This window comes from Camellia sinensis, chromosome 6 (assembly GCF_055761805.1).
Source record: "Camellia sinensis isolate YWXY chromosome 6, ASM5576180v1, whole genome shotgun sequence".
NCBI classification, from domain to species: Eukaryota; Viridiplantae; Streptophyta; class Magnoliopsida; order Ericales; family Theaceae; genus Camellia; species Camellia sinensis.
This window is the reverse complement of record NC_138966.1, coordinates 14,798,014-14,870,102: the sequence shown is the minus strand read 5'-3', so window position 1 is coordinate 14,870,102 and position 72,089 is coordinate 14,798,014. Positions and strand designations below refer to the sequence as shown.

The following is a 72,089-nucleotide window of genomic DNA, read 5'->3' as shown; positions in this document are numbered from 1 at the left end:
ATCTGAATGAATCGCCGATGTAGATGCTGCATGGTCTGAATTTTTCTTTCTCTTGCTTTTTTGTCTTTGACTGGGACTCTTTTTGTTTGTCGGGACGATGTTCATCGTGGCTCGACGGAGCCCGAGGTGTGATGGCTTTCGGTGTGAGTTCTGCGACGAAGTCGGCCAAAACTTGGCCCTTTATTGCTGTTCTTGGCCTAAATTCTAGGTCAAACTGGCCCAGTGTTACTGCCCATTTTGCTATCCTTCCGGTTAAATCTCCTTGATGTAACAAGGACTTTAGTGGGTGCTCTGTTAGGACCACGATCTTGTGTGCCTGAAAGTAGTGGCTTAATTTTTTTGAAGCCATTACCAGGGCTAGCATTAATTTTTCTAGTGGTATGTATCTTGTTTCTGCGTCAGCCAGAGTCTTACTTACATAATAAACAGCCTTCTGCTCCCCTTTTTCTTCTCGGATTAGCACTGCACTGACTGCGTGTTCGGAGACTGCTAAGTACAAAAACAGCTCCTCCCCTGGGACTGGGTTAGAAAGGACCGGGGTTGTGGTTAAGTACTTTTTTAGATCGGCTAGGGCAGTTTCACATTCTTCTGTCCATAGGAAGTCTGTGGCTTTTTTCACCAGGTTGAAGAAGGGTCTGCACTTGTCTGAGCTTCTGCTGATGAATCGGTTTAGGGCTGCGGCCCTTCCAGTGAGCACTTGAACTTGCTTTGCCGATGTCGGGCTTTGTAGTTCCAGGATGGCCTTGATTTGGTCTGGGCTGGCCTCAATGCCCTTTCTTGTTACCAGATATCCTAGAAATTTACCTGACCCAACTCCGAAGGCACACTTTGAGGCGTTGAGTCGGAGCCGATATCTTTTGAGTATGTCAAAGACCTCTCTTAGGTCGGCAAGATGACCTTTTGATTCTTTGGTCTTTACGACCATATCATCGATGTAAACTTCTACTGTTTTGCCAATCAGGTGTTTAAACATCTTTGTCACTAACCTCTGATAGGTTGCTCCTGCGTTTTTCAGTCCAAAAGGCATTACCCTGTAACAGTACAGGCCTTTCGGGGTGATGAACGCGGTCTTCTCCTCATCTGGAGGGTACATAGCAATCTGGTGGTACCCTCTGTATGCATCTAAAAAACTCATTCTTTCATGTCCCGAGGTGGCGTCTACCAGTTGGTCGATTTTGGGCAGAGGAAAGCTGTCTTTCGGGCAGGCTTTGTTGAGGCTGGTGAAATCTACACAAATCCTCCACTTGCCATTCTTCTTTTTTACTACTACTGTGTTGGACAGCCATGTTGGGTACTGGACTTCTCGGATGGCCCTGGCTTCAAGGAGTCTGTCTACCTCTTCTTCGACTGCTTCGACGTGTACTAACGTCGGCCTTCTGGCTCGTTGAATCACAGGTTTTGCCGATCTGTCGACATTCAGACTGTGGCAAGTGACCTCGGGGTCAATGCCGGGCATTTCATAAGGTGTCCAGGCGAACGCTTCTATGTTTGCCCTTAAAAAATCTTCCAGTTCTTTTTCTTCTTCTCTGTCTAAGCCTGAGCCGAGAAGAAAAAATCGTTCTTCGTCGCCCTCCTGGACGAGGATTTTCTTTAGCGCCTCTTCGCTTTTCTCGGCTGGTTCTTTCCCGACGTCTTCAAGGACTTCCATGTCCTTATCTTCAACTTCTGCTTTCTTTGGCTCCCGTACATTACAAGTGGACTTTATTGCTGCCATGGAGCAATTTTTGGCTTGTAGTTGGTCCCCTCTGACTTCTTCAATCCCATGCTCTGTTGGGAACCGGAGTAGCTGATGCAACGTCGAGGGAACTGCCCCCATTGCATGCAGCCACGGTCTTCCCAGTATGATGTTATATGGTGAGGGTGTGTCAATTACCAGGAATTCCGTCCTGATCTTCTTAGTGCCGGCTTGTACTTCTAAGCTTGTTGCACCCAGTGGCCATGTCGGCGTTCCGTTAAAGCCGACCATCGGGCCGCTGGATTGTTCTAGGTCATCGGGGTGAAGGCCTAGCTCTTTGTAACATCTGACATACATGATGTCACAGGAGCTGCCCTGATCTATTAGGATGCGTTTTACTTGGCACTCCCCAACTTGGAGGGATACTACCAAGGCATCATTATGCGGATGTTGGACCAGTTCTAGGTCTGCTTCAGTAAAAGCTATCATTGGCCCCTGGCATTCTTCTGGCCGATGTCTCTTTTCCCCGACTTGGTAGATATGCTGTAAATGTCTTACCCTCTGGGTCTCTCCTCTGACTTCGTTTTCGTTGACCCTGGAGTGGATCACATTGACCACCCTTGGTTCTCCTGCTTGTGGTGGTTGTGCTGGGGGAGGGGGTGCTGCTGGTGCTTGGGGCAACCTTGCCTGCTCTTCTCTTGTTCTGGCCTCATCGACCAGGTCCCTTAGAAGGTCCCTTAGAAGGCCTTGTCTTACCAGGTCCTCCAAGTGTGCTTTTAAGGCTCTGCAGCCTTGAGTGGGATGTCCTTCTTCATTGTGGTAGGCACAACGTCTACCGACGTTCCTTCCCATGAATTCCCCTGGTGCTCTTGCCGGGGCCCTGAAATAAGGTTGATTTCGAATCCGATCTAAGATTTTATGGATTGGGATCCGAAATACTGTAGTTACTGCCTGTTTATTTCTTAGCTCTATTTCTTGCTTGGTCGGCCCATTGTTGACTCGGCCTCGCTTCGGCGAGCCGTTTCCCTTTTCTTGTTTCACCTCCTTGTTTCCCGATGTATCTTCCTCGGCCCTGGCGTATTTCTCAATTCTTGCCATGAGTTCTTCCATGCTTTTTGGCAATGTTTTTGCCAAAGATTTCCGTAGTGGGCAGTCATCTTTCAGGCCGTTTTTGAAAGATACGACTGCTACTTCCTGGTTGCATTCAGGTATTCGGTTGAACACCTCGTAGTATCTCTTCGCATAGGCCCTAAGGCCTTCTTCCTTGGTGATTCTTAGGGCCATCAAAGCATCAACCCTCAGGGGTTGCAGTTTGTTGGTCACGAACCTGGCCACAAACATCTCGGCCAGGCCTTCCCATGTCTTTATGCTCCCTTTGGGTAACTTATGGAACCAATCAGATGCAATTTCCCCAAAAGATGAGGGGAATACTTTGCAGAGTAACGGCTCGTTCCCGCTGTATAATGCCATTGAATTTAGGTATAGCCCGACATGGAAGTTTGGATCTGACTTACCATCATAGATTTGAAACCTCGGCATGCTGAACCTCTTGGGTGGTTCGAATTTGTCTAATTCCACTGAGAAGGCTGTCTTTGGTTTTACTGGGGAGTTTACCTCGGCTTCTGCATTCTGTTGTCTCCTCTTGAGGTAGTCCCTTAAGTCTTCTTTGCTCCTTCCTGGAGCTCGGCTGTCTTTAGACTTCAGTCTTTTAGGTATACTGCTTTCGGCCTCGTGGTGGGTCCGCTTGGACCTTTCTTCATGGGTTGTGTCAAAATGAAGTACTTGCCCCTGAACATGTCGATGTTCTTTGGGGTCTGGATTCTTCATGTGGTGTGTCCTTCGGGACTCTTCTCGCCTCGACTTTTCCCGTCCGACGTCCTTGGAATGCCGATGAGAATGCCTTCCGCTCCTGGTATGCTGAGGGACCTCGGGGATTGTTTTTCTTCCACCCTTCGGGGTGTTGGTTGCTGGTATCGGCGTATCTTGCAGCGGGTATGGTGGCTGCATAACATTATTCTGCATCATGAAGTTGACGACTGACTGAAGGTCTGCCAATTTGTTTGCTAACTCCTTTACTTCCTCATCCCTCCGTAGGCACCTGTCCCTCCATACTTGGAGGTTATCTTCATTGTAGTACTTTCCTTGGTTTGTTCTTTTTGACGCGTCGCCTTCCTGGTTTGCGTCGTTCTCTCTGTGACCCTGGTCACGGGCTTCTGTGTTGGGGTTGTTTCCTTCAATGTCAATTGGTCTGCTACTCCCAGAAGGAGCGTCATCCCCGGTTTTTTCCTGTTGTCCGTTACTGGCCATCTATTCTTCCTTCGATTCCCACAGACGGCGCCAAATTGTGTGGGTGAAAATTTGACCACACTGCCCGTTTAGTGATCAGCTGGAGAGCACAAGCGGAATAGATGGCTTAAGTAACCTGAAACAGAAAGAAAAAGCTCTGGCGGTGGCTCTTCCACCCGGGGGCACTCCGACGATCAAGTCAGTATATCTCTCAAAGATAATCAAGTATTAAACTGAATACTCAAAGTATAAAATTGCATACCATAGACCCACGGGGGTGCCTCTCTTTTATAATATACTTAATCCAAGTCCAGCTAGAAGTATGACTTCTATGAACTCCAATCTTAGTGCTTACTCTGGACTCCTTAGGAGATAGAGATAAACTCCCTAGGAGTTTTATCCTTATCTTAATTAAGTCCCCTCTATGCTTCAGGACTCTTGTCCCTTATCTTCGGATTCCGACATCTTCGGAGATGACCTCGGCTTCTCCGAGATTACCTCGGCTTAACTACCAGGGCACGTGGCACCTCGGCTGACACGTCGGTGTCACCATGCCACGTGTTGGTATTCAGAAAATATGTCCCCACAAATTCAAGAGAAAAAATTGAACAGATAATAAAATTTGAACAGATATTTGAACAAATAAGAGAAAAGAATTGAACAAATAATCAAAAAATTTAAACAGATAAAATAAAATTGAACAGATAGTTAAAAAATTGAACAGATAGAAAAAACAATTGAATAGATAGATATGAATTTGAACAAATAATCAACGAAAAGTCAACAGATAAATAAAGAGGTAAAATTAAAAACAAAATGTCTTTCAAAATAAAAAATGGACTTCTCACTAAACTATTTCACAAATGATGGACCTCTCACTAATAAAAAAATATTTACTAGATCTAATGTCTTTTACCCTTTTTATATTAGACTTTTCAATAATTTTCTCGGTAATAAATGTTGCATTTGTCATCTTTTTGAAGGAGTTCGGATGTAATGTTCAATGACTTCACAGTTTATTTTTTAAGAATTCTTTTTTGGAATTTTTTTAATAGAAAGTCCTTTATATAAAATTTGTACCATACGATATCACAAAGATGGAAACATAAAATTTATAAATAAATCTTGATAGAAATGATGGCACAATGTCATTATTATAAATAAATTTATCCTTAATATGTTTTATTTTAAAGTAAAATGTCCCCAATAAACAATATCATTATGTATACAAATTATATATAAACTTCGTTTTTTATTTTACGTAGTCACTTTTTAAAATATATCATCAATTTTATTTTTTTATTCTTAGTCTATTTTATTTTAATAACTATTTTATTATCCATTTTTTTATTCACTTTGCTTGGTTCTATTTTTCTAAAAACATTTATCAAAAAATTCTACTTTCTTATTTTTTGTATTTTTTTTTGTTTTTGTTTTTACTGATTTTTTTAATATTTTAAACAATTTTTTTTTTTTTACTTTTTAAACATACCTAACATAAATATACCTAAAAAGTAAAAAAATTGTGAAAAAACCTTTTAAAAATTTACTAAATACCAAAAATACAAAAAAATACAAAAATTCAATACATTTTTTGTATTTTTATGTATTTATTAATTTTTTAAAATATTTTTTAATAAATTTTTTACTTTTTAGAAACATCTAAGTAAGATGCATCTAAAAAAGTTTTTAAAAAATGTTTAAAATTTTAAAAATATTCACTAAAAATAAAAGGCACGAAAACCAAAAAACTCAATTTTTAAAAAACTTAATTCAAAAAACTCAAACCAAACACAGTACCAAATCTATTAGTAAAAATTATTAATTTATTGAATAACTAATTAATAGTACCTTGTTGAGGTATTGTAGCAACAATAAAGTAATAATTAGACATAAAGGGTAAATTACACTTTGCTACCTGTATATTTGGTCACTTTTTTATTTTGACCCTTAAAGTTTATTTTTTCCCACTTTGGTTCCTTATATTTCAAGTTTTTCTCAATTTACTCCTAAAGTTAATTTTTGTTCACAATCACGTAGAAAATGTCACAATAACTATCACATAATATAAAAAATAAATTCAACTTGTTTGGTTTACACCGTTTTTCAGAAAATTGAATTTTTTGTTTTTCATTTTTTTTAGTGATTTTTTAAAAATATTTTATGCAAAGTTTTTATTTTTTTATATAAATACACTTAAAATGTATAATATTTGTAGGAAAAAACTTTAAAAAAATTCACCAAATACAAAAAATATTTTTTTAAAAAAAGTTCATAAAATTTTGTACCTTTTCATATTTTGTTGTATTCAATGAATTTTGTAAAGATTTTTGTACAAATTTTATACTTTTTAAATATATCAAGATTAAGTAGATCTAAAAAGTAAAAAAAAAAATGATTAAAATATTTTTGAAAAACACTAAAATTACAAATTGAAAACTCTGAAAACTATTTTTGAAAATTTCAAACCTAGCAGAGTGATTATTAGATTGGGATTTGAATTTGTGTCAAATATGTTAGTTATATATAATAAAATATTTTTATATCACATTATTGTCAATGTGTCATTTTCTATAATTTTTAACATACGTTAACTTTCAGAGTAAATTGGAAACAACTTGAAACATGAAGGGCCAAATTGAGAAAAAATAAACTTTAAGGGTCAAAGTGAAAATGTGGCTAAATATAAGGGGACAAAGTATAATTTACTCTTAAATTATGGGACAAAATTTTCATGATTTATTTGTTTTGTTAGGTAAAATAAGTTAATTTATACTATAAGAAAAATGATGATTCACACCATCACATATAACACTTGACACTCCAGTACTTAAAGAATTTGATCCCCAAAAAAAAAAAAAAAAAAAATAGTACTAAAAGAATGATTTATTGATTTTATTAGTATTTAAAAAGAAAAGTGTGTACACCTAATCTATCTCTCTATCTCTCACTCTCATTTAACATTTACTGACACTTTATTATACTTTTAAAATAAAATAATATTATATACATTAATTAATATATTAATTAGCGTATCAATTGATGATATGATATAATTTTTAAAAATTTAGTATTTATAATTCAGTGGTGCTACATGCACCAATTAGTATACTAACTAGTGTACCAACACTAGGTATGACATTATTATTGACCCCACTCATTCATCACATTACAAATTTCAAAAACCTCTTAAATTATGTCACATCATCAATTGATACACTAGTTAATATATCAATTGATACATATAGCATTATTCTTTATTATTTATATAATGAGTGAAATTAACAATAATATCATAACTAATATTGATACACTAATTAATCTATTAATTAATGCATGTAATACCACCACATTATAAGGACATCAAAATTCGCTCACTATATTCACTTGTTTATTCTCAAATTTAAGTCCCATATTTATACAAATTTTTTTTTATTATAATTTTATATTTTAATTGTAATTCTATTAATATGTATCTACACCTACTGTCTTTACACGCAAATTTTATTAATTAACCAATAATAAATTAATATTATATAAAAAATTTCATTAAATATGCTATCAAAGTCAGTGTCCACTTTACTCTTTTAACATTAATATAATATATATTTATTTAAATTATATTTTTATAGTGTGATTCGATTAAGATTATTCTCCTACTTTTCATGCATCGTAAAATATTTTTAAAATAATTTTATTTATATGTACATACAAACAAACACATAAATAATACGTCACAACATAATTTTTTTAATAATTTCTAGTGAAGTTACACTTTCATATCATGATAGGGCCAAAATTATTCTTCTACATTGCACACATCACAACATACTTTTTAAAATAATTTTATATACACAAATACACCGACATACACAAAATTAATTTAACTAAATTTATAAAAATATATTTACTTAAGTTATATTTTTATAGTAAGAAATACAAAAAAATTTCTCCTACATTAGAAATACAGCAATACACTTTTAAAAATAATTTTATATGCATATATACATTGACATGCATATAAATAATTTAATTGAAATTATCACGTATATTTATATAAGTTAGATTTTTATAATACAATATATTAAAATTATTTTTTTACATTGCATACATTGTAATATATTTTTTAAAACAATTCTATATACGTATGCACATACATATATATATAATTCAATCAAAATTTATAAAAATATTATTTTTGTCAAACATATTAACGAATGATTATTTGGTGGTTGTGGAATAATACTCCATATTATTTAATACTTGCACTTATCACGCAGTCTTTCATAAAGTAAACAAATTAGTCAATAAAAATCAAATTGAGACGTCACATGGACTTATGTCAAGATCACCAAATAATTTTTCCCGGAACAGTCTAGTTAAATTGCAAACTACGCCGCCATGAAAGCAGAATATGCATATGGCAAGAAAGAGAAAAGAGAAAAGTGATTTGTATTCAATTCATGTATATACAATACAAAGCTATAGATATATATATAGGACTATGAGGAGTGATGCACAAGGGAAAAAATAAGGAAATGAAAGAATAAGGTAGGGAGAGAATAAGGCAATTTTTGAACATACCTAATAAAGAGGAGCTTATAATCTAAATATGAAATACAAAATACACAGAATAATATATATATATATATATTTCATATATTAACATCCCCTCTCAAACTTAAGGTGGCAAGGTAGAAATCAGCTTCAATTTGGAAACCAAATCTTGGAAACATCCAGGTGGAAGTGTCTTGGTGAAGATGTCAGCAATCTAATCAGCAGTAGAAATAGAAAGAAGATTAATAGTGTCTTGAGTAACATGTTGGCGAACAAAATGACAATCAATCTCAATGTGTTTGGTTCGATCATGAAAAACATCATTATGCGCAATTTGTACAGCACTACGATTGTCACAGTATAGATGAGTGGCAATGGAAAAAGTAACACCCATATCTAAAGGTAACCAGTGAAGCCAAAGGAGCTCTTGAGCGGTATCAGCAAGAGCATGATATTCGGATTCAATACTAGAGCGAGAGACCAAGGTTTGTTTCTTGTTACGCCAACATATAAGAGAATCACCCAAGAAAAAACAGAATCCCGTGGTAGAGCAATGATCAGTTGGATCACCTGCCCAATCAGCATCAGAATAGGCACATAATAAGAGTACAGAACGGGAGGAGTAGTGAAGACCATGAAATAAAGTGCCTTTAACATAGCGAAGAACGCGAAGCACAGCAACATAATGTATAGATCGAGGTGCTGACAAAAATTGGCTAACAAGGTGAACATCATGTGCAATGTCAGGTCAAGTAACAGTGAGATAAACAAGACTGCCTACTAATTGTCGATACAAGGTGGAATTGGGAAGAGGTGTGCCGTCTAGAGGTGTTAGGTGTTCATTAGGCTCAACAGGAGTAGTAGAGACGGTTTTGCTGCCTTTGCTAGAAGATCAGAAGCATATTTGGTTTGAGAGAGATAATGGCTATCGAAACTAGAAAAGATCTCAAGGCCAAAGAAATATGTGAGAGTACCCAAATCCTTCATCTCAAAGTGTTCACTAAGATACTTTTTGAGTACAGAAATTCAGTGAAATCATCACCAGTAAGAATCATATCGTCTACATAAAGAAGAAGAAGAACAATGCCATGTTGAGATTTGCGAATAAAGAGAGCAAAAACATAAGAGCTGGAAGAAAAACCAAGGGCCTAGATGGTGGAACTAAACCTTGAAAACCATGCGCGAGGAGCTTGTTTGAGTCCATAAAGTGTCTTTTGAAGTTTACAGACCTGATTAGATGAGTGAGGATACCTAGAAGGTGGTTGCATATAGACTTCTTCTTGAAGATCACCATTCAAGAATGCATTTTTGACATCCATCTAAAATAATGTCTATTTTTGAATAGCAGCAACAACAATTAAACTTCGAACAGAGATGAGACGAGCCATAAGTGCAAAGGTTTTCTTCACAGTCAATTCCATATTCTTAGGTAAAGCCCTTAGCAACTAGACGGGCTTTATAACATTTGACAGTTCCATCAGAGTGTGTCTTAATCTTGTAGACCCATTTGCAACCAACAAAGGGCTTGTTAGGAGGAAGGTCAACCAATTCCCATGTGCCAGTTTGGTCCAAGGCTTGTAACTCTTCTGCCATTGCTTGCTGCCAAAGGGGGTTAGTACTAGCCTCATGATAAGAGTGAGGTTCATGTTGAGAGAAAATGGTAGAATAACAATGATAGTCACGAAGCAAGACAGAAGGTTCTTTTACCTGGGTGGATTGACGAAGAGATGTATTAGAAAGCATAAAGGATTCAGTAGTAAGCTCCGAAAGATCAGTGGATGCAGGGACTTCAAGAGAAGTGGGAGGACTAGGAATAGGAGATGGAGATGGAGATGTAGGACCTGCAAGAGAGCCAGACTCGGTAGAGGAGAGTGGACCTGTAGTAAGATCATTGGTAGCATCTATATCAACCTCATCATCAGAAAATAGAGGAATGGAGGGATTCATGAAGAAAGGGGTAGTGGGAGAATCAAAGGTGTCGAATGGAGACATGGAAGAGAACATTTTATGTTCCCAAAAGACAACATGTCTAGAGACACGAAGGCGTTTAGAGATGGGATCCCAACAACGATAACTTTGGTATTCAATGCCATATACCAAGAAGCAACAAAGACGAGCCCGAGATTCTAATTTGTTACGTTCATGTGGCTGTAATAAGACAAAACAAGCACAACTAAAAACATGAAGATGATAATAAGCCGAGGATTTACCATAGAGATGCTCATATAGAGTTTGATTTTTGATAATGGGAGAGGGAACACGATTAATACTGTAAGCAACAGTGAGGACTGTAAGCAACGTTCTGGACAATAGGAGATATTAAAATAGCATAAATAGTGTCAAGAAGGTGATGATGTTTGTGCTCTGCACGACCATTCTGTTGAGATGTGCCAGGACAAGAAGAGTGAGGGAGTGTACCATGGTGACGAAGAAATTTTAAAAAATTAGTTTATTTATATTTTTGGGCATTATCGGCACGAAAAATTTTGATGGTGCGAGAAAATTGTGTCTTGACCATATTAGCAAAATCATAGTAGTATTGTTGTAATTCAGAACAATTTTTCATTAGAAATAACCATGTAAAGCGCATAAAATCATCCACAAAAATTACAAAATATAGACCCCTCCATGGTAAGATGTGGTGAAGGCCCCCAAATATCAGAATGTATGAGATCAAAAGGTGCATGGGACATAGAAACACTTTTATTAAATGGTAAAGATGGTTGTTTGGCAAGTTAACAAGATAAACAATCCACTGAATTATTTGTAACATGACCTAACTAACCACTTGACACTAAACTACGTAAACAACTAAATGACACATAGCCGAGACGGAAATGCCAAAGATCAAGAGTACAACTAGTGGAGGTGGCAACAGTAGGAGGAGAGAGTTGAGATGAAATGTGAAGATGAATGAGCTTGTATAAACGCCCATTTTTACGGCCGATCCTAAGAGTCTTTCCCATCCGGGGGTCCTGCACAACACAACCAAATGAAGAGAAAAGAACAGTAAGACCAAGATCACAAAGTTTCCCAATAGAGATTAGATTGAGAGTAAGATGAGGAATTAAATAAGTGCTAGGAAGAGAAATAGTAGAAGTAGAGACATGGCCTATATGGCTAACATGCATGGGAGATCCATCAGCAGTGTAAATGGCAGGAATATTAGAAGTAGACATGGTAGAAAAGAAAATAGTAGAATCAAATGTCATATGATTACAACAAGCAGAATCAAAGAACCATGATGAGGTACCTGAGGTGACAGAAAGAGCAGTATAGGGTGTACTAGAGGTAGAGAGAACCTGTTTGACTATGGATTCAATATCATGAAGTGTAAAGGTTTGGTTGGGCTCAGGAGAAGCAACATCAGAGGAAGATGTGGCAGCAGCAGCAGTAGCAGTAGTAGCAGTATAATGAGAATAAGCAGCAGACCGATAGCGGTAATGGGATCGAGATTAACCTCCTTTGGAACGATTGTCATGAGGTTGGCAATTGGGATTTTTAAAGCAGTCACTCTGATAATGGCCAGGACCAGTCTTGTTGCATCACTTACAAATCCGGATGGGATGATCAGAGTTACGGCAATAAGTACATGATTGGGCAACGGACGATTGGCTAGGCTAATGAGAAGTCGCAAGAACATTATGAGTCTGTGGAGATTTGAGAGAACCAAGACGAGTTTCTTCAAAAAGGAGCTCTGAGATGGCATGTTCTAAAGTTGGAAGCGAATGGCGGTGGAGAAGAGAAGCTCGAACAGGTTCAAAATCTTCCCGAAGAGCCATCAAAAAGGATATCAAGCATTGTTCATCTCGATATGTAGAGAACTGACTAGCATCTGCCTTGCAGTTCCATTCAGGTTCAGACAGAGACAATTGATCCCAAACGGCATACATCTGGGACAGAAAAACATTGATAAATTGACCAGACTCTTAGCGCATGTGATAAAGTTGGCTAAGAAGTTGATATTGGTGAGCAAGAGCAGTGGTGCTATAACGAGTCTTTAGAAAATCCTAGATTTCCTTTGCTGTGTCAAAACGCCCAAATTTAACATTAATGGAAACAATGGAAGTATTACGGCACCATGTGATGACCTGCTGGTTTTTACTATCTCAATCATCAAGTCGTTCTTCATATTGAGAGGCAAGCTCATCAGTATTTTTGACAGGTTTGACAGTATCACCAGTAACAAGAAGCCACAACTTCTTCCCTTTAAGAACATTAGACATGGCTTGAGCCCAAATGGTGTAATTAGAACCATCAAGAATGATGGAAATTGGTTAGGCCATGTCAGAACGATCCATAGAAAGCAACAGAAAAATAAAATAACAATTTTTTTTTAAAGAGGAAAATAAATTAAATAGTGGCAAAAGAAATAAGACAATAAGTAGGGCAGACATTAGCGTAGTGAAGCGCAACGCATGTTAGCAGGAGTGGCACAGAATCTGGCTGATGTGAATGTTGAGTGCGCTGACATCAGCAAGCAGGAGGCTGACGCGTAGGGCTGACGTCAGCGAAAGGCCAGAGGGGCACAGAGAAGGTGCGTGCGGCGCATGGAATTACACGTAGAAGTTGAGGCGGCGCGTGGGAGCGCGTGAAAGGTTAGTTGGCCTTGAATTTTTCACCGTTGCACTCCTGGTCATGAGAGGAAGAGTTTTATGTATTCAAAAGTTGATTTTGACACCTTTGGTTACTGGGCAAGTTGAGAAAAATAAAGATATTGTCACGACCCCATTCCGCCCCTAGTAGAATGGTGCCGTGATGGCCAGTAATCCGAGATTACCAAAGGCCAACTTACGAAGATTCACACACAAATCAGAGTATACATATGGGGCTTACAAGTGCGAAAGCAATAAATTTAAAACTAAATAGTCCACAAGAGCCGTGCATAGATCAAATGAAATAACATACATCTTAATATAGCTTACAACTTGGATACAATAAAATAAAGTACAAAATACATCTTGATCAAAAGGCTTCTCAAGCCGACATATACAAAGAGATAACTACAAGCCAAGAAGCATAATCTTCAAGATGCTACAAAACATGAATCCAAAAACATCTTGCAACAATCACCTAGGCGTCACCGCCTTCCTGCCCGTCACCTACATATATATAGAGAGGGTGAGCTTGGATACTCAGTGAATGATACTAGTAATAAAGGTTTTACATGAATGATATACAAGATCTCTTTTCTAAACAATACATAGCATACTATATAAAATCAAGGGATGAACCAAGTCCATCAATCAAGTCTTTCAAATCTTCAAGGGATGCTTACTAGCATCAATATAATACAAGGGATGGCATTAAACAAAGGTGCTACAAAAGCTTAGAGTCCTCTAGCATGTAAGGACTTGTGCTACAAAGGTTTAGAGTCCCCTAGCACGTACGGATTTGTGCTACAAAGGTTTAGAGTCCCCTAGCATGTACGGACTTTCCAAGAATGTCATCCAAAACAAGACTAATACTTGATACACAAAATAGGGGTATTTATTCATGCTTAACAAATACTTTTTCCAAAACAAAGCAAAGCAAAGCAAAGCTTTATCAAAACTTTATAACATAACTTTATCAAAAATACTAGGGCTAAGCAAAGAATCCGTGAAATCCGTAATCCGATCCAGTCCAGTCCAATCCGATAGGTTTGGATTGATTTTTTGAATCCATGGTTCGGTTTTGGATTGAAAAATTAAAAATCCGTAGCCCACGGATTGGTTCCGGATTGGAACCGATCCGGACCGTATGCAAATAGTCTATATTTTTATTATACATCCTCCCTCATAGTATCTTCTCTTATTCTATATAAAACCTAAACTTAAACCTAAACCCGTATAATATCGTCTTTTATTACTTTTGTTTGTTAGTTTTTAGTTTTAATTTATAATGGTCTAAATTTTTATGGTAAATCCAGTTTTCTTATGAATGATTGTTTAAATTCTAGAATAGTATGTTGCTATTATAGAAAAATATGTTGCTATTGTGGAACTAATGTAGCGCTATGTTTATGTTTTTATGAAATTAAAGTGTTATATATATATATATATATATATATATTTTGTTGTTTAATTATGTGAATTCGTGGTCCTAAACCGATCCAATCCGTACTTAAATGGATTGGTTCGGATTGGTTCCATGATTTAAACGGATTGAATTGGTTCCAATTTTTTAGGAACCGTAGATAACGGATTGGTCTTGATTTTACCCCAATCCGGTCCAATCCGGACCATGCTCACTCCTAAAAAATACCACTCACATAGTTCTTCGGGTGTAGGAATTACAAGCAAGGATCCAAGGCCTACAAGCACATAATAAATCCCATTGGATGCGTTTCAATTAGACAAGGTGAGATGCTCAAAGATGGATATGAAATGCATCCTTAAAACTAGCTTTTCATGGCAGGGAAGGATCTCGGCATTTCTTTCAAAATCAAGTCAAAACAAAGCAAAACATGCTGGGAGTTACTACACTGCCTTTTTCATCTCGGGAAAACATGCTGGGTACCAACCAGGTCTAGGCCGAGGTCCCACACCCCTTGGCCGAGGTGTGTTCCCGACGACCACATTCAAGGAATGAAGTCTGGAAAAATCTGGGTTTTCCTCTTGAAGAACATGAAGAACAAGAGCATGAGATGCTAAAATCATAACTTCTTTATTCGAAATCTGAGTTTTCATGAGATGAGTTTGAAAACATGGACCTGGGTACCCATACTTGAAGATCTTATGAAAACAAACACAAAACATGGATCTTGATACAAACTTTCGGATCAAAACATGGTTTTATCTCAAGAACACAAGAACATCACTTTCTCTTTCTAAAACAAAATTTAAATCAATACATGGCTTATGGATCATGCTAGATCATGCAATGCAATCGGATCAACATCAAGTATAACAAGAGTAAATCAAGATTCTAACCTCAAAATACGGATTAAACGGCTCAAACTCTAAAGATCAAGCTTGGCATCTAGCTCTCTCACTCCAATTTCCTCTCCTCTTCCTAGAGCTTCTCTCTCTACCATGCAAGAGATATGACACAAAAGATATAATTCTAACTCTGTCAGCTGACCTAACCCTCTGTTGGGACATGTGGCAACGGCTGATTGGATCTCCTTAAAAAGGTGATAAATTGATAAGACAAGAGTATGACAAAGTGTGTATGACAAGTAAGGTAACAAGGGCACTCTAGCGGGAAAAGATCTCGGCTAGGACAAAGCTTCGACAAATAGGGTCTCAATGATCTCGGCTAGGAAGGACAACACTTGGCCTAACTGTGCCACACCTTGGCCTAGATGTGCCACACCTCGGTCTAGGTCGTACCAGTCCAGGGACAAGACCACTTGGGTATAATATCTCGGCCTAAATAATGTCAACCAAAGTGGTTCCAAGATGGTCCTAGGTGTAAGAAGTTCAAAGGTATAACCTAGGCTTAGGATGACCTCGGCTAAACTCACACCAAGCAAGAAACAAAACATGCAAGCAACACTTATGCGAAACAAAAAAAAATCAAGGTTTGCAATGCAACTTAACAAGACAAGATCATGTAAATACATGCAAGCATGACTAGAGTAAAGTGAGGGTTGCTACAGATATGTTGCTAAATTGTGTGTAGTGGATGGAGCAGTATTTGTGTACTGCCGAAACTGAGAAGATCAAGGATTTTGACCTAGCTTTAATACCATGAAAGCAGAATATGCATATGACAAGAAAGAGACAAGAGAAAAGTGATTTGTATTCAATTCATGTACATACAATACAAAGCTATGGATATATATGTAGGACTATGAGGAGTGCTATACAAGGGAAAGAATAAGGAAAGGAAAGAATAAGGTAGGGAGAGAATAAGGCAACTTTTGAACATACCTAATAAGGAGGAGCCTATAATTTAAATATGAAATACAAAATACACAGAATAATATATATATATATTTCATATATTACCAAACAAAGTTCTCGTTCAAAAAATACTAAACAAAGTTCAAATTAGGAGTTTTTTTTTTTTTTTTAAGAAATTTGTACTTCTACAAGAACTTATTTCTTAAATTGAAGAAATTTTTAATTTATTTTTTCAATCTAAATTAGTTTATGAAATTTTATTTTGAAAGAATATATAATAAATTAATTGAAGCCAGTGTTTTCATCTTACAATCTATATTTATTTATTAATATTTATTTATACTATATATAAAGTAAACAACTTATTTGGTGCGGTGAAATTTCTTTTTTCCCTTTGGCCAAGTGGATTTTTCTAAAACTTGAACTTAAGACCATTGATCGGGTAAATAATAACTTTACCACATGAGTAACACACTACAAGTTTTTAATTCAAAATCAAAATCAAAATTTATATTTTATAGATTTGATAGCATACCCATCGGGTGGACACACACTCACTAATAGTATTATAAAGTGAACATCTCTTATCGTGTCCTGAAATTTCTCTCTTCTTATGCCAAGTGTTCATTACCCGTTAGTTTCATTAAAATTGCATATTGAAAACATAACTTTAAATTTGAACTCATATTTTAAATCCATAACTTTTTTTTAAAAAAAAAACAAAAAAAGTGTTTGAGAAATATTATATCTACTTAATTTCAATATATTTATTTAAAAATATATTTATGAGATTCATTAAAAACGCATTAAATCAAATTTATTATTCTCTTCAAAGCATAAAAAAGCTACCATGTTAACTTGAGTTGAGGTTAAGAGTACCTCCAATGGACTCTTTAAAATAAACATGTTAGCTTTTATTGCTAATTCCATCATTTTTTATTCTTTCCAATAGGCTAGCTACTGCAATATCTATTTTAATAAAATTCTTCTAGAATAGCTACAATTTAAGAGCCTACGAGACTCTTTAAATTATTTTGTATGGATATATATTTAAATAAAGAGTAGCATTGTATCACATAAATAAAAAAATAATTAGATGAAGTAAAGAATGTATCCTTTTCATACGTTAGTTTCTGAAAAATAAATGTAGCATTGGAGTTGGCTCATTTTTAAGTGAAGGCTGGGAGTACCAATTTAGAGAGAAAGGAATCAAACTCTAGTAATCTAGCTTATTAATGCATTAACATTCTACCTTAGAGACACACACACACACACACAAAAACAAAAGTCTAGCACAATAAATAAATGGGTAAATTACATTCTTAATCACTCTATTTTGATTTAAATTTCACTTTGATTTTTACTTGTTTAATTTGAACTTTTAGTCCTTACACTTAAAGTTTGGCTTTAACTTTATGGAAAGATTATGGTATGTACTATATGCAACTTATAATTAAAAAAAAAATAATATAACTTCATATTTTTTGAATTATAACTAAAAATAAAAATAAAAAAGTTATAATCAAACATCATGTAAGGTATAACTAAAAATCTTATGAGTTATAAATAAAATAATATCATAATTAAAGAAGAAAATTGGCCATAAGTAAAGAAGAAAATAACATAATTAGAGATACATACGGTATGCCTTTCAAGGGGTGTGTATACTAGAATTTCCTTTAACTTTAGTCCTATTCAAATTGAACATTAAAATGAAGGACAAATCACATCAGTAGTCCTTACAATTAAAATTAATAATTTTGTGACAATTGTCGGTCTTTTAAGGTATACATGTAAAAATAATTAAAAGTAGTTTGGATGAAATGATCAAATTATTTAAATTAAGACAATGAAAATTATTGTAAAATTTAAATCAAACTGCAAAGGCGAAATGTGTAGATTCTATTTGGTAACCATTTCGTTTTCAGTTTTTAGTACATATTTACAAAAATATTAAAAACTGTCATAAATACTTGTTTGATAATTTTTTTAGTTTATAAATGGTTATCTCAGTTTATAAATTTGAGGAAAAAACGTAAACTCAAAAAATGAGTTTACGTTTTCAGTTTCAATTTTTTTTTCAATTAATCTTTTTTTCAATTATTTTTTTTTTCAATTAATTTTTTTTTCAAATATTTTTTTCCCAATTAAATTTTTTTTCATTTTTTTCAGTTAATTTTTTTTTCAATTATTTTTTTAATTGATTTTTTTTCAATTATAATGTGTGTGATCCCATTGTCATAAATAATAAAAATAAATATAAATATTTTAGGTCTGAACAAACATATTTTTTAGTTTATGTTTTTAAAATTTTTTAAATATTTTGTTCAAACTAAACGCGTTTGTAATTTATATTTTTCTAAAAATAAATAAAAACTAGTTTATAAAATTTTTGTAAACATAAACAAAAAACGTAAACGTTACCAAACGTTACCGTAATGTATCCTTAAAAATTTATACATTAGTAGTATTTTGAAAAGTTGATAAAAAAAATTGACTTTTTAATTTTTTGTGATTTTTTAATTTTTTTATGTGAAAAAAATATAAAAGTGATGTGACTCAAAAAAAATTAAAAAATTAATTTTATGTTGCTAAAACGCCCCTAAATCACTCGACTCTCACATGTGGTGTACTTTAAGATGTCCATAAATGTTAGAAACTGACAGGACTAGTTGAATTTATGAGAGATTAAAAATTGATACAAAATTTATTATATTATTATTAATAAGATATATTTTAAAATTTTCAAACATTTTTTTCTATTATTATTGTTATTTTATTATAATAGTTACACTCATGCAAGTATTGATGGACTTATCCATGCCATGCCAGCTGTGTTGTGGGTCTGTAACCCCATCGTTGCACATGGCCATGGGGATTATTAATGTCACAAAATAAAAAAGGGCAAATTACATATACACCCTTCCAGGTTTGACAAAATTACAGATATCCCTGAGGTTTGAGAAATTACAAATTCCCCCCTGAATGCTATATTTGCATAAGAAATTAGGGGGTAATTTGTTATGAAATATAAACCTCAGGGGGTAAATTGTTATGAAAATACAAACCTCAGGGGGCGGGATGTAATTTCCGAAACCTCAGGAGGTATCTGTAATTTAACCAAACCTGGAGGGGTGTATATGTAATTTGCCCAATAAAAAAACATGAATTTATTCACAACACACCAATTCTAATTGATTCAAACTAGTGAGTTTGGTATATAAAAAGTGTATTGATTCTACCTACAAGTGTATATCTTATTATTTTTTATCAATCAAAAAATATATATTATTCATTTACTTAAAAAATATGTAAACAAAATTAAACTTCAAATAAAATATACAAAATTTGTTGATATCATACTTTGTCGTTGATTTGTGAAAAAAGACTTATTGCATTTTTTTTCATGAGAGGGTGATATTTGGTAATCCAATTTAATATTTAAAATTGAATGAATTCAATGAAAATTAATTAAATCAATTTGATAATTCTCATTCGTATCACTTATAATTTTGAACATCTCTTAAAAATAAATCAAAATTTAAGTTACAAACTTCTTACTAAATTCTAAATATGAAAATTTTAATATATTATGATTATATCACTACTAAAATGTACCGTCATCACCTTATCAATGCCATCACAATTATTGTCATCCTCGAATTCACCACTACAACACCACCATCTAAAATGCACCGTCATCACCCTTGGGCAACCCACCTCCTGCACCCCTCTTCAGCAATATACAAAATATGTTTTTTTTTTTTTTATGTGTTGTGAAAGAATGTGTATACTAATATGTAATTTACTTTTTTATCTTTTTAGTAAAAATAAAAGAAAACTAATAACATTATCAAACACTACCTTAACTTTTCCACATAAAAGAGTGGTGGATGAATCCTCCTGAATTTTTTTAATAATATTCTGAAATTCAAACTATTGTCCAAATTGAAAAAGGACAAAGGGAAAATGTATTTGATTTGGTTTTCAGAAAGAAAAAAAAAAAAAAGTCGATTTTTTTTTTAAAAGTTAAAAATTAATTTGGTAAAAGGTTAAAAAATAAAAAATACTTATTATTTTTATATAATTTTATCTTTTGAGAGGTCATAAATAATTGTCAAAATTTAAAAATATCTTTTTGATATTTATTTTTATCAAATTAGTTTTTTATTTTTCTGAGAAATGAACCAAACAAGACCAACCGTCAAGTCTATCATAATCGAATTGTAACGTGATAATTATCTAATAAAAATTTCTGATGTCATGCCTTAAAATTTTTTAAATGACCATCTTACTATTTTTTCCTACTATTTTTTCTTCTTATGATCATGACTACACTCTACAACTCTTCATCATTAAATTTAGGGGTGTAATTCCGGCCTGATCCACCCAAGCCCAAGCTAGGATGGCCAGCCTTTGGGGCGTGAGGGCCCCTGCCACTTTGCCAACCAGGCCAAAAAGTGGAGTTTAGGCCCAAGCTCAAACTCACTCAGATTAGGGCTAGAGGGCCTAGGCTCGAGCCTAAGCCTAGGCCACGGGCCGAGCCTGGAGGCTTTTTTTTAATTTTTTTTTTTTGCAAAAAATAAATTATGGATTATTTTCGAGGGATAAAAAATAAAAAGAAAATTGTACTAAAGTATTTTACTTAAAATTAATGAGCGGTTTGGTTATATTTCATGTGGTGGTATTTAATTATATATGACTTATATTTTTTTTATTAACTTATTAAGTATGAAGTTAATAGTTATGTAATTTTCTTCTTTTGAAATGAATAATTATATATATATCAAAATGAAACGAAATATTACAATCATTAAATTAAATAGATAACATTTATTTGATGAATATTTTTTATTTCAAAATAAAATAAAATATTACAAAAATTTATACCATTAAATAAAAAAATATATAGATTATTGATGATGGTAGAGCAATTGCATCAATATAAGTCAAGTACATTCCAACTAGGTTGACACCTACTAGCCTACCAATCATTTGCATTATACTCCACCTCAATAATCAAATAAAAACATTACAAAATGAAATAGTGAACAAAAATGTTGATCAAATTATCAAAGGAGTCAGACAATTCACTTACATTGCTCGAGGATATATCATTCAAATCATCTTGAATTCTATCATTTTCACTATAATTTTGTCTTCTCATTTGCGCATGTATGATATCATTAGCACCTCAACCATTTGGGGTGTGAGCCTGCTACGATAATCACTTAGCACCAGTCCACCTACACTAAAAGCTGTTTCAGAAGCAATTGTAGAAATATGAACGATTAGTATATCACGGGCCATCTGTGAAAGTACACGCCACATAGGTTCATTTTGTTTCCACCAATCCAAAATCATCTACTGGTGGGCTATCCAAATAGCGTTGTAATTTAAAACTACTTATGCTTGTATTTTGAGATAGTCTTCTACTTTTTATTGCTGTAAAAACACTTAATCTTTTGCCTCGAAATGAGACTGGTGTAGTCTGTGAAAGTGTATTTGTAGATACAGCTGCCCTGTATTCTTCAAATAATTTTTTGCATTTTTCATAATAGGGGCAAGTTGTTCTTGATCAATAAAAATGCATTCTAAATATTCTTATAAACTAAGTTCTTTACACCTAGAATCAATTATTATGACTAAACCTAAAAGATAAGATAATGGATCAAAATATTTATCAATTTTTTCTTTCATTGCAATAATAATAATTATATAATATTCATTATTCATATATTTTGTGAAAAAAATCATTATTTTTGCTAACATATGTAAAACAAATAGTAAAGTAGGAATATATATATATATATAAGAAAATAATTTTGTCGTAGTATCAAAAACTTTTAGAAAATCTTTATACAAGGTTACTTGGCGCCAATTAAATTCTATGGGAGTCAGTACTCCTTCTATTAATGTTGATACAAAAAATAAATCTATTACTTTTCTTTGTTTGCAAGCTCTATTTAACATATTATATGTTGAATTCCACCTACTGTCTATATCTAAAACTAATTTTTTAAGTGGCATACCTTCTTATTGACAATTTTTTTTATATTCTAAAATTCGATTACCAGAAGACATAATAGTAAAAATCGCATCTTTTATTACTAGTGCAAAAGGCTCGTATAACTTCTTTAACAATCAAGTTTAAAATATGAACATAACAACAAACATGAAATAAATCACTATCAACAAGTAATTGTAAAGTTGATTTCAAATGATCTACAGTCTAATTGTAATATGTTGCATTATCTAAACTAAGGGCAATATTTTATTTTGAAAAACCCACTCATATAATACATTCCTTATTTCTACTCCAAGTAAATGATCAGTGCATGGAAATTCAACTAATCTAAATGAGATAATTCTTTTATATAATTTCCAGTCATTATCAACAAAATGTGCAATGATACATTGATATTCTAAACCATTATTTGACTATAGATCAGCTGTTAAACAACTCTTCCATTCAAAATTTTGAAAATGTTAAATAATTCATTTTAATATCCTCAAATTTATTTAAAATCATATTTCTAGTAGTATTTCTTAAAAAACTTTGATATTGCGGTGCAAAACCTTCGTGAACCATTTTTAAAAAATCGGGACATTCACTAGTAATAAAAGGTTGTTCTTCTTTTAATAATACTAGGGGTGTGAGCCCATCCGATGGATGTGCTTAAAATATAAATTTTAATTTTAAATTGATAACATATTTTCTATATTATTTAAGCGATGAAAGTGTTCTATAGTAAGTTATATGAATGATCTTAGGTTCAACTCTTGTGTCCCTTTTTTAACTACTATTTTTATTTATTTTTTTCCATTTGGATGGAAAAATTGACGCTTGGCTTAAGAAAAGAAGGCTACTTGACAAAAGGAGGAAGTTCAAGGATAAGTGAGGTGTTCACTTTTAATAATAGTATAGATAATCAACTACAGAATTTTGTACACATCTAGGATCATATGAAAATATTTACAAATTACTAGTTAATGACGCCACTAATTACATTTGAGTTCTAATGTCAGTTTGTTGACTTTGTAAATATCTTTGAGCATGTCTTTTTAGATGGCTAGTACCTCTATAGATCTAGCACTAAGTAAATGCGCATAATGTTTATATTTTGCTTTAAATACAGTTATACCATCAAGATTAGTTATATGTACTCTTTCAAAATGCTCCCAAAAAGTACTAGACATGCCCCTATATGATGATGATGTTGTTGAAAAAGAGATATTAGGTACAATAAAAGGAGAATCAACTGATTCATGTTATGTATTTGCATCATTATCGACATAAACATTAAGAATATTATAATCCATAGTAATGTAAGTAAAATAATATATATGAACTAACAATTAATTAAAATAATGTGTAAACAATAATAAATTTCGGAATAACAACTAATAATGTAAAAAATGAGTTAGTAATAAATATTAATTCAAATAATTAATGTTATCGATTGGCAAATGCGATACAAAAACTAGTTTCTTCTAATAAAAGTTTCTTCTTGTACAATTGTAATTGCCACTTAGGAATAAGATTTCAAAATTAGTTGAGAGAGTTGAGAGTTGAGGGAAAGATTTATTTGTGAGAAATAAAATGGGAGAGAGATGATATTTATAGAAGTTGGGAGGTGATAGAGGTTGATTTATAAATAAATAAATAAAATTGTAGCCATCGTGGAGAAACGGTCATTTGATCGTTTGAATGCTTTTTCTTTTTCTATTTTTCAATTTTTTTTTACTGTTGGAGTCTGGTAGCCTGGCAGGGAGTCGTTGGGGGACGGGCCGGCCGATTCGGTCAGGCCAAATGAGGAAAAAAAATTTTAAGTCAGGTTGGGCTGTGAAACAAACGACCCAAACCCAAGATCTTAGGCTGGGCTCAAGCCCGGGCTTACCTGGGCCTGCCCAACGGGCCAATTTTACACTTGTGAAAACTCACATTTAATTATTCTAAAAATAAATAAATAAATCAATTAATTAACTTTATCCAGAGTTTATCTGAAATATATATTAGTGTAAAAGTTAGTTTTAAACTAACCCAATTCAATCAAAGATATTATTAAGAATAATAATTTTGTGGATGTTCAATATTTGTTGTTTATAAATTATTTTAATAAGGATTCAACATGATAATTATTCTTATCAAATACCTTAGTTAAAAATCTCAGTGTATCAATTTTAAGAAACCCATACAAATACACAAATATACAAAAAGAAAAAAAAAAAACTTTGGTAGATTTTTTTTTTTTTTTTTTTTTTGTGACAACATTGCCACATGTTTGCTTGCATGCAATATAGGAGATGAGACCTAATTATGTGTCTTGGACTTGCAAAATTTGATTAGATTCCACAGAATGACTAGAAGAGAGAGAGAGCCTCAGCAATGCATTGTGTATATATATATATGCATGCTTGCATTCAGCGAGGAAATAAGGAAAAAGAAAATTTTGTGAGCAACAAAGAAGTAGGAGAAGAAGAAGAGTGGGAGATTAAGAAAGCAAAAATTTTTTACCATTTCATCATTCTATTATTAAGTAAGAAAACCCTCTCATTTTTTTTTTAAATATTGAAATTTTCAGATTGTATTTATATGATAAAATGACGAAACTTGTAAATAGAATTTTATTTATAGTTGTATGTAAATTTATTATTTGTATATCAAATATTTGAAGATATTGGTAGTCTTAAATTCATGATAATATTGTGGAATTTGAACTTGCATGTGTAGTTTATGCCATTAAAAAGATTATTGAAGATTTTATTTGACCCTTAAATCTACCAGAAAATTTGTATGAATTTTTAAAAAAATTTATACTTAAAATTTGAAGATGATTTCTCAACAAAGTAGTTGGGAATTATGTCTAGTTTATCCAGGAATTTTTGCAACAATTATTGAGCTTTGTACGAATTTATATAAAATTTTAATTAAATCTGAAACTATAAGACAGGTTTTACTATATGTTTGAAAATTTATTAAAAATTCTATATTAAGCCAAATCTTATAATTTCTAACTAAAAGATGAAATTTGAGAAATCTAGTTTCATAATAAATTTTTACATTATGGATTTAATTTATAAATTTAATTGTGGAATTAATTTAAGAAAATGTAATAAACCTATGTCATGAAATTTCTGGGAATTTTACAGAATTATTTGTAACTTATTTTTAGGAAATTCTTTTTGAAAAATGACCTAAACATGTTTATTGAATATTCTGTATATTTTTACTAATTTCAGAATTGTATAAATAATTTATTTATAATTTTTATTACCTAAGGTATATATTAAAAATTTATGGGCAGGTTTAGGATCACTACTTCAATTAATTATTTGAATAAAAAAATTAATTATTGTGGTGGTCTAATTCATTAAATATTGTAAATTAATAATCCATGTCTGGGTGTATTGTGGTTTATTTAATATTATGGTAGTCTAATCTTGTAAATTAAAAACCCATGCATGTGTGTGGTTATGATTTATTTTCTTTGTATCTAAATTATTATTTCATACCATGGTTTAAATAAATTGTTTATTTAAATTTTGTACAATTAGTTATTTTTGTGTGACATGTGTAATATTTTCTGTTGGGAATTTTAATGAGTTGATATAACGTTATTTGTGATTAAAAATTGAAATTATTTGTGATTAATATCAAAACTAACTGAAATGATTAACTGCATATTCAAAGTTAACAATCGACGGTTAATACCAGTTGTTCAGGGTGAGTCTTGATTTTAAAGAGTGTACGAAATTAAAGGCTGACGGTTAATACCGGTTGTTCAGAGTGAGCCCTAGTTTTGAGAATTCTTACGTAAATTGTGTCGCGAAACCCTAAGACGGCACGAGACTTATTTGAATCTTTTTCGGTATTCGGTTTTGGAATAAGGGTAGATGTGCAGGTGGCACACAGGGAGGTTACGTACCCCTAGCAGACAATTTCCTTAGGGCAGACCATGAAAGGGGCTATGGATGCTTGGTGTTTTAATGACCAGCCTTAAAGACTGGAGGCTCTTCTTCTCTCCCCTTTACATGTATAAATTGAAACCCTCCTATCAAGTTTCTATATAGAAATTTTTTGCTTCCATTTTACAAGTCAGTTTGCCAGTAAGTTCCTACATTGAGAGAGTGCTGCCACTGTTCTTGTTCGCTAAGCTAGACAGAAAGTGCTTCTGCCGTAGCTGGTTTTGACCGCCATATCCTGGGAGACAGACGCCGGGATTCCTCAAGCACTCGACCTCGTGAGGCAGTGAAATCTATTTTAAGAAAACTGCTTCCGTGCGGGCTTCGGTTTCGTCTCTTTACCCTTTTATTGTTTTGTGTATTTCTGTTGAAATTTAATTGTAATTATCAGCATATGTTCTTGGTATATAATTTGATTTCTTCATAAACTTATTTATTTAATTTCACAATTTGAACAACAAGCTTAAAACAGATTTTATATATATTTTCTATGAAATTGATCGAATAAATTTATATAGACTATTAGGTTAGCTTTGTATAATGTTACTAGGAATTGTTGCGGAATTGCTCACTATTTCAATGATTGTAAATTATGCAATGGTACTCTCTAATTGCTTAGTTTAGTTAGAATTCTCTATCATAATTTGCATGAATTTTAAGGTTCTAAAATATAATTTATGGATGTTGCAATTTTGACATGCTAATTCTATTCTAGTTTTAATTTGTTACATGCTTATTATTTTCTAGACTAGATTACATAATTTAATGTATTTTGGAGTTATAGAGTTTTTTTTTTTATGAATTGTGTACATGATTAATGTGAATTATTTAATTGGGTGCATTAATGTGAATTATTTAATTAGGTGCATTAATCTAAATTATCTAATTGGGAGCATTAATCTAAATTATCTAATTGGGAGCATTAATCTAAATTATCTAATTGAGTGCATTCATGTGAATTATTTAATTAGGTGCATTAATCTAAATTATCTAATTGGGAGCATTAATCTGAATTATTTAATTGGGTGCATTAACTTTGAATTTAACTTATTTATTTGGAGTTAATAGTTTAAATATTTATTATGAATTAATTTCATTCATAACCCATGAGTATAGAACTTTATTTTAAAGTTTTAATTTAATTGGCATTTTAATGCATTGGTTACTTATATAATTAAAAGTTGGCTAGATGATTTCATTTAATTTATTAAATTTTTTAGATTATTTGTTTGTATTTTTTTGTGGTTTGCTACTAACTTTCTTTGTAGGGATACCAATGCGAAAAACAAATATAAAACCAAATGAATAGTATTTGGGATGTAAAAACAAAAATGTTTGGACTACTAACTTTTGTGTTGAATAGGAATACCTAAGCGTGAAAAGGCTTTTGGACTAAATAGAATCCTTATGGATTGGCTATTTTATTTAAATGTTTGAAGCATGTTTGCTTGAGATGTAGTTGGTTTGTTTACCAATTTGTAGTAGCAAGTTTTATTTGCTTATACTGTTGTAGCAATCATTTTACATTGCTTGTAAAAATTTTGGACCTTAGTTTGTTTTAACCTAGTTCATCCCTAAGAAAATTTAATTCTTAAATTGTTTATCACGAACAAGGAGTCAACATGCTCTTAAAAGTTTTGTCAAAAGGTTAATTGGGTTTTAAGTGAGACCGATGTGACCCCTCAGTCTTCCTGGGAACTTTTTTTACCATGTTCGATTCTAGATTTTGTGGTGAGACTAATTTTTGAATTAATTTTTCTTCTAAGGGATTTTCTAAGGATTAAGTTTAATTTCTGGAAACACAGAAATGATATTCTGGTGTAATTTCAGAAAATGGCAACTATCACTGATGCTGCTGCTACTGCTAATATTGGTGGGGATTTGAACCCCGGGGCAACTGGATTACCAACCCCTACTGCTGTGACCTCTGTGGTCAACACTGGTGTTACTCCGGCTGTTCCGGGAGGACCGTTTAGTCACCATGAGCGCCCAGAAAAATTTGCTGGGGAAAATTTTAAGAGATGGCAGCAAAAGATACTGTTTTACTTGACCACGCTTAACCTTGCCAAGGTTCTGAGCGAGGATCCTCCAGCCGTGGCAGAGAATGATCCTAACAGGTAGAAAATCATGGCGCTTAACACATGGAAGCAGACAGACTATCTTTACCAGAACTATGTGTTCAACAGCTTGGCAGACTCACTCTATAGTGTGTTTTGTTCCAAGAGCTCAGCAAAAGAATTATGGGAATCTCTGGACAAAAAGTACAGGACTAAGGATGCCGGGGCAAAGAAATTTGTGGTTGGCCGGTTCCTTGATTTTAAAATGGTAGATTCTAAAACTGTGATAAGCCAAGTCCAAGAGTTCCAAGTGATCTTGCATGATATTCATGCTGAGGGGATGCCTTTGAACGAGTCATTCCAAGTTGCTGTGATCATTGAGAAACTTCCCAATGGTTAGAAGAATTTCAAGAATTACTTGAAGCACAAACGCAAGGAAATGTCAGTTGAAGAGCTGGTTGTCCGACTCCGGATTGAGGAGGATAATAGAAAGAAATGAGGGAATACCTCCTCAGTAAAGACCAATGTCGTTGAGCATGGCAAATCTTCTGGGATAAGGAAGAAGCCCCCTGTGAACAAGAGCTCTAAACTGGAGCCAAGGGGTGATGTTGCAAAGAAGTCGGCTTACAAGCCGCAGGAACCAGGTTATCGGTTCTTTGGGAAGTGTTATAACTGTGGTAACGAGGGGCATCAGGCTAGTGACTGCCGCAAGTAGAAGAAGCCATACAAGACCAAACCTCTTGCTCATATGGCAGACTTACAAGAGCGCTCCCATGAGGAGGATGATATGCACTTGTCTGCCATTGTCTCTGAGGTGAATCTGGTGGGTTCAAACCCAAGAGAATGGTGGATTGATACTGGGGCTACACGCCACATCTGCTCCGAGCAGAAGCTGTTTACAACTTTCGAACCTGTTACAAACGGTGAGAAGTTGTTTATGGGAAACGCTGCTACCTCGATTGTTAAGGGGAAAGGAAAGGTGGTCCTGAAGTTGACGTCAGGAAAGAAGCTGACCTTGAACGAAGTCCTGTATGTTCCGGACTTTCGTAAGAATCTTGTCTTAGGGTCTCTTCTCAGTAAACATGGTTTTCGCATGGTTTTTGAGTCCGACAAGGTCGTTCTTACCAAAAGCGGAATGTTTGTGGGTAAGGGTTATATGTTGGGGGGTATGTTTAAACTCAATGTTATGACTGTTATCCCAAAGATGAATAAAGGTGCATCTTCTTCTGTTTACATGCTTGAGTCTTCCAATTTGTGGCATGGTAGACTAGGACATGTGAACTTTGAATCTTTACGTAGATTAATCAAGTTAGATCACATACCATATTTTAAGATTAATCCGAAACACAAGTGTGAAACTTGTGTTGAAGCGAAGTGGACAAGATCCCGTATGAGTTATGAAAAGACGTTAAGCTTTCTTATAAATTCTTACGAATGTGGGGGTGTCCTGCTATAGTGGCGATTCCTACACCCAAACGAGTTAGGATAGGCCCAAAATCCGTGGATTGTATATTCATTGGTTATGCACATAATAGTAGTGCATATCGGTTTCTTGTACATAAGTCTGAAATTCTAGACATACACAGGAATACCATCATGGAGTCAAGGAATGCATGTTTCTTTGAAGACATTTTTCCTTGCCGAACCCATGAGGGGGTTCCAATGTCTTTGGAGCAATTTGATGAGCTTGCTAGTGAGGATGATCACGTTGATGATTCAGGTGATGATCAAATTGAGGTTTTAGATGAGCTCAGAAGGAGTAAAAGGGCTAGGATATCCAAATCTTTTGGTCCAGACTTCTTGACTTATATGGTTGAGAACGAACCTCAAACTTTCCACGAAGCTGTGACTTCTCCTGAGAGTCCTTTATGGAAAGAAACGATCAAAAGTAAGATTGACTCCATCTTACAAAACCACACCTAGGAGTTGGTAGATTTACCTCTAGGTTGCAAGCCTTTAGGCTGCAAATGGATTTTTAAAAGAAAGATGAAGGTCGATGGGTCAATTGACAAATATAAGGCAAGGCTCGTTATCAAAGGGTACATGCAACGAGAAGGCCTGGATTACTTTGACACGTACTCACCTGTAACTAGGATGACATCCATTCGCATGGTGATTGCGATAGCAGCTTTGCGCAATCTTGAGATACACTAGATGGATGTAAAGACAGCTTTCTTAAATGAGGATTTGAATGAAGAAATCTACATGAAGCAACCTGAAGAGTTTTCAGCTCCAGGACAAAGCAAGAAAGTCTGTAAACTTGTCAAATCTTTGTATGATTTGAAACAAATGCCTAAACAATGGCATGAGAAGTTTGACAATGTAATGTTGTCAAATGGGTTTAGAATCAACGAATGTGACAAGTGTATTTATGTCAAAGACACTGACAGAGGTTATGTTATTTTGTGTCTATATGTTGATGATATGCTCATTATAGGTAGTAACGATGAAATGATCAAAACTACCAAGAAGTTGTTAAACTCTAAGTTTGACATGAAGGATATGGGCATTGCAGATATTATTCTGGGAATTACGATTACCAAAATCTCTGACGGAATTGTACTATCTCAGTCTCATTATGTTGATAAGACACTTGAGAAGTTTAGTGGATCAGATACGAGTGTGTCATCAACACCTGTAGACTTAAGTCTACATTTTACCAAGAATAATAATGAAAGTGTCTCATAGTTAGAATATTCTCGGGTAATTGGAAGTTTAATGTATTTGATGAGTTGTACTAGGCCGGATATAGCTTACTCGGTTAGCAGGCTTAATAGATACACAAGTAATCCCGATGCTTCTCATTGGAAGAGCATTGTGGGGGTGTTAAGGTATTTACGTTACACTCGGGATTATGGGCTGCATTATACTCGATATCCAGCGATGCTTGAAGGATATAGTGACGCGAATTGGATATCAGATATAAAGGACTCAAAGTCCACTAGTGGATATGTGTTCATTCTTGGTGGGGCAGCCGTGTCTTGGAAATCTTCCAAGCAAACGTGTATATCTAGATCAACGATGGAATCAGAGTTTATTGCTTTGGATAAAGCAATAAAAGAAGCAGAATGGCTTCGCCATTTCATTGAAGATATTCCACGTTGGTCTAAACCTGTGCCAGCTATTTGTATTCATTGTGATTGTCAATCTGCAATTGGCAGGGCACAGAGTAATATATATAATGAAAAGTCTAGACATATCCGTCGTAGACATAATTCCATGCGACAACTACTCTCGAATGGAGTTGTCTCTTTAGACTATGTAAAGTCTAAGGACAACACTGCGGATCCGCTAACCAAAGGGTTAAGTCGAAACGTCGTCAAAAGGAATGGGGTTGAGGCCTTTGAAAGTTACCGGAATGGAAACCCAACCTAGTTGACTGGAGATCCCAAGATCTAGGTTTAATGGGACAACCTAATTGCGTGTAACGGTGGTATGTCACTGAGGAGGTTAAACCTCCAGTCATTCCTTCTATCAGCGATACCTGCAAGTGTAGAGGTTAAGCTGAGCTTTTAATGACTCTAGTGTGTTAAGTTGTTGAGCTGAGTATTGCAGGATACTCAAGTAAAGTCACCTATGTGAGTGTGAAATGGGACCGCTTCTAGAAGAATTGGGCAGGCCAAGATTCTTTGAAACCATTCGCTGAACCAGGCTAGTGTCCAGGGCCACACAGGGCACACCAGTGAGGACAGAATGGTAGTAGGAGTAATTCCCGTGTGAGATCTATTATCTCAGTTTACATAAACGGCAGAGCAGTTCAAGATGTCTTATTCACTGATCAGCCAGTAAACTCGATAGGTTTTCACTGGGAGAGGTTCAAAGCCAAAAGCTACCTTCTCTGATGTCGGGGTTAGTTCGTTGTACTCTCTCTTCGAGTCATTATTGTTGAACGATGTCCGTTTGTTGAGTCTTTCGGTCAATTTTTATTCATGTGAGGGATTGTTGGAAAAAATGATTTTTGGTGACTTTAATTTAATATTAAAGTGTGGTGACTTTAATTAAATATTAAAGTGGGTCCCAACTTTTTATTGTGTTAGGTCCAAATGAGCCAAAAACCATTGGGTTTTGAATAAGAAATTGCCAAGAAATTGCCTCATGATGTTAGATTCATGAATAAGATTTTAAAGAGTATTTAAATCATTTTTCTTGGCTAAAGGGTGTGAATCCTTTGGGCATCCAAACTTTCATATTTTTGGAAAGGGGCTATGGATGCTTGGTGTTTTAATGACCAGCCTTAAAGGCTGGAGGCTCTTCTTCTCTCCCCTTTACATGTATAAATTGAGACCCTCCTATCAAGTTTCTATATAGAAATTTTTTGCTTCCATTTTACAAGTCAGTTTGCCAGTAAGTTCCTACATTGAGAGAGTACTGCCACTGTTCTTGTTCGCTAAGCTAGACAGAAAGTGCTTCTGTCGTAGCTGGATTTGACCGTCGTATCCTGCGAGACAGACGCCGAGATTCCTTAAGCACTCGACCTGTGAGGCGGCGAAATCTGTTTTAAGGAAACTGCTTCCATGCAGGCTTCGGTTTCGTCTCTTTACCCTTTTATTGTTTTGTGTATTTCTGTTGAAATTTAATTGTAATTATCAGCATATGTTCTTGGTATATAATTTGATTTCTTCATAAATCTATTTATTTAATTTCACAATTTGAACAACAAAACTTTGTCATTGATTTGTAGGAAAATGCCTTATTGCACTTTTTCCATGCATAATTAAGGTGGGATTTGGTAATCCAATTTAACATTCAAAATTAAATGAATTCAATGAAAATTAATTAAATTTGTTTGATATTTTCAATTTGTATCATTTATAATTTTGAACATCTCTTAAAAATAAATTAAAATTTAAGTTACGAATTGCTTACATAATTCTGAACATTGAATGTTTAATATATTATGATTATATGCCACTACAAAAGTGTACCGTCTCCACCCTATCAATGCCACCACAATTATTATCGACATTAGATTCACCACTACAACACCACCAGCATTACTCTATCTCCACCTCCACCTCCACTATCACTATCACCACAACTATCCCATCATATCATTACCAACACAATCATATTATCACCACTGTCACTACTGTCGTACTATCACACCACCACATAACCATAATCGTTGCAACCACTACAATTATCAGAACTCCATTATCATTTCACTACCACTACTATCACTGCTACCAATCTCTACTTCAACCATCACGTAGCCACTACTATCATAACTACTCAGTCACCACCACTATTGATATTATCACTGCAATCACTGCACTACTACTACTTATATTCCACCTCACACAACCACCACCACCACGACTACCCTACAATAACAATTGTCATACCATAATCACTTTGTGGAATGCTAGTATATGATTAGGCTTGCATAGTGGTGCCAACGTTGGGATCGCTTTGTCTAGCTATGATGCTTTCCACACCTACCATCATCTTCATGTAAGTTGAATTTCATCAATAAAATCAACTTTCCTTTGCCGATGAAAGAAAAAAAAAATACACAATTGTTATACCATAATCACTATCTTGCCACAGATAACCAGCGTCATTACTGCCTCCACTTGCACTTCATCATACTGCCACCACCACTATGTGATTATTATATCACTATCACAAAAGAAGTACCACTACAGGAAAAGGGGGATTTGGTGGCGTTTTGTTAACGACGTTTCTGTAAACGTCACTGTTATTAGTATTTAACGGCGTTTTATAAACGTCGCATATTCTATTAAACAAAACGACACCGTTTTATGATGGGAGGCGTTTAAAAACGCCTCCGAATGTGGTGACCCACACGCGCCCCTTTTTTGTGAAAACCTTATTTTGTATCAGAGCCTACATACGCACAGATCTCTCAACCCTTAATACATGCGCACAGATCTCTCTCTCATCCCTCTCCATCGAAGCTCCATCGAAGCTTAAATCAAAGAAGATTCAGATCGAAGCCCCGATCTGAACAAAACCTGATTCAGATCCATCGAAGCTTAAATCAAAGAAGATCTCTCTCTCAACCCTCTACACCCGTGATTTCACTCTCTCTTGCTTCAAACCCTTTCGTTTCTCTCGATTCAAACCCCTTCATTTAGTAATCGATTAATCTGCAACCCTTCTCTTCAAGTATTCGATTCACCTCTTCGTTTATTCGATTGAAGTATTCATAGATCATCGATTCGCAGATCAGTCTTATCTCTATCTCTAGTTCATGTTCGAGTTCGCAGGTCTTTCTTCATGGTAAGTGTTGATCAGTCTTATCTCTATCTTCTCACAGTCAAGTTCGATTGAAGATGATACTTACTGATGGAATCATTCGATTCAGGTTTGCTAGGTTTTATCTAGATCAGATCGATCGATTGAAGATCTATTGATCGATTGAACGTGATTTCGAAGTTCAACCTTCTTCAGCTCGGTGATTCAATCTCAGATTCGTTCAGCGAGGAAAGTGAGCACCATCATCTACCAAGGTGAGCACCATCGCTTCAGATTCGCTTGTTTTTTTTCCCTAAATTAGCATGTTGAATTTTCCTAGCATGTTGAATTTTAATCTCTGTTTTTTTATTACCCTAAATTAGCATCAGTTTGGATTGATCAATCAGTGTAGCTTAGATATTTAGGTAGAATATCTGGTTACATTATTATTATTATTATTATTTTGAATTCTAAAATATAGAACAGTTCATTATATCTTGGAATGGATTGTGATTTTGTATTCAATATTGAGAAAAAATCTAAAATTTAGAACAGTTCATTATATCTTGGAATGGATTGCCATTTTCTTAGCGACTTCCTGAGTACTTATTTTTCTTCATAAGGTACTCTACAAGTCATTAACAAATTTACTTTTCTTGAACAATCTAATTTAGCCAATAACATGTTCATGAAGTGTTGCCAATTCTGATTTTTTTGATAGCTGGGATGGTATTGTATTGTATGAAATTTATTAATTCATTGAGACTGATTCTCAATATCTGATACTGGTTGGAGGGATAGTTGAATGCTGAAGTTGAAGCAATGAAACAATGAAACATCATTCATCAGTAGGTAAGAAATAAGATCATGGTAATTTGTCATAAAATCACTAATTACCTTCAACTTAATAAAATTATGATGTATATAACCCTCATGTGGGGAAGAGATCCATTCTTATGCACAAATATTTATGTTTACACCAAAACTGGTTGCAATACAGTTGCTTGTGTGATTGATGAATTTTTGCAGTAAAAGCCATTAACAGAGCTATGTGATGCTTCCCAAAGCTCCAATTTTCTGGCTCATCGTTAAGTAGTACATTACAATTATTGTGGTAATCAGTTTTAATTGCTATGGAAATCGGGTTTGTAATTGTATTAGACTAGCTTGCACTTGCAAAATAGGCATAACAGCAGCCGAGTAAAATCCAAATTAGAAAATTTTATGGTGTAAATAGACCTTGTGTTGTGGGAGATTAGCCCAAATGCATATAACTTGCAATTACACAAACTTCCTTTTAGAAAACTTTATGATTTCTTGATGTATTCTTGCGGACAGCGGTTCAGGCCTTACAAGAAAATGCTGGAAGGTTTGCTTCTATGGTTTCTGTGTTTTGTGAGAGGCTTGGTTGGCATGATCTGGAAGGTTTGGTTTCCAAATTCCAAAATCGTGTTTCATTTGGAGTCCGGGCAGAGATTGTAGAGCTTACCACCATTCCATATGTTAAGGTTGAATACATGAATCATTTAATATTTTTCTGTCTTTAAAATCTTTTTGTGAGGCTTGGAATTAATTGGAACTTATGACCTTAATAGCCAAACCGACTTCAATTGATGTTTAGTTGAAAACTTCATTAGCAACCTAGTTAAGTTAATGATTTTCCTCATTGAAGAGATTATTTTTATTGTTTATTACTGCCAAGATTATCATTAATTCATTATTGTTATTTCTCCTTATTAGTGTTCCCGAGCTTATTCATTATTGAAGAGATTATTTTTATTGTTTATTACTGCCAAGATTATCATGTATTTAGGTTGCAATGTCAATACAAAAGAGAAATTAAAATTTTGTAAATTTCAAATATATTTATATATTTACATATCGAACAACTTAAATAAATTCAACAGTTAAATTTCAATAAATATCGAAGAGTTTTTCACAATAAAATTTTTAACATTTAGTTTCAGTATTTAGTATTTATTTTTCAAATTTTAATTTTCTAATTTATCAAATAGGATGTTAGTTCTGTATTGACATTGCAACCCTATAAAAAGAAGCTTCTCTTCAGTTGACTTTGCATATTGGAGGTTATGTTGGGTCTTATTAGGGATGACAATGGATAACCTACCCTGTGGGTATTCATGGAGACCCAACCTAAATACATGGGTTTCCCCTTTTTTTCTTATCCATTGGGTAGGGTAAGTGATATTCTTTAAATATCCATAGGGGATGGGTTGGGGATGGGTACCCACTAATTTCCCCATATGTTTTTTTTTTTTTTTTTTTTTTTTTTTTTTTTTTTTTTTTTTTTTTTTAAGATTCACAACCAAAACTAAATATACATTCAATTTTTTTTCTTTTATTTATTTATTTATTTATTCAGGTTCAAAACCAATTTTTTTTTTTTTTTAAGATCCACAACCAAAGCTAAATATACATCTAATTTTTATTTTTATTTTTAAGGTTCACAACCATTTTTTTTTAATTTTTAAGATTCACAACCAAAACTAAATATACATTCAATCTTTTTTCTTTTGTTTTTCTTTTAATTTTTTTTTAAGGTTTAAGGTTCACAATATATATATATATATATATATATATATATATATTTTAAAGTTTCAGAACCAAAGCTAAATATACATTCAATCTTATTTTATTTTATTTGGCTCAACAATAAAATCAAATACACATTAATTAACATTGTCATATTATTCTTGTCAAATTTTATGCATATCTAGAATTTTTTAAATTTATTTAAAAAAATTAAGGACAATGTCTAGTTCAGGTTTCGGTTTGCTTTTCTATGTTATTTTATTTTGTTATGTATTGTAATTTTCAGAATGGTTTGCTTATCTGAAATTTCAATTAACGAGTATGAATCTATTTGTTTTATGTTATCACACAATTTATACAACATATATATATATATATATATATATATATATATATGAATGTATTTAAAAATAAGGAAATTATAGAGAATCAAAACAAGCATGAGTCGTGATTGGTTAGAAAGGATGGGTACAAAGATTTATTTGCTAGAAAAACAAAAAGGGGATACAAAGTCTTACTAAATAATTTTTTTTTTAAAATAAAAGAATTTTTCTTAGTTATGAACAGATTTAACTGAAATCAGCTTGTTTCCCAATGTTATGCTTCATTTATTTAGATAGAAAATATTTTTTAATGAAAAATATTTTTTACAAAAAAAATTAAAAATATATTTTTTTATATTTGGTGGTGGTGGTGATGGAACGAAGGTGAAAGTAGAGATTGTGACATAGTGGTGGGGTGATGGCGGCAGTGATGATGGTAGTGGCTATGGTGATGGTAGTGTGATAGTGAAGGTGAGAATAATGGTGATAGTGTTGTGAAATTAGTAAAAATTTAATTGAAAAAAATATTTTTTGTTTTTTAAAAGTAACAAACAACAAACTTCGTGGGGGACTAAAGGAAGAAGATGGAGGATGAATTGGGTGTGGTAAGGCATAGATATCTTAAAATGAATGGTTCAGATTTGTTAAAGGTATAATTAGATTTTGGATAAATTAAAATGAATGGTTCAAATTTGCTAAGAGAAAGATGGTTTAATGTCTAAAATATCCGTGGCTAAGAGATCAACAAACAATTCCTTATTTATGCCCTAAAGCAATTTAATATGGGTCTTATAACACTTTCTTAAAACAGGTTCTTTCACATTTTATTTCTTCAAACAGGCTCTTATAACATTGTAATCAGGTTCTTGTAACATGTAAGGGAGAGAGAGAGTGAGAGAGAGATGGTTGTAATTTTTTTTAATCTTCCATGTTCTTCCACATTTTGTTTTTCAATTACTAAAATTTATTTGATTGTCTCAAAATTATATATTTGATTATTATAAAACAAACTTTTTAATTAATTAATTAATGTGTATTTGATTTTGTTGTTGAACCAAATAAAATAAAATAAGATTGAATGTATATTTAGTTTTTGTTGTGAACCTTAAAAAAAAATAAAAAATAAAATAAAAAAATAAGTTGTTAACATTAAATATATTAAAAAAGAAAGAAAAAAGATTAAAGGTATATTTAGATAAAACTTTTATAAAAAAAAAAAAAGAGAAGGTTGTTAACATTAAATATATTAAAAAATAAAGAAAAAAGATTGAAGTTATATTTAACTTTTGTTGTAAACCTTAAAAAAAAATAAAAAATAAAAAATTGTTAACATTAAATATATTAAAAAAGAAAGAAAAAAGATTGAAGGTATATTTAGTTTTTGTTGTGAACCTTAAAAAAAAAAAAAAAAAAAAAATTAAATTGTAAACATTAAATATATTAAAAAAGAAAGAAAAAAGATTGAAGGTATATTAGTTTTTGTTGTGAACCTTAAAAAAAAAAAAAAATTGTTAACATTAAATATATTAAAAAAGATTGAAGGTATATTTAGTTTTTGTTGTGAACCTTAAAATAAAAAAAAAAATAAAAAAAAAGTGGTTGTTAACATTAAATATAAAAAATAAAAATGGGGATTAAAATGGGTGGGGGAAAATCCATACCCATTAAGAAATGGGGAGGGTGATACCCATGAGGAATGGGGAATGGGGAGTGGAGAAAATTTATTATAGGGGAATGAGGATGGGAATTAATATCCACCCTATTGTCCCCCATTGCCATCCCTAGGTCTTATATAGCCTAACATAGGCGCATCTGAATTGTTTATTTTGTTTAACTACACATATAGATCATTAATGGGAAAAAAAAAATCACATTTATTCGATAATTATAACTACATATTTGGAAAATATTTTCTTGACAAAAGTGGACGATAAAGATAATTTTAAAAATAATACCGCTCATTTTATTTTATTTTAACAAACAAATCTAATAAAATCTTGAGTTATAATTATAGGGTTATTTTGAATTTTTTTTTTTTTTATGAGTAATCTACTTACATAATAGTCAAATAAAGGGAGACACTATAATGTGTTCCCCAAAAGGATGTGTATTGTATACCTATTATAATATCTTCAAACAATTTCATAGTGTTTCATGACATAAACCATAAAATGTCATAATTTTTTTCACTACAAAATTCATATCTTTATTCATCATAAAATGTTATAACAAAAATCACAAAGTTTCATAATAAAAAATCACAAAATGTCATAATATTACAATTCTTAACCTTAAGGTGTCATAACTTTTTTCACCTATATCTTTATTCATCATAAAATGTTAGAATAAAAATCACAAAATTTCATACCAAAAAATCACAAAATGTCATAATATTACAATTCTTAATTTTAAAGTGAACAACATAAATTTATTATTAGTAACTTAGGTAAATTACAAATACATTTCCTGAGATTTTGTTTAAAATACGAATTGTCTCTTGTGATTCTGAAAATTATATCTTGCCTCTTTAAATTTCAAATCACATAACAAATGATATGGTGCGGTTGCTATGCGAGAGGCATAGTAGCTATTGCTATGCGGCTATTTGGGCCCGTTTCGATACTCGTTTTGATAATTTGAACTATTCATTTTTTAGAGTATATTAAGTAGTACATACTTATAAAAAATCAAATTGACTGGATATCGTTAACTCTTTCATTGAATCGCATTTGTATTTAGTTTTATAATTCAAATCAAATTTGCTATTCATTTTTGCATATAGAAATGTAATTCAATGAAATGGTTAACTACATATGATCAACTTGATTTTTTGCAGGTATGTTCTACTCAATATATTCTTAAAAGTAAATAATTGGGATCATCGAAACGGGCCGCATAGCAATGGTTGTTGTGCCTCCTGCACAGCAGCCACACCACGTCACATAACAAATGACTCATTTTATTAATAAATTATTAAGACAATTAATAGCTTTTGATGATGTTAGAAATATTTTTTAATTACCAATTCTAATAATTTTATTGTTGCATAAAAAAATAGTTAAGAGTCTTTTTTTTTTTGGATAATTTTATTAAATAAAAAATTATGACAATGAAATATTTGTAATTTCTAAAACAATAGAAATAATCTCAAATTTACCCTAATAATTTTATTACAAATGCCATAATATAAATCACAAGAAAACACTATGCACCATATGCACTTTATAACTAAAAAAAATGATATAATTTTAATTTTTTGAGTCATAATTAAGGATATAAAAAAAATGTCATAACTAAATACAACATGAAACATAACTAAAAAAAATTCATGAATCATAACTAAAATAATGTGATAACTAAAAAAAATCATAACTAAATAAAAAAAATGATATAACTAAATGGAATAATGTTATATGTACCAATTAATATACTAATTAGTATACTAATCGATAATATGGCATAATTTTAGAAGTTTTGGATATTTGTAATTTGCTTAATAAGTAGAGTTAATAACAATGACATAATACTAATTAATATATTAGAATAATGTTATATGCACCAATTGGTGCATTAATTAGTGTACCAATTGATGATGTGACATAATTTAAGAGGTTTTTAATATTTGTAATGTGATTAATGAGTTGGGTCAATAATAATATCATAACTAGTATTGGTATACTAGTTAGTACATTAATTAATACATGTAATACCACCAAATATATTAATATATACATTAATTACTGTATGTAGCACTACCAAATATCACACACCTTTTCTTTTTTTCTTTTTTTTTGGAACTAGCATATCACACACCTTGTCATTGGCCTCGTTTGGTAGAGCTGTGGGAAAGTGATTATAACTTATAACCTGGCAGCTTATAACTTATAATTGTGAACATAAGCTAATTTTTTACTTATAAATTAAGCTTTTCCTCCCCCACTCAAAGAATAAGTTATTTTTTGATTTATAAAAAATTATAAACTATATTATTAAGCTGAACAAAACACACCAAAATAACTTAAATTAAATTAAAAACTAAGGTAAAGTTTGGCTAACCTAAAAAAGTGCACTTATTTCATCTTTTTATTTTTTTTGGGTCACATCAATCAACATCTCTTCTCTACTTTTTCTACACATAATACAAAAAAAGTCAAAAAGTACACTTATTTAGTCTTCCCAAACTTGACCTAAAATAAGGTTGAAATAAACTCCACCAAACAGGCCATTACTTTTCATCACTTTCATTACAAAAAAAATACACGTTGCCCCACAAGGCTCCAACGTTATCATTCGTAACTCATCAATATATGACCGTTGGACGCTCTTCTCAAATTCAAAATTTCATAAGTCTCCCTCTCGAATTCTCTCTCTTACATTCTGCAATTTTCTTTGAATTCCATCAATGTCCATGATGAGATCAGATCGCAAGCCACCACTCCCTAGATCTCCTTTGCGTCTTCATCCTCGTCGCGTTCTTCGCTCCACTGAGAACACCATCCAAACTCCTCTCGGTAAGTTCAAACTCAGCACAACCAACACCTTTAAATTCGTATCTTTCAATTTACTCAAATTCATTGTTTAATTCACTGAAGCAGGTTCTTTGAGGAAAACCCAATTACTGAATCGATCTTTGTACACCAAAGAATCAGAGATTCGTCCCGAATACAACTCGATTTCTGTCGAATTACAGGCATTGACGAAGATGGTACAAGACGAATTCGAAAACCCAGGTTCTATCAATGTTGGGTTTGGTAATTCAATCAGTGCAACTTCGAGTAGTGTGTTTGAAAGGGGTAGGTTTTACGAAGAGTACTCTGCAAGAAGGAATGAGAGGCTGAAGAGAAAGAAGGGTGAAACAGGGGATGAGAAGAAGAAGAAGACTGTGTACGATCTTGGAGTCAAAGTTGAATCTGCGAAGAAAAGGGATGTGAAAGGATTGAGAAAATCGGTACTTTCTACACCCATGGCGACGATGGATCGGAGAGAGAATCAGAGGTATTTTCTGAGAAGTAGCATTAAGGAAAACAAGAAACCTCCTTTGCCTGTGAATTCTCAGAAATCTGAGCTTGGTGGTGATCGGAAAATCGTAGCACGAAGGGTTCTGAAAAGCTGATTTTTCTTGAATCTGAACTGGGTTTGGTGGTGATCGGAAAATCGTAGCACGAAGGGTTCTGAAAAGCTGATTTTTCTTGAATCTGAACTGGGTTTGTGAGAAAAATCCATATAGTATTGACTTCTGCTTTAGGGGAATTGGTTTGTATGTTTTTTTTTTTTTTTTTTTTTTATGGTCCATGCTATGTTTTTTGTGTTATTTTTATTTTTTTTTAACTTCTTGTTTGATGCATGGTGCTTGTGGTTTAAGGAAAATGAGTTTTTTTTTTTTTCCATAGAGAAATCCATCTTTTCTTCTTCTTCTTTGGTTTTATAGTTTATAAATTTGTTTAGAGCATCTCCATTTCTTACTCACTCTTTTCTTTTCTTTTTTTCATTTAATCTGAGTGAAAATTTAGTTGAAAGCAACAATCCACAATTTATTCTCTTTTTTTCATCAAATCTTTTTTAATTAAATTTTAAAATTTACTGTAAAATTTTCTGTTTTAACCATTTTAATAATAATAAATAAAAAATATCTCCAATCATTACACTTTTTAAAATTTCATCAAATGTACAAATATGAGTATTGAAAATTTGGTAAAGGATTTGGTAAAAAAATTGTCCCACCCCTGATTTGATACAGATTTGTTTTACACTTTTTTTTTCTTTTTCTTTTAAGGAAAACTTTGAGTTGTTCTTGTTCATATTCTTGCCATTTAACCAAACATAGAGAAGCATTTCCATTTAACCAAACACAGTTGAGTCAAGATATGGTATATGTGCTAAGAATAATGTTAGAAACCGTTTTATCAAATGTTTCACATTAGTGTAAAACTTGCACCATGTGAGTCTCACACCATATGAAACATTTGGTAAATTTTTTAAGATTTCTAATACTTTTAATGTGCTAATATGATTATCAAGTTGAAATTCATAATAAATTGGGTGGGAGGTGTTTAAGAAATCGAAATCATTCCCGGCGTCCACTTTACCGTTGGATCCATAAAAAGCTTGGTAAATGAAGGAAAATGTTGAGGGACATTTTAAACAGCATGTTATTAGAATGATGATGTTTGCAAGGTCCATCATATCAACTATGAAAATGTATATTGAATCTTATTTGGAAAGTTAATATATGATATAAATTTAAAATTAATTGTATGTGAGTCACACTTACAATGATTTTAATTTTTTTTAATAATTTGTCTGAATTTATAATATTGTTATTAGGGATTTCAAATGTTCTACTAAATATCTCACGTTTAGGACCCACACGGTGTGAATCCCACACCCACATAAGACATTTAGTAAAATATTTAGGATCTTTAACATTTTTCTAGTAGTATTGTTGTTGTTAATGGGCTGTACTGTGGTTCTATCCAAAAGTGGAGTTTTATCTGTGTTTGATTTTGAATTTTTACACGAAATTTATGAGGAAAAATAAAAGGGAAATTATAAATTAGGGGTACTATCAAAAAATTGTTATAGATTGATGAAAAAGTTTATGCCTCTAATTATTAATACTAATAAAGTTAATCATTTATTTGCTATGTCTTATTAAAAAAAAAAAAAAAAAACAACCTACTCTGTATTGAAATTTTTCCAAAGTAAAATGGAGAAGAAATGATAAGAAAAAAAATAGAAGCCAATTTTATTTATTTATTTGGTAGGGTGGGAATATCAGATCAGTGAGAGTTTGAAAAAATAATTGTAAATCAATGATAAATTTTTTAAATGTTAATAATTCAAATTATAAATTTTTCTATAAATTTGTAATTATTTTTTGAAAGGTAGGCTGATTCGTAATTTCTCCTAAAAAAAAATGAGTATAAACCTAAATATTTCTATCTTGCCAGAATGTGTTTTTTCTGCATATAGCATTGCAAGACTAAACAGGTTGGTGGATTGCCCTTCTAAAAGGACAATTAGCCTATATTTGATTAGAAGAATGAAAAGAAAAAATGAAATACAATTCCACTTTTTATTTAGTTATAATGAAAATCACGAGCTAACTTTGTACAATTCTCTTTTTTTTCTATTTCTCTTTTCATTTCTCTTATCAAACCTAACAACCAAATACAACCTTAAAAAAACAAATTATGGTGGTTTGGCCATTGGAATTAAGCATTATCTCAAATGATTTACAACTGTTAAACGAACTAAGCTGCTTGAGCTCAACTTATTAAAATCTCATTTGCAATTGACTCGCTTTGTCAACAAGCTAAGCTTCAACACCATTTTAAACTTACTAAATTTTCAAGTCAAGCTTGAATGACTTACCACTCTGCTCGATAAACTTATATGCATTATAAAGAATCAAGTTATTCAAGGTTAACTCGTGTTTGACTCATTAAAAACTCATTCAAAATCAGCTTTTTATGTAAATAAGTCAAGTTTGAACACAATTTTATACTCAAATTATCAAATTAATCTTGAACAATCTACTACTCGGCTCATTTTCTACCCTGGGGCAATCAATCTCACTCGAAAATTCAACACAAAAAACCGTCTCAATCAAAGACCCCTTTGGCAGGTGGAAGTTCCCACTCAAACATAAAATAAAATCCATGAAATCATCATCCAGAACGAATCACATGAAGTTGCAAAAAGTAGTCAGCAAAAATCTTCATGACCTCAACAAATTCACACCAACGAATCGCATAAAGGTTGCATAAAACAGGTCACAATCATATAAAAAAGCTTAATGTCTCAACAAATCCATCATTATACAAAATAAAACACATGAAGTAGCACAAAATAGTCACAATCATATTATTGAGCTCCAAGATCTCAACAAAATCATTATTATATGCCAAACTACCTACCTCATTCCTAATTGCTTTCACATTCAATAGGTCTCCCTGCAAGCCACCAACTCCTGCATTTTGCAAATGGAGGTGATACCATTGATCTAAACTACCAGAAGAAAACACACTTGCATAAAATAGTTGCAATTAAAAAAGCTTCATGATCTCAACAAATTTTTTGAAGTGTGATAAAACACTAACAGCTGAGATTATCTATCTGATAATGTACACAACCCAATGAATATCAAATGGACACCCTAAGTTCAAAAATGCCTTTGCCCCCGGATATCACAAAGTTGAATGCACGATCTTACAAGAGAGAAAGCACTTTATGACTAATAATACAAGTAAAAAGCAAGAGAAAATTGGGCAGGAAGAAGATAAGATGCTATTGTTACTGATCAGATTGATTGCATTAGTTGTATGATTAAAATTTTTGACTAGCACAAAAATGACTCTACTGCAAGTGAAGAAGATCATATGAGCTATTATCTCCACTCCACTTCAAGTAGTAAACAAAAGATACACGAGGCCCTTGAGATATTCTACTATTTCCGATCCTCCGAGCTTTGAACTTCCGTACACCCTATCAACAAAAGTAATTGGAACCTGCGAACAGATGTAAAACTCAAGTCAAAATTTCAAGCCATAGGCATAAATTTTAAGTCAGCAACTTCAAAAGAAATATACATATATAGATATATATATATGAAAAAAAAAAAAAAAAAAAACCTCAGAGGATAACTTAAACTGCATTATGACATCTAAAAAGTACAATTAGTTTTGAAAAGCACAATAGAAAAGTAGTCAGAATTTAGCATGGTAGATAATATTTTGAGCAATCACACGCTGTTTAAGATGGAATCAACATCAGCACATGAGGTTGTTATGTTCCTCTTTATCTACAAATAGCTTAATTGTTGAAGCCATAAAAGGATATAAGTAAATATGTTCCTCTTTATTTTTTGAACACGCAGATGGTCAAAAGTTATGCTGGTTATTGATCTAGATATTTCCAAATATCGCAAACCACTGCAGCTGATACACTATTCAGACACCACAGCTCTTGTAGTCATTTTATTTGATGAAATACACATGATTTATTTACTTCCAGGACAAAATAACCAAGCATTATAAACTTTAAACAACCACTTGGTGTAATAAAAACATTAAAAATCTGCCCAAAAGACGTAAATGCAGGAAACACAAAGTCAGCACTGACCCATGCTATCCTTGATGTCACTTAGGCAATATGTGGCAATGAACAAACTATGAAGAGATGAGATATGCATAATCATGCATAATGAATCACTTTTCATCGTTCTGCTTATGCTCAGTTAAATTATATAAATTCACATTTTTTTCCCCCTTGTGCATACAAGGGAAAAACAAATGTTACCAGATATGGAGAATTTGCATTGTTTTTCGTAACTACTTTATGAATGATCCATATGGGCCTGAGGCATAACAGGGTAACCTTACAGCGAGCCGGTGACACAATCAGCAAGCCGGACTCACAATTTGTTTTTTTATTTTTTTTGAACTACGACTCACAACTTGGTCTACAAACAACATTATGTATCTCACAAATCAATGCAAAACTCGCAGAATATTTTTATGCAAACACATGAACCAAAAAGCCATCCATGTCCAGCTCACAAGTAATGAGTTGCAGGATAAGAATTTAATACTAGCTCTTCAATATGACAGCCAGAAAAGTTGATTCCAACTCACAGTTTGTCAACCACAACCATCAACTAAGAATAAGAATTTAACATTACCTCTTCAATATGGTAACCTTTCCTTGAAGCCCTAACAATCATCTCCATCTGGAAAACGTATCCCTTACTAACACAGGAGCTTATGACATCTTCAAGCACAGATTTCTTGTAGAGCCTTAAAAATACGCAACAAATTTTCAGTTTTTGAAATGTTAAAAGTGAAACAAATAAACTGTTTGATATCATAAGATATTCAATGTACCGGAAAGATCCAGTTAAGTCAGATACACCAGGCCAAAGAAGTGTATGTGCAAGGACATTCGCTCCCCTACTTGTCAATTTGCGCATAAGATTCCACCCATGCACACCACCACCTTTGACATACCGGGTACCAGTAACTATACTTGCACCAGTCTCCATCTGTTTCCTGCAAAAGTGTCAAACAAACATAATTCGGAAATCAATTTTGACTACTAAGCACATGATAAAGTGTAACTCCAAAACCTAAGTGGAAGCTTTCTTACTTGATGAAGCTTGGCAGGTACTTTGGCTGTGCAACAAGAAACAGGAAAACCAAATGAACTGAATATTAATTGTTTTGGGGTTAATAATATTAAAAGAGATGACAAACAAAAACAACTCTTGTAGTAAATGCACTTCCTGTGGAGATAAGCAAAACATGGAAGAGTTACACAAAAATGCATACACGAAGAAATTACCCCAAAAGTTCAAAGTGGGCATATTTGGTGGATTATTGGATTTACTTCCTTTTTTATTGGGTAACTAAGCTTTTATTACCAAAAGAGAGAATAAACAATGAAGCTCCAAACACAGACCCAAGTGGACTCAAGGACATGACTAGAAGACTAACCTTGCAAAGAGGTAACAGACCTAGCCTAGGAAAAATAGCTACTTACAAGCTAGGGGACTAGGCCAAAGCAAAGAAACTCCCTCTTACAACCTGAGAGGGATAAGCACAAAAGGCTTACCCCAAAGCACAAAACAACAGGACTAGACCATCGAAGAACAAACCTCTCACAACCAGAGAGCATAGGCATAGAAACACACCCTCTCACAACCTGATAGGCTAGCCACAAACAAAATAACAAAATACAACTCAGCTTACATCTTCCTAATTGCCAGACCTACCAACTATTTTTTTATGTCCTTGACATTTTCCTCGTGGAAAAAATTTTATTTCATAGTTTTGGATATTAAATAAAATGCCACAGCATGGGTTACATTTTGGCATTGAAAGCATAATACATGTTAGTGCAACATTCCATAATCCAAAAAAATCACTACTTTATAGAATCCTTCAAAACAAAAGGAATCTGGTGATAGATCTGATGATTTCAACGAATTTTACACAATAAATAACCTAGAATGTAATATGCTGAATGTTCGTGGCATGACCATCAACATGAGTTTTCTTTCAAAGTAACTAACTGATTTATCAATAAAAAATAAAATAAAATAAAATAAATAAATAAACAACCACAACAGGACCTAATTGTCATTTATATCCAACAGAACATACTTACATGGTGTGATAAGTCAGCATCCATGATCACAACAAAATTGCCTGAAGCATGCTTCAAACCATGTACATAAGCAGTCCCTGCAATTAAACTGGCATCAAGGACCAGCTCATTGTTTTCATTTCAAACAGAGGAGCACAAATACATACCTAATCCGAGCTTCTTAGGTCTAGCTCTCAACAGCTGCATTTATAGAGAGTCAAACGTAAGGGTGGTTGACAAGCTAAGAATAAACAAAACATTGATCAACAAAATGACTCTATTTGTATTTTGTGACACTTACAATGCGATCTTCTCCATACACCTCCTGCAACTTTTTGACTACATCTTGAGTTCCATCAGGACTTCCATCATCCACTATTATCACTTCAAAATCAACATCCCTAACCAGACAAAACAAATGTTACAAGCTTTAAATGCTCTATATACTGGAAATTTTAATCAATTTTTTAGCATGCAGTAAATATATATATTGCTAAAATAATTCTGTAGAAGACACATGCACAAAGGAGTACAATCACCATTGAGAAGTTTTTTACCAAACCCAAGTGGTTTGGAATCTTATTTCCCAATCACGAATAGTTTTCAACTTATTTACAAAACCCATTGTTTCATAAAATCGTGTTTACAAAACACAACTCCTCAAAATTCATGTTTTCAAAACATGGCTTCAAAGAGTTTTATAGCAAGTGTGGTGGGCAAAAGTTGAACCACTAGGCTGTGGCGGTGCTCCAGCGACTGTTAAGACTTTTGTGAACCTGAAAACACTCACAAAAGGTGAAGGGTCTGGCTGGGGAGTAGCCTGGGGGCTCACTGATGCCTAAGTTAGTAACCAAGTAGACAAAGGAGCAAACTATGTGAGTAGAAGTTCAAGTAGGGGTATTGGAATGTGTACCTCAACCATGGTGGCTATTTCTATTTACAATCTGCTCGATTTAGCCGTTGTGGGCTGTTAGCCCTCCCACTCCGCACGCCAACCTCTTTTCTTTAGGGATCATGCTCCTCTACATGCGGAATTCTAGAAGGTAGTTGGACCTAAACCTTAGGAACATGCTTTGACTGAGTCTGCTCCTCAAAGGTGCACTCCTTTTCTTATCTAGTTCTGACCTTAAATATTAAGATCTGAATCCTCAGTCCTGGTCCTGATTTTGATCCTGGACCTTCATGCTGGATCCAGGTCTTCTGGACCTGGATCTTCAGCATTCTGGACAGCAAGCCATCTGTCCCGCCAAAATATCATTCTGGACCTAAACTCCGGTCCTGCTTAGGTTTGACGAACCGTTGACAAAAAGTTTCCAACTCTTGGGATCCCTAACATACAGCTTCCAAGTCGTCTTGTGTTTCTGAGCTATTTGGGCTGTATCTTTTTGGGGTTCCAGTGCAGGTTCTGGTTCTTGGAGTTGTGTTTCCAGGACTATTGTATCCTCTTTGCCCCCCTAGTTCTGTTGTTGATGAATCATCAACCTTTGAACTCGACTGTTGATGCTCCATTGAGAATTCTGCTACAAAATCTGCTAACACTCAGGCCTTGATTGTGTTGTCCTTGGCTGAAAGGTTACCTCAAACTCCCCCAATTCTACTGCCCATTTTGCGCTTCATCCAGTAAAGTCTGCTTTTTGAAAAAGGCTTCTCTCAATGGGTGTTGTGTGAGAACTGTGATTGGGTGTCCTTGGAGGTAATGCATCAGCTTCCTTGCCAGAGTCATTAGGGCCAGGGTCAGCTTCTCAAAAGGTAGATATCGGGTCTCAGCACTGTTGAGTGTTTTGCTGACGTAGTATACAGGTATATGAGCTCCTTCCACCTCCCTGACCAAGACTGAACTGACCACGTCCTCAGATACTACCAAATAAAGGTAAAGCCCTTCACCCTGCTTTGGTGTTGAAAGCAAGGGGGGTGAAATGAGGTACTGCTTCAATTCCTCCAGTGCTTGATCGCACTGTTTATTCTAGTCTACTCCTCCTCCCTTCTTGAGGAATTGAAAGAAGGGTTTGCACTTGTCCAAGGAGTGGCTGATATAGCGATTAAGTGCTGCTACCATCCCAGTCAACTTCTGCACCTTTTTGAGCTTGCGGAGGTGGCCGTAAGTTGAGGATGGCCTTTATTTGCTGAGGGTCTGTTTCAATCCTTCTCCTTGTTACTAAGTAACCCAGAAACATACCTGAGCCAACCCTAAAAGCACACCTAGCTGCATTCAATTTTAATTTGTATGCCTTAAGTATGTCAAAGGTAGTTTGAAGGTTCTTAAGATGTTCTACTTCTTGCTTGCTTTTAACAACCATATCATCAATATAAACTTCCATGGTTTTTCGAAGTTGGTCAGCAAACATGGTAGTTAGTAGTCGCTGATAAGTGGCTTCAGCATTTTTGAGCCCAAAGGGCATTACCTTATAGCAGTGCAGGCCCCTAAGAGTTATAAAGGTAGTTTTTTCCTTGTTGGCCTCATGCATTGCTATTTGATGATAACACTCATTCTAGCATGCCCAAAAGTTGCATCCACCAATTGGTCTATTTTGGGCAAAAGGAAGAAATCTTTTGGGCAAGCTCTGTTAAGGCTGGTAAAATCTGTACAAACTCTCCGCTTTCCATTTTTCTTTTTGACAACAACAGTATTTGAGAGCCAGGTGAGGTAGTGTATTTCTTTTATGGCCTTAGCATCTAAGAGTTTGTCAACTTCCTCAATCACCGCCTGAACGTGATCCACGTGTGACTGTCTACTCCTTTGTACGACTGGTTTATACGTAAGGTCTATGTTTAGGTAGTGGCTGATAATACTAAGGTCTACACCAGGCATTTCGTATGGGGTTCAGGCAAAAACCTCAATATTATCCAACAGAAATTTGATAAGGAGTTGTTTTTCTTGCTCAGATAAGGAAGATCCGAGCAAAAAGTACCTCTCAGGAAGGTCAGGCCCAATACGAACTTTGTGCAGTTCCTCCACTGTGTGCTCTTCTGGTTCTTTTCCAACATCTTCTAAGACTTCCTGGTCTGGAACCTCAACTGAGCAAACAAGTTTATGCCCCTTTTTCACCTCATTCTGGCCCAGTGCCAGCATTAAGCAACGACATGCAGTTACCTGGTCCCCTCTAATTGTTTTGACTTTTCCTTGATCATTTGGGAATTTCAGGACTTGGTGAAACATTGAGGGCACCCCTCTGAGCTAGTGCAGCCATGGCCTCTCCATAATTGCATTGTAAGGCGATGGTACATCAACCGCTAAGAAACAAACTCAGAAGCAAATAGATCCTGCCCTCACCGACAGCATTACTTCCCCCACTGGCCAGACTGGGTTAGAATTGAAGCCCAAGAGTAGCAAGTCCACTATTCTCAAGTTCTGCTCTTTCAAACCTAGGCTCTCAAATAGCTTGTAGTACATGATCTCCGCTGCACTACCCTCGTCCACTAATATTTTTTGTACTCCAAAACCGTCCAAGTCCAACCTGATAATGAGGGCATCTAAATGTAGTTGAACCAATCCGTCTAAATCCTCCTCTGAAAAAGAAATGACTGGACCCCGACTAGAAGATTCAAACTCTTGGTCTCTTGTACCCTGGAGGGGATTTTGCTTGGTAAACGTCCCTGAGATGCGCAGCCTTCTGCATCTCTCCCCTGGCTTGTGCTATCCTTTTTAGGTGTGCAATTCCATGTATTACGCTAATTATACCCTTGGGGTGTTCTATATTCCATTCATTTCCTCCTTGTTGGGCATTATACCCAGTAGCTTGCTTATCCCCAATAAACTCATTCAGGCGCCCAGCTACAGCCAATTCATCCAAGTGACGTTTGAACAAGCACATCATTGTGGTAGATGCATTTTGCCCTCTGGTTCCTTGTTTTTGGGTCTCTCTTCATTTTAGCTGGCCATTTGAACCAAGGCTTATTCTTTATTTCTAGTTGGATCTGCCATATGAGAAGCTTGAACATTGTCTAGATGACATAATCTGATTCCTTATCCCTTTTCTTGCTTGGTTGAGGTTTGTTTTCTTTCACCCTGCGCTGTACATTTGTCCTCTGTGCACTACTTGGTGCACTCCCCTGCTCTATTGACTTTTGGTCTTTCTCTAACTTGTTATACCTATCAATCCTTATCTAAAGTTCTGCAACCGTTTTGGCTAGCTTTTTGGACAACGACTGCCACAACTTCTCATCTAAAGACAGTCCCCTTTTGAACGTCGAAATTCCACTTTGTCTGAACAGTCTTCTTCTACCACATGAAAGGTTTCCCAATACAGTTGAGCATATTGCTTGATAGTCTACTGAGGTGTCTTTCTCAGCGCCATTAGGCTGTCAAGCCCCTTGACACATTTACTGTTGGCTACAAAACGTTCAGTGAACTTGTCTGTGAGCTGCTTCCAATTGTCAATTGAGCCCTCTTGGAGCTTATCATAGCATGCGCAGGCTATCTTGCCCAGACTGGAAGCAAAAATTTTGCACATTAGTGCTTCATTCTCATTCCAGAGGGCCATAGCATGTCTGTAATGGCGCAGGTGGTCCAATGGGTCTGTTCATCCATCATACAACTCGAACCTCGGGATACTGAATTTCTTGGGAGGTTCTGCCGTGGAAATCCTCTTTGTAAACGGAGAAACCAACAGGACTGGACGTCTGTCAGTTGCCTTGAACAAGATCCCATCAGACTCCTTCCGAGCGGGATTCTAGACTTCATGCTTAGGCCAGTTAACTTCCTCAGTTCATTGGATAACCTCCCCTCGTGGAGTTCTGTGGCTTGTGGCCCTATGACTTGCAGCTTTGTTACTATGAGTCCTCTGGCTGGTCCTGCTGCGCAGTTCCATCTGCCCTGTGATGTCAACGTAGGTCCGGGTATGGGACATAGTTCGTTCCAAGGCTGCCTTTTCTTGCTTCCTGGAATTTAAGAAGGCTTTCATGTCATGGATTGGGAAATCAGAAACCTAGGATGGTCCTGACCCCTTTGGACGTTTTCCTCGCGCAACTTCTCTCTTGTGCAGAAAGGACCTTACATCATCCGAGCAAGCGTAGTCCTCCATCTGATGCCCTTTTCGCTTAGAAGCTACGGGGACACACTCTCGAGAACATAGTAAACTACTAGCGACATGGCCAGTTTCTCCTGCCCTCTGCGTCAGTACAAGCCTTTGAGTTGGTTCAGTGCAATGCTTCCTTCTGTGTTAGTAAGAGAGTTTTTTTCCTAGAGTTATGCTAGGAACCCTAAATATTATACCAAATATTCTACCAAATCTCTCACATGGGTGTGGGACCCACACACATGTAGATTTGTGTGAGTCCCACCCCATGTGAGAGGTTTGGTAGAATATTTGGGATACGTAGCATTTCTTTTTTCCTAAGGGGTAGTGAGCCTCCCTCAGTTTGCTGTTCAAGCACAGGTGGTTGGTTTTATCCCTATTTTAAGGATCCTGAACTAATCAACCAGTTCCTTAAGCTGTTGGTCTATAATGTTGATGACCTAATCACGCTGAGCCAACTCTTACATCCAGATACTTCCATTGAAATACTCAACTGTCGGTAGGTCATGCATTTTCCCGTCATGGTGTTCCTGTGACATCTCAACATTGACTAGGTGCCTGTATCGAGTCAAGAAGTGTGGACCGGACCTTCTTGTTCCCCCCAAATTAGGAGATTAACATTTTGTGCCGCCATGGATGAACTGAACTCTTTCGTAGATAGAACTAGGCTTTTCGCTGCAAAATTCCCACAGACAGCGCCAAATTGTGGTGGGAAAAAGTTGAACCATTAGGTTGCGCGGTGTTATGGCGACTGTTAGAATTTATGAACCTGAAAACACTTACAAAATGTTACGGGTCTGGCTGGGGAGCAACCTGGGGACTCTCCGATGCCTAAGTTAGTAAACAAATAGACAAAGAAGCAAAATATGCGAGTAAAAGTTCAAGTAGAGGTATTGGAACGTGTAACTCAACCATAGTCTACATTACATGGACTCTTCGTTTTTTGGGAGGTACCCGTGTCGACACAACACGAGTACGGGTGCGGGATACGGCTCTTTACAATGGATACGGGAGAAGAAACAAAAGAGAAGAGAGCAAGGAGAGAACCTGGTCGCCGACTTCGAAAGGGCAAGACATCGATCCCTCTGTCGCCGACTTCGATTCCTCTGCTCACGTCCTTCGACTTTGTCTTCATGGACTTCAACTTCGTCTAGCGCCCTTTGACTTCGACTTCGTCTTCGACGAACACGACTGTAAGCCCTTCTCTCTCTCTCTCGCTCGCTCTCTTTCTCTTCCATTCCACCGACATTGATCTGCCTTTTGATCTGCCCCCCCCTCTCTCTCTCTCTCTCTTATTCTTTATTTATTATATTTCATCCCTCTATTTTATTCTTTTTATTAAAAGAAATTAAAAACTGGGCTGAACCAAATAAATAAAATTTTGGGCCTACTAAAATTTTGGCCAACAAATCTTTTAATACCATGGGCTGTTACGTAGCTAATTTATATGTTTGGTCCATAAATTACATATAAAAAACTTAATGGGTCAACTTTTTAACTCATGTATATATAAAATATATATTTAAGAAATAATTATTTGACGTATCCCCATATCCGTATCCAAATTTAGATCCGTAACCACGTATCCTTCATTTTTAATGTTGAGGTGTTTGACTCTTAGATACACACTCGCACCCGATACTCACACCCGAGTCCATGTAACGTAGACCATAGTGGCTATTTCAATTTATACTCTGCTCCATTTAACCATTGTGGGCTGTTAGCCCTCCTCCTACTCTGCACGTCAACCCCTTTTCTTTAGGGATCATGCTCCTCTATGCACAGATTTCTAGGAATTAATTGGGCGTAAAACTTAGGAACACACTTTGACTGAGTCTACTCGTCAAAGGTGCACTCCTTTTATTATCTAGTTCTGACCTTAAATATTAAGATCCAAATCCTCAGTCCTAGACCTGATTTCTGGTCCTGGCCATCCTAATCCTAGTCCAAGTCCTAGTCGTGATTTCTGGTCCTGGACCTTAATGATGCTAAATGAAAAACTGGTTACATTAAATGTCAAATTTAATATATAATCAGTTATTCCCCAACCAGCCTGAGATTGAAATTCACCAAACCACGAAGTAAAGAGAAGTTGCATTAGAGATTAACTTCAGGAAGCTCCAAGAGCATAGCTTCGAAATAACAGAGACAATTTTATTTTATTTATTTATTTATTTAACTTTTGTTGTTGTTGTTGTTGTTGTTGTTTATTTTATTTTATTTTATTTTTTTTGTGTGTGTGTGTGTTTGTTATGAAATGAATAAATTAACTAACATACCAAAGATATAAATGAGGGACAAGTCCCATGCAAACATGAAACCAATCCTTTTATAGTACAGGAAAATGTATTGGAAAATTCCAAAATCCTCATCCCTTAAAATACCTCCAACCTTTAAACCCCATTATGAAAGATTTAAGAATATTTTTCTTCAGTGTGTATGCTGTAAGAGAGAACCTTCTATATTGTGTGTGACGTTTTTTTCCCTTAAATATAACTCTTTTTCCTGAAGTTTATCTGCAGGAACTCCACATCTTAACTAGTATGTATATTCCGCTCTTCTTGAATGAACAAACTAAAAGGTCGAGGTGCTTTCAAGACTAGCAAAGTTCATCCAGATGAACCTTGAATTCTGTATCCTCCAATAAACCAACCACAAAACAAGGCATAACCCAACTCACTTCACTTATAACCAATAGTGAAAACTAAAGGAATCAGGCCAAATACATGCAAACGAAGTGGATGACAATTTTGAATCATTTTGCACATGCAATGGCTATAAATTTCTAACCCCAATTAATTAAGTGATCAACAATAATAATCTCACCTCTTGCTGCTACCCATGCACCATATACATAGACTCTTCTAAGTTTGTGATGTACCCATGCAAACACTAGAGACACAAAAGTTACGGTATGTGTATGTCCAACATGTCTACTTGGACATGTACCCAAAAAATATGTTTAACCAGTTGAGTTCACTATGAAATTATCTTACATCAATGCATGAAAAGCTCTATGTTAGTTTGTAATCACTATTTTATCCAAAATAATGAAAGAAGTATTTAAAAAAATATGTAGTTGTTATATCCTCATATTTTTGGCCATGAGAGTTAAATGGATCCGACACTCAGACACATCCACACCAAACACTCATACCCAAGTCCACGTAACATAGCCTACAAAGACAAAGCCATCAAAAAAGGAGTTGTTGAGAAGTCCAAATAGCTTTTGCCAAGAAACAGGACTTCTCTTCTACCTATAACATCTCAAAGAAAGAGTTCAAAAAGATCCATTGTTGTTTTCATTCCACGCTCCCACATTAAACTTCATTATATATACACATAGTACTCAACATATGTGATATATCCTGAAGATAACATACATGATAATTAGAGACAAAAAAAGCTCCTCGTCATTCTTGGGTACAGCCCATGATTATCAATCACTATACCGCTATCATTCACGGGTACCTTAAATATGTATTAAAAGAACTTTAGAAAAGCATGCCTACACCAAAATGTCTTGCCAAAAGGAAATTCTAAAACCACTCCAGACCAAATCAGGCATACCCATAATCATTTTAAAACCCAAACCCCTGGAATGACCACACCCATAAAAACACCAACCACCCGTCCCGCTTCCAAAATAGTTATCAAACCAAACCAAACCAAGCCTTAAGTCCCATCAAATGGGGTCGGCTACATGAATCCTTCTTTTCCAGGCGGCCCTATCAAAGGCCATTTCGTTAGTCAAATTAAGTAGATCCATATCTCTATTTACAACGCTAGATAACATTAATCTAGGCCTACCATGTCTCCTAACACTTCTATCTACCGTTATAGCATCACATCTCTTCACTACTGCCTCTGTTGGTCTCCGTTGAATATGACCAAACCATCTCAATCGATTCTCTCTCAACTTATCTTCTATCGGTGCTACTCCTACCCATTCCCGAATACACTCATTCTTAATTCTATCTTGTCTTATCTAGTCTTGCCACACATCCACCTTAACATCCTCATCTCAGCCACACTCATCTTATCTACATGTTGTTTCTTGGTTGCCCAACACTCCGTCCCATACAACATCGCTGGTCTAATAGCCGTTCTATAGAACTTACCTTTTAGTCTAGTAGGTATTCGTTTATCGCACAGTACCCCAAACGTACTTCTCCATTTACACCATCCCGCCTCAATCCTATGGGTCACATCTGCATCAATCTCCCTCGCTGTTGTAATAATCGACCCTAAATAACGAAAATGTTCACTCTTATGCAGTTCTTGGTTCTCAATCTTCACTTCTCCTCTGTTTTCATTATTATTGGTACTAAATTTACACTCCATGTACTCTGTCTTAGTTCTGCTTATCCGAAATCCTTTAGATTTAAGAGTTTTTCTCCAAATCTCCAACTTTGTGTTTACTCCTTCTCTAGTCTTATCTACTAGCACGATATCGTCTGCAAAAAGCATACACCATGGCACGTCATCCTGAATATTTCTCGTCAACTCATCCATAACTAAAGTAAAAAGATAAGGACTTAAGGTAGATCCTTGGTGTAACCCTACAGTGATGGGAAATTCATTTGTCTCTCCAGCAGGTGATCTAATAGTGGCCACCACCCCTTCATACATGTCCCTAATCACATCAATGTAACCTTTTGTCACCCCTTTCTTCTCTAACACCCACCATATTATATCTCGGAACACTCTATCATATGCTTTCTCAAGGTCGATAAACACCATATAAATGTCTCTTTTCTTTTCTCTATACTTTTCTATTACTCTCCTCAAAAGATAGATCGCTTCCATTGTTGACCTACCAGGCATAAAGCCAAATTGATTCTCTGACATCTCTGTTATATCACGCAATCGGCGTTCCATCACCCTCTCTCACACTTTGATTATATGACACATTAGCTTAATTCCTCTATAGTTGTTGCAATTCTGAACATCTCCTTTATTCTTATAGATTGACACTAAAATACTCTTCCTTCACTCATCTGGCATGTTCCTAGTCAACAAAACTTTGCTAAATAACCTAGTCAACCAAGCAACCCCCTTTTTACCCAAACACTTCCAAGCTTCAATAGAGATATCATTGGGTCCTAAAGCCTTATTTGATTTCATCTTCTTAAGTGCAATCTCCACTTCAAAGTTCCTAATCCTGCGATAGAACCTATAGTCTTGGTTTATCGTATTACTAGATATTTCTTTCTCTATTGTCATACCTCTATGTTCCTCATTTAATAGTTTCTCAAAATAGTTCTTCCATCTTTCCTTAATCTCTTCATCCTTTACCAATACCTTGGAATCCTCACTCTTGATGCACTTAACTTGATTAAAAATCTCTTGTTTTTCTCTCCCGTATCTTAGTAAGTTTGTATACCCTCTTATCTCCTTCCTTACTATCTAACCTAGTGTATAGGTCATCATAAGCTTTCAACTTAGCCTCTCTCACTACTTTCTTGACCTTCTTATTAGCCAATCTATAGCTCTTAAGGTTTTCCTCAGTTCTATCATTCTGCCACTTTTTAAAGCACTCTTTTTTTGCCTTAACTATCGCTTGAACCTCTTCCCTCCACCACCAAGTTTCCTTAGAGCTGGGTCCCGTTCCTTTAAACTCTCCAAGCACTTCTCTTGAGATTTTCCTCATAAAATTGGTCATCGAGTTCCACATAGTGCTAGCATCATCTTCCAAAATAGTTACCATTCTTTTTTAATCCAATTCTTCCAAATTCAAGCCAGGTTCAAAAAACTATTCATTCATATTGTTAATGATCTTCTTTATGGTCGAACCCTCGCCAAAATCGACATTATGACAATCAACCAATCCCAAGCCTGGAAAATGAAAAAACTTACACCGATTACATCAATTTGAAATGCTATACAGCGAAAATCTATAATCTATAGATGCAACAATTAGGAAAAGTAATATGAATTGAAATGTTAGGGAAGGTAAAGCCTTAAATTGACATGGGATGTTGCAGCAAAAATTATATGAACTCATTCATGCTATGTTTGGTTTAATAAAATAAGAGTGGAATGGAATGCTCATTTCATAGTCTCCTTACAGAATGGCCATTCCCGGTGAATGATGATTTCATATGCAATGTATTTTTCATTATTTGTTTAGTGAACCAAACATGAGAATGGACATTATGGAATGATCATTTCATTCCACGTTCAAATGAACGAAACACTACCTTAATTTAATTAAGCGGAGCAATGGAAAAAAAGTGTTCATGCAACCAACCACTTAATTCGGACACAGTTTAGTTTGGTTGCAAAATGCAAGGGGTGCTTGCGGGTCGAAATCGAACGGTTGCATGTCATCCGTCACCCGATCGAATGGGGTTTGGGTTAAGAAAATTCCATCTGCAACCAACCACCCATGGTTTCAAAATCGATTGAGTGGGTTGGGTGGATTGAAAGGTAAATGCGAATTAGGTTGGCAAATTGAACAAATCCTAATTTTACCAAAAAAATAAAATCTACATTTTTACTGAACAAATCTTATTTTACCCACACACACGAAAAAAACAAACAAACAAACAAACTTTTTAACTAGAATAGGATTCTTTGCAATACTTTTCTTGCAATAATTCAAGATTATTGCAAGGATGAATGTGTTTTGGGCTTAAAGCATTACTTACACTACCACTATTTATGTTTTAGGCTTAAACTAGTTACCTAAACTACCATTGCAAGATTATTGCAAGGGTGATTATGATAGAGAACCCTAGTCCGAACAAGGAGGAGTGAGGGTTTTGCTATTCTGAAAAGTGAAAGCATCACTTTTAGATTTTAATACTTATTTTATTAAACAAATAAATAATATATACACATATCAATATTTATGACCAATTGCTAATTATTGGGTTAGATTTCGCAGATTAAAACTTTTATATCTGTTACCCAACCGAACCACGACTTTTTTTCAAATTGCTACACCTGCATCCATCCACCCGTTGCATTGGAACCACCCATTTGAGGTCGGGTTGGGTGGTTCAGCTGGATGTTTGCCCCAGCCCTATGAAATGCAATCCATCATATTTCAGGCCTCAGTTCCCATTCAAAACCAAAATATTAATGAAAACCCTTTTCAGCACATAACAGGCAATTCATGGTGAATTTCTTATCATTCACAAACCAGAGAAACTCTAACACCTAAGAATTGGCAATTAAAGTGACCAAATTTTGAGATCCCAAAAGCAAAAACTAGCCCAACAGCAGAAATCAACAAGGGCAAATTGCATTTCAGTGTATGAAAAAAAAACAAATTGCATTTCAGTGGTAAACTTACCCACTTTAATAATTAAAGTGAAACTTTTTCATAATTTTGCAATTTTTTTTGGTCTTCTCACTGATTTTCAATTTCCCCAATCAACAAAGAGTTATCAATAATATAGTGCAATCACAAAATGAAAGAGACAGAGATATATACATACACACACACACACACATATATATATATATATAGAGAGAGAGAGAGAGAGAGTACAGGATGTGCTTAAAGATGAGATAGACAATGAGGGCAATGTTGAGGCGCTCATTATAAGTTGGGACGATTATGCTGTACTTGTTCCTCTCATTCTTCTTCTGCTTCTGTTGTTCCTCCTCCATTACTGTATCTCTATATAATAGCCCCTTTGGAAACTCCAAAATTTGTTTTTTCAAAAGAGAATCAAAAAGTGGTGGATCAGAGAAGAGAAAACAATGATCTAACTACGATCGCCTTTCTTGATCGATCAACTTCTATGTAATGTAACCTCAACGACTCTCACGAGTCACGACAACATTGAACGATCTCTCTACGCAGAGTTCTTCTCCACAGCACAACCCAGATTCCTTCTTTTTCTTGACTCTTTCTCGGTGCGGGTTAGATCAGAAATAACCCGGTGAAAATAATTCGGGTTTGTGTTTGTTTGGCCTGCTATAGAAAGTCAAATTATTCAATCAGGATTCATTGTTAATTTTGGGGGATTCTACTTTACACCAAAAAAAAATCAAAAAATCAAAAAATGGTGGATAAACTACCAATAGATCCTAATAATTGGATTTAATTCTTATCAAGTCCTATTGAAAATAAGTCTTGATAAAATTATCGCTAAAAATAATTTTTTGTAACGATTTTTTATATATGTCGCTAAAAATTAACAATTAATGACTTTTTTTGTCATTTTTATAAATTGTAGCTAAAGCTTACAATTAGTAACGTTTTCTATGACTAATTTTTTTACTTGTCGCTAAAAGTTGTGAATTAGTGACAATTTTTTGTGGCAATTTTTTTAAACTGTCGCTAAAACTTATAATTAATTACATTTTCTGTGATAAAATTTTCATGTTGTCACTAAAAATTAACAATTAGTGACGTTTTTTAATAGTGTTTAATGAAAAATGTCATTAATTATCATAGGACCTATTAGACAATAAATCCACTTATTAGGACTAGGGGTGTACGTGGTACAGGTCAGCGCAATTTAGAAGAAAAATAGAAATCGTATGGCGGGTGGTGGATTGATAAAAATTTTATTAGAATTTGCAATTTTTCTTATCAAAAATTAGCGGTTCGGTTGGCAAATAATAACGGATTTGCCTTAGCGGTTCAGGCTGATTGGCGGTTTATAAAAAATATAATTAAAATTACAAAACTTGAATCAAAAGTAAAAAGATTTAATTTATAAATTAAACGAAATTTATATGAATGATAAGTAAATAAACAAAAATTATCAATGATAATAATAAGTATATATAAATAAAAATTATAAACAAAAGAGAGAGAGAGCGCATTCTGTATTGTCTTTACTAGGGGTGAGCAGTGGATATATCGATCCGCTAAAATCGACCAAACCAAACCGATCCGCCGCATTTTGAACGGATGCGTGATGACGAGCGGACAGTTGCGGATTGATTTTCTCCAATCCGCCAATCTGGCGGACGGATGACGGATTTGAGATTCCTTTGACCGCAACCGAACCACCAAACTGCCAACACCCCTAATAATTTATAAGACTTTGTGTTTTTAATTTTTTTTAAATATTATGTTTGTGTTTTCAATTAAAAAAGAGTTTAAATATTCTGTTGAAAAAAAGTTTTCAACTTGAATATCTTTTTTGAATTGAAAAAATAAACGTATTATTTATCTATCTCTAAAAATAATAAATACTAGAAAATATGATATATGCTGGTTGTTTTTTATTTTCAAAAACAGATATAGATATTAATACAAAGACATACAATCTCTACTACTGTTCTGTTCATGGTTTTGGTGGTTTGAATTGTTTTTATATTTTAAGAACCACAGATTGTAATACTTTATGTAGATAAGGCATACAGTGATTGTAATATTTTTTTAAGTCATTAACTGTAATACTTTCTTCTTATTCTTTTTTTGAGGAAATGCATAAGTTGAATTATGTTGAAAATTTATAAAATTTTAAACCGCCAAACCGATTCGCATCCATCCGCCAAACCGCCAATCCGCTCAATCCATATCCGCCAGATTGGCGGACGGATGCAGATTGATTTTTTCCAATCCACCAATCTGGTGGACGGATGGCAGATTGAAGGTTCCGTGGCCGCAACCGACCCGCGCCCACCTCTAGTCTTTACTGATGTTCAAGGGGAAACAACAGAAGTCGGAACAGAATATCAATTACCCATCTCATATTTGAACAAAAACTGATTACCAAAAATGAAAATTATCATGCTGCTTTCTGAACCAATGGGAAAATATTGAGCATTGTAATTCAAAGGGAAAAAAACAAAAAATGATTTGTGAGGTTGTCCGGAATACGAACTTCTAAGCACAAAATCTCGTCTTTCACAAAAGAAATTAGTAAAGAGGGAATTCAAAGAAATCATAGATAATGAATTGGCCACGGTCTATGACTACTAAAGATTTACAACCTTGCATTATTATAACCTCTTTATGAAATAGCATCACTGATGTTATATATATAGAGAGAGAGCAGGGATATATGTATGTATATAGAACAGAGAGAAAGCAGTGAAAGAAAAGAGAGACAGAGAGAGCATCGAGAGCGAGAAAGAGCAGCGAGAGTACCGACGAATCGACGACGACGAGAAGAGGCTAACAGCGGTGAACCGATTGGCAAGGGAAGGAGAAACCAGCGGCGGTGGTAAGGATAGGCGAACAGCGATGAGCTGATCAGCGGTGAGTCGATGCAATGCTGTGCACAGCAGCGGCTATGCGTGTGTGTGAATGAGATGAAATTGGAATGTGTAGTTATTAGGTTTAATTGAGGAATTATTGTGAGCAATGCATGTGTGCGAATGGGTTGATTTCCCTGACTACGCTATTTTTAAAACTTTAGTTCCACTTTAGGGTGTGTTTTTAACTTTATTTTCATAGTAGGGTAAAACAGCTTTAGTAATGTTGTTTTCTAGGAAAACGACTTTTCAAAAATCATGTTTTGTGATTAAAATAATAATAAACTTTGAACACAGAAAATGTCTTTAGAAAAGTCAGTTTTAATTAATTCTGAATTAATTAAAAACGGCTTTGGTAAAATCGTTTTTACATTAATTTTTTTTAATTTATATTTTCAACATAATTATTTTTTGACCAAAAATATTTTTAATAAAAAAGGGTTTTAGGAAAGTCGTTTTACAAAACGGATTTACAAAAACCGTTTTCATAAATTATTTTTCTTAATTATTTTTTCTCATGTGGGAAGGTTGGACTTGGGAATCAAAAGATGAGTAAAAGAGCAGCAATTCCAATGCATTCAAGGATGGGTTTCTTTAGAAAATTACAGCACAAATAAAAATAAAAATAAAAACGTAATGCTTGGTTTGAGTTTTCTAAAACACTTTTTAGAAAATTCTACTTTCTTATTTTTCGTATTTTTTTTTGTTTTTGTTGAATTTTTTAATAGTTTAAGTTTTTAAACACACCTAGCATAAATACACTAAATACCAAAAATACAAAACAAAAAAAAAATGAAAATTCAGTACATTTTTCATATTTTTGTGTATTTATTAATTTTTTAAAATATTTTTTCACAAATATTTTACTTTTTAGACACATCTAAGTAAAATGCATCAAAAAAAGTTTTAAAAAAATGCTTAAAATTTTAAAAATATTCACTAAAAATAAAAAACTCAGTTTTCAAAAAACTTAATTCAAAAAACTCAAACCAAACACACATAATACTCCAACAAAGACCCAGGGCTTGTTTGGTTTGTATCTCAAGATATAATTTTTGAGAAATTTTTTTAAAATTTTGTTTAGTTCAAATTTTTTGAAAAAAAATTTCCAAAATCACTTTTCAAAAATTTCCAAAATTTCAAAGTCTTTTCAAAACCCACCCTAGAGTGAGAATAAATATTTTAGGATAAATATTTTATGTTTTAAATATTTATTTATTTATTTTAATGTGCACTATATTTCATACATTTTTGTTATGTATTTTTTTAAATATTAAAGTTAAAAGAAATGTATTTTTTATTTTAAATATATAATTTTTATTTTCAAAATTTATTTATTTTTTATTTTAAATATTTTATTTTATTTTATAAAAATATTTTTAAATATTTTAATTTTTTTTGTTATGTGTTTGGTTATGATTTGAGTGTAGAGTTTTGAAAGTAGTGTGGAGTTTCGAGTTATGTGTTTGGTTATGAGTTTTGAAAATAACTTTTAAATTAAGTTTTGAATTATGTGTTTGGTTACGATTTGGGACTCTTTTCAAAACTCGAAACTCTTTTCAAAATGATTAATTGATATGTAAGAGAGACAAAGTGATTTTGAAAAAAAAATTCAAAAAATTTGAATCAAACAAAATTTTAAAAAAATTTCTAAAAATTATATCTTAAAATAAAAACCACACAAGCCCTAGGTCTTTCTTGGAGTATTATATGGATTATTTTTTTTCATTTGTGTTGTGATTTTCTAAAGAAACCCATCTTTTGAATGCATTGGAATTGCTGTTCTGTCTCACTCTTCTTTTGATTCCCAAGTCCAACCTTCCTCCATGGGAACAAACAGGGAAAATAAATAAATAAATAAAATAAATTTGTGAAAACGGTTTTTCTAAAACCGTTTTTGTGTTAAAAATATTTATGTTGAAAATATAAATTTAAAAAAAAATTAGTGTAAAAACGGTTTTATCAAAATCGTTTTTAATTAATTCAGAATTAATTAAAAATTAATTAAAACTGGCTTTTCTAAAGCCATTTTCTGTGTTCAAAGTTTATTATTATTTTAATCGCAAACACGATTTTTGAAAAGTCGTTTTCTAGAAAACAGCATTACTAAAGCCGTTTTACCCTACTATGGGAATAAAATTAAAAACACACCCTAAAGTGGGACTAAAGTTTTAAAAATAGCATAGTCAGGGAAATCAGTCGTCTGAATGAGATGAAATTGGAATGTGTGGTTATTAGGTTTAATTAAGGAATTATTGTGTGTGTGTGTGTGTGAGTGAGAGAGAGAGAGAGAGAGCATAACAGGTGAATTATTTTTTTGTTTTTTGAAACACAAGCGGGTCGTGTCGGTTAGACCTTGGGTTGGGAAATTTTCCCGCCACCCCGCCGACCTACCAACACTGGGCCTCCCACCCGCCCAACCCGCCTGCCAAAGTTGAAATTTTGCACAGTTCAAAGCGATTCGGAGCGATTTTGACGGTTTTGGCGGTATTATGCATACACGTAAGTCTGCACTCTCAATTTTTAAGTACATCATGTTTAATTATTTAGAATTTTATTTTATTCTCATTATACTTTATTATTTTTTTTGAATTACCCTCAAGGTACACTCAAATAATATATAATAAACAAACCAAAAAAATTAAATTATTTCAAATCTTTTCAATACAGAAAATAATTCTCAAACATAGAAAAAAAAATACCATACTTATAAGTACATAAGTATTATAAATATAGAAAAAATCAAACTTTTACCTAAGTATTATAAAAATTTTCAATACAAGAAAAAAAACTTTTACATTATAAATTATCTACAAGAATGCTCGTGAAAAAGTAAAAATCAAACTTATAGGCACATAAGAATTAGGCACTAATAAGAAAGAGTAGTTCTAAAATAATATATTATTTAAATGACAAAAGAAGAACAACTCTAATAATATGTTATTGTTAATTTAATTACTGTGCCCTTTAATTTTTGTCAAAAAAAACGATATAGAAAATAATAGATGGTGCTCTAGAAAAATTGTAAAACCCCTTTATATGAATATGTACCTCCTTTTTGATAGGTTGCTTCAAAAAACTATTGAGTGTGTTTTGTTTGAATTAAGTTTTTTGAAAACTGAGTTTTTTGTTTTTCGCGCTTTTTTGTTTTTAGTGAATATGTTTTAAGCATTTTTTTTTTACTTTTTTAGATGCACCTTACTTAAATGTATCTAAAAAGTAAAAATTTTGTGAAAAAATATTTTTAAAAATTAATAAATACATATAAATACAAAAAAAATACTAAATTCTCATTTTTTTTTTATAGCAGAAACAGAAAATTGATTAGAAAGATTAGTTTCTTCATATTGGAGATCAGGAGGAGTAGGTCGAGAATACCAGTTTCTAGTAGTTTGAGGATTAACTTTAGGATAATGAATTTTATTAAGAGTAGAGGATTGAAATTGCTGGGCTAATTGATTTATTTCGTTATCAGTAGTATTAGTTTCAGATTGATTAGAAACAGTATCAATAGATTGTTGATTTAATACAGTAAGACCTTTTTCATTAGAGGGTGAACCTTTTTCAGATGTATGGAGTTTAGTAAGTAATTGTTCTATAGCTTTGACAGTAGAAGTATCATTGGTAACTAAACTAGTGCTTTTAGATCGGTTACTAGGAAGATTAAGCAAAGGTTGATCTAGAGATTGTTTATTTGAGGTAATAGTAGTTGAATCTAAATGAGTTTCAATTTTGTCTAATTGTGTACCAATTGTATTTAAATATTGATTCGTGTAATTATTCTGTTCAATAACCTTTTTAATTTCAGGGTAGAACTGGACCATGACTTTTAATAGTATAAAAGAATGCAGTTAAATGTTTCCAATGTTCATGAATTGACTAGAGAAAATTAATATATCATCAATGTAAATGATAGAAAAATGACTAAATGGGTTAAATATGTCATTCATTATATTTTGAAATCCACTAGGAGCATTTTTTAATCCAAATGGCATTACATTTCATTCATAGTGACCAAATGGTGTAGTGAAAGCAGTTTTATATCTGTCTTTAGGGTGAATTTGAATTTGCCAAAAATCACTTTTTAAATCAAATTTACTAAAAATAACAGCTTGACTAAGTTGTTTAATCAATCTTTTTTATTAGGAATAGGATATCTAATCCATTCTAAAATAGCATTTAATGGTTTATAATTGATGACTAATCGAGGGACACCTCTTTCTAATTCAGCATTTTTATTAACATAAAAAGCAGAATAAGACCATGGAGATTTACTTGGACTAATTATTCTATTTTTTAATAATTCATTTATTTCTTTTTTACACATTTCAAGTAATTCATGATTCATTTGAATAGGTCTAGATTTAGTGGAAATATGGTTTTCATTAAAATTCTTAATATATGGTGGAAAACTTCTCAACCTCTGTTTGATCGGTTAAAGGATAATCCTCCTCCTTGGTCTTCTATTCATACTGCTATTGTTAAACAGGTTAAACAATATGTTAAGTCTCTTCCTTGTCTTGGTATTGCTACTGAGAACTCCTTCAAAATTATTCAAACTGATGCTTTTAATATTGGTTATGGTGGCATTTTTCTTCAGAAAGTCACTCCTCAATCATCTGAACAAATTGTTCGTTATCACTCTAGTGTTTGGAATACAACACAATTAAACTATAGTACTATTAAAAATGAGATTTTATCTGTTGTTTTATGTATTAGTAAATTTCAAGATGATATTTTAAATCAAAAGTTTTTACTTCGCGTTGATTGCAAATCTGCTAAATATGTTTTAGAAAAAGATGTTAAAAATCTTGCTAGTAAGCAATTTTTTGCTCGTTAGCAATCTATTTTAAGTATTTTTGATTTTAATATTGAATATTTACCTGGTTGTCAAAATCCACTAATCTCTTTTTCAAAGAGCCTTGTCACCCCAAAAGTCAAACTATTAATGAACTTGCTAAATCATTCTTTGGCCCTGGATTACATTTTGTTCCCGTACATCCAGACAAAACAATTACCTATTATAAAGATATCCTGATCAATCACCAATCAGTTCTGATCAAACCCATTTATGATCGAACCTATGCTAGCAAGGTTCTAAAAGACATGCTTATCGTACTAAATATGATTCTGCTCAACAATCATGCACAACTAGAAAATGGTATGATTTTATGATTGAATATAGTATGGAATTACCTTTCTTTGACTATTATGACAATTATTACAAAAAAGTTAATATAATCACAAAACATAAATGGAAAACTTCCCCTAATAATACTGTTAGTTCTAGTCATCCTCCTTTAGTCAATCTTATTATTGATCATCAAGGCACTGATGTCCTAGCCTCTCCTTTTAAGTTGCCAGGTCTAGATTTAGTGGGAATATGGTTTTCATTAAAATTCTTAATATATGGTAATGTAACGACATGTTTTTTCCTATGCCAAAATGCAGTAGGTAATGTAGAGCAAACAGTTGATTCTAATTTTAATTTAAAATCCTTAATCTGAGAAATAATAATTGGATCAGTTAATTGTTGATCAATTCTTTTGTAATTAATTTCTTCTTTAAGAAAATATAATCGTCTAGTTAATCGATTAATTTTGTGGGAAATTGAACAATCTTTTAATTGATTTAATTCTAGCATTTTCGGTGGAGATAAGAATTTAAATGTAACAGGTTGACCTAAAACATGAGTAGTTATTCCTTTACTAGATGTAGTAAATGGATATAATAAATATATAAATGGTGTACCTAAAATGAGTTTATCAGTCATATTTTTAACTAAAACAAAGGAAGTTTTGAAGCAAATACTATCTTGACAAACATGAACTTTTGGTAATTTATATTTAATATGCATTTTACTACCATTAGCAGATGTTAATTTCTCATGATATTTTTCATAATATTTAGTAGGAAGTAAACCTTTCTGAATACAATTTAAATCAGCACCAGTATCGATTAAAGTAACTAATTCTAATTCAAAATTATTAATAGTAATTTTAATTTTTGAATACCATTTTTGCATATAAATTTTATTAATTAGATTTAATCTTTTATCTTCAAGATTGTGAGATTGGTGTGATCGATTATCTTCAAGATTGTGATATTGGTGTGATCGATTATCAAATAATAACTTCTCAGGATTTGTATGATCAGAATCATGTTCAGAAATATTAGCAGATTCATGAGGGGATTCATTATTATTGTGAAAATTATCTAAACTGTGATTAAGTTTTAGTGTAATAATTTCATCTTTTGATTTTTTATCTTTATTTTGTAAATCTTTAATAGTTTGTTTAATCTGATTGATTTCATGTTGTAAATCTTGGAGAGTAATTTCTTTTTATTTATTTTTAAATCTTTCTAAAGTTTTAGATAAACTAATTATGGGTTTATCAAACTTAGGTTTGGGATCATGATTAGTTAATAAGGATTTCAGTTTATCAGTGTATTTCTTTTTTAATTCTGGATCGTCTAATCGACTAATTAGCTCAATAAGAGCAGATTCTTCTTGATTTTGTTTAGTAAGAACAGTGATTTATTTAACTAGTTTACAACAAACATCATTACATCCTAATGCAATATTATTATCAGATTCTTCACTAGGTGAATGGTAATCAGAAGAAGTGGGATGATTATCAGAAGAGGAATCGCTAACAGATTGATTTAATTGAAAGATTTCAAATAATTGAATTTTAGATTTATCATCGATTTGGAGTTGGTTAACTTTATCTTTTAATTTTTGTTTTTCTTTACAAGTATTAGAATAATGACCATTTTGACCACAGTTATAACAAGTAATATCGTTATTAGATTTAGATTTTGGATGTGATTTAGATTTGTAATATTTCTTTTTAGGTTTTGTATGGAATTTATCATTTGACTTTGAAGGTAAATAATTCTTTTTGTATTTATTAGAATATTTGTATGATGATTTATGCTTATGTTTAGAGCATTTATGTGTTTTCCTTCGAGAGGGTGCTACAGGAGATAATCCATACTATTCACAGAAATTGCCTAATTCATATTTAGCTTTATGTTTATCTTTATTAGTTTTTTGACTGAGTTTAAGATCAATACACATTTTTAATCCTTCTTTTTGGATAGTGCTAATTATATCACCATAAGTTAAATTATCATATTCTATAACACCAGTAGGTTGACTAAGAACATCTATAATTTTATGAGCAAATAAACTAGATAAGCCATTAATAAATTTTTCTTTCCAAAAAGATTTAGTATAGTCTTCTCTCAACATAACTCGAGAAGTAAATACATCTTTATACCATCTAAAATGTCACGACCCCATTCCGTCCCTAGTAGAATGGTGCCGTGATGGCCAGTAATCCGAGATTGCCGAAGGCCAACTTACAAAATTCACATACAAACAGAGTATACATATGGGGCTTACAAATGCGGAAGCAATAAATTCAGAGCTAAGTAGTCCATAAGAGCAGTGCATAAGTTAAATGGAATGGCATACATCATTACATAGCTTTAATACAACAAAATGAAGTACAAAAATACATCTTGACCAAAAGGCTTCTCAGCCATCAAATACAAAATACAATGAAATATAACTAAGAAGCATAATCTTCAAGATGCTGCAAAAGTGCAAAATCCAAAACAAGTGGCAAGTACATCTAGGCGTCACCGCCATCCTGCTCGTCACCTACATATATATAGAGAGAGGGGTGAGCTTGGATACTCAGTGAATGGTGTAAATAATAAAGGGGTTTACATGAATGATATCCGAAATCTTTATCAAATCAAGGCATGTCACATCTTGTACAAAATCCAAGGGCAAATCAAGTTTATCTAACAAATCTTTCAAATCTCAACAATTAAAGTCTTCCAAGGCTTTCAAGTTTCCAAGGGATGACATTAACAAAGGTTGTGCGACAAATGCTTATAGTCCCCTAGCACGTACGGACTTTTCAAGATTATGCTACAAATGCTTATAGTCCCCTAGCACGTACGGACCTTCAAAGATTGTGCTACAAATGCTTATAGTCCCCTAGCACGTACGGACCTTCAAAGATTGTGCTACAAATGCTTATAGTCCCCTAGCACGTACGGACTTTCAAAGATTGTGCTACAAATGCTTATAGTCCCCTAGCACGTACGGACTTTTCAAGATTGTGCTACAAATGCTTATAGTCCCCTAGCACGTACGGACTTTTCAAAGATGGTGCTACAAATGCTTATAGTCCCCTAGCACGTATGGACTTTCAAGATTGTCAAACTAAAGCTAATACTTGATACACAAAATAGGGATAGTCATTCATGCTTAACAAATACTTTTC

General features: G+C 33.6%; 2 protein-coding genes and 1 long non-coding RNA gene across 4 annotated transcripts; 2 read left to right on the top strand and 1 right to left on the bottom strand.

Annotated features, from left to right (window-relative positions):
* Window positions 1–34,122: 34,122 nt before the first annotated feature.
* LOC145792234 (uncharacterized) lies at window positions 34,123–36,318 on the top strand. Its single transcript, XR_014331622.1, has 3 exons — window positions 34,123–34,619; window positions 34,705–34,849; window positions 35,913–36,318. It is a non-coding gene; the product is annotated as an uncharacterized LOC145792234 (long non-coding RNA).
* A 5,418-nt stretch (window positions 36,319–41,736) lies between these two features.
* LOC114261924 (uncharacterized) lies at window positions 41,737–42,573 on the top strand. 2 transcript variants are annotated; one of them, XM_028202255.2, is made up of 2 exons: window positions 41,737–41,961; window positions 42,046–42,573. In XM_028202255.2, the coding sequence occupies exons 1-2, from the start codon at window positions 41,853–41,855 to the stop codon at window positions 42,561–42,563; spliced, it is 627 nt and encodes a 208-aa protein (XP_028058056.1). In that variant the 5' UTR covers window positions 41,737–41,852; the 3' UTR covers window positions 42,564–42,573. The 2 variants fall into 2 exon arrangements, with proteins under 2 accessions (XP_028058056.1, XP_028058055.1); XM_028202254.2 differs by having other exon boundaries at window positions 41,761–41,961; window positions 42,043–42,573.
* A 3,143-nt stretch (window positions 42,574–45,716) lies between these two features.
* On the bottom strand, window positions 45,717–61,533 carry LOC114261906 (dolichol-phosphate mannosyltransferase subunit 1). The gene is made up of 8 exons (XM_028202230.2): window positions 61,112–61,533; window positions 48,897–48,996; window positions 48,763–48,796; window positions 48,617–48,693; window positions 47,597–47,622; window positions 47,335–47,499; window positions 47,133–47,247; window positions 45,717–45,960 (listed from the first exon to the last, which is right to left on the bottom strand). Exons 1-8 carry the CDS (start codon window positions 61,231–61,233, stop codon window positions 45,856–45,858), a joined length of 744 nt encoding a protein of 247 aa, XP_028058031.2. The 5' UTR covers window positions 61,234–61,533; the 3' UTR covers window positions 45,717–45,855.
* Window positions 61,534–72,089: the final 10,556 nt, after the last annotated feature.

Excerpts from the sequence above, each read along its gene's own strand:
- LOC114261924 (XM_028202254.2), top strand. The coding sequence starts at position 41,853 with ATGTCCATGATGAGATCAGATCGCAAGCCACCACTCCCTAGATCTCCT. Across the intron at positions 41,962-42,042 it reads CACCATCCAAACTCCTCTCG|CAGGTTCTTTGAGGAAAACC; the intron begins GTAAGTTCAAAC and ends AATTCACTGAAG.
- LOC114261906 (XM_028202230.2), bottom strand. The coding sequence starts at position 61,233 with ATGGAGGAGGAACAACAGAAGCAGAAGAAGAATGAGAGGAACAAGTAC. Across the intron at positions 47,500-47,596 it reads TACCTGCCAAGCTTCATCAA|GAAACAGATGGAGACTGGTG; the intron begins GTAAGAAAGCTT and ends ACACTTTTGCAG. Across the intron at positions 47,248-47,334 it reads GACTTAACTGGATCTTTCCG|GCTCTACAAGAAATCTGTGC; the intron begins GTACATTGAATA and ends CGTATTTTTAAG.